The 61149-nt window shown below is 38.7% G+C and overlaps 1 protein-coding gene across 1 annotated transcript; it reads left to right on the top strand.

The window, feature by feature from the left end:
- The first annotated feature begins 24003 nt into the window (after positions 1–24003).
- onecut2 (one cut homeobox 2) lies at positions 24004–56186 on the top strand. Its single transcript, XM_060934965.1, has 2 exons — positions 24004–25210; positions 55897–56186. Exons 1-2 carry the CDS (start codon positions 24004–24006, stop codon positions 56184–56186), a joined length of 1497 nt encoding a protein of 498 aa, XP_060790948.1.
- Positions 56187–61149: the final 4963 nt, after the last annotated feature.

The raw sequence follows: 61149 nt of genomic DNA, 5'->3' as shown, positions 1-61149 counted from the left end.
AAATCTTTCAAATGAAATGATTAATAGGTCAAAGAACACCTTTAATTGTTACTAACCGCACTTTTAAAATCCAGAATGTCAGCATTTTCTGATCTACAGATAGGCTTTATTCTGAGATTGCTGACTTACTGAAACGTTGCACATTTATGAATGTTATCAGAATGTTATTTCGATTGTGTGTGTATTCTGTATGAGAATTATTTATAGATATATATCCAGATATCTGTGTGTGAAAAGACGAGTATGTTGACTTTGTTTGTTTGTTTGTTTTTGTTCCTGGTGAAGCTTCCGAATAAAAATGGGATCTTTGAGATCCTCGGCGTTGGTGTAAAGATCCAAAACCTGCACCTTACACATATTTAACTGCAGTGGTAATACCCGGCAGATGCACACGGACCCCTCGCCCTGCACCTAGAGGTCAGAGGTTGAGGTTGGAAGGTCACAGGCTGGGATTGTAGGCTTTGCAGATGGAGGTGTGGGCAGCTTTTGAGGTTGGGGTTTTTTTGTTTTATGTTTTTTTACAAGGGCATAAAACCAGCCTGCTGTCTTTGTCTTTGTTTCAGCTTTCCCTTTTAAAATATACACCACTCTCATAAGTGGCTCAAGGGTTTTAATGGTTCTCCAACCCTTTAAGGTTCTATGTAGAACCCATACAACTGAGAGTTTCTCCAAACTGTTTAGACTAAACTATCCAAAGAACGCGTAACCTAGATGTCTTTTTCCCTAGAAGAAGTCATAAATCCTCAAAAAACAAACAAACAAAAAAACAACTTACCAGTCCTTTTGGGAAACACACTGATCAGACACAACTCGGGAACGCTAGCGTATTGGTTGCACAATGCTAATTTTAGTACTTTCCCGTACATAGTTATATTGTATTTCGCCCGCTTGTTAAGCGTCCTGTTCTGCGATGTATCGGAGCGTTCATATGAAACCACACTGCACTGATAAACAATCCTTAACATCGCAACGCATACAGTACTGTGCAAAAGTATTGGCACTCTGTATATATTTTTCCCCCATACAAACTCTGTTATATATTTCTCTTTTATGACTTCCACATTATCGAGTCAAAACATTTTAAAGTTCCAAACATTCCTTTTTTTGTCAGCACAAAATTTAAATGTTACAGAATTTTTTTTTTGTAAATGTCTGAGCAGCATATTTCATGAGAGCACCTTTCAGATTAAAAAAGAAAACATAATGAAGGCTACTGGGTTTTGGTACAAACTTAAAGGTAGATTGCCTTTCAGATTTTTCAAGTGTAGGTCATTAAAAGAATTTTCCTGACACCCAATTATTTTTGTTTAGTAACTGAAAGCTACTGAATTCGAATCACAGACTTCCAATTTTATTCGTTTTTTTTAAATAGAACAATTAATGAATTTATCTCCACGTGGCCCTAAATTCTCCGCTATTTTTTCCTGCTTCACCATGACCCAATTCAAGATACTACGTCATGCATCATGTGGTGGGCTTTCCCCGTTCACGCAAGGCATTGTGGGATACAAATTTGAAACAGGAGAGAAAAATGGAGGACGTGAGTGTGCGAATGAAACGTGAAAGAGCGACTACAGTAACGGAAAGAAAGCGAGAAGAAAAGACGTTATGTTCTATACGAAGGAAAGGAAACGCAGGACCAAACTAATAAATATGGGCGCTCAGCGAGCACCTCGGTGTGATCAGCTGTTCGTTTAGCGACAGAATGATGGAACTGTCAGTGCACGCTCAAAGGTAAACCTGCGCATGCGCACACGGACTTCCTCTGTCTGCTTGACTGCGCGAAGAAGCGAGCGATTTCATGCACATTATTTGCTTTAATCCCCTCAAATTAAATAACTTCCCAGCCACAGAATGGCCTGATATTTTGTGAGATATTACAGAAATAAACAGATATCACAATCACCACATTTCAGACGGAACTAAATTTCACCGATTTTATGAAATTGAAAGGCCGTCTCGCTTTAAGAAGTGAGTGTGACAGTTAAAGTGTCCAGAAGAACTGTGGCTGGTTCTGTAAGCTGCTCAGTAAAACCTACAGCTCATTTCCGCATGAAACTGCACTCACTGGACATCAGACTACTATTTTTTTTTTTTAGCAAAGGGTCGTCTCACACCAAATATTGACTTTGTTATATTGGTTTATTATGGCTTACTGATTACTGTTCATTGTGTTTTTTTAATGTTGAACCATTTAATTTCATTTCATTATTTTAAGCCATTTTTGGTCGACAGCATTTCTTTACATGTGCCTAAGACTTTTGCACAGGACTGTATATTTACCACACGAAAATTCCAAGCCAAACTTACTGTAAGGTCTAGAAGCCTTGTGGAAATCCTTAATCGTGGACAGAAACGCTTCGGTTCTTCAGAGCAAAATGAAACTGATTTCTGGGAAGGTTTCCAATTGTTCATGTATTAATGTAGATGAACGGACCTGATGTGAAGGTTGATTTAATATGAATGTCTGTCCAGAGATATGCTGAGGATCTTCCTTGGCTTTGCAGTGATCTTCTCATTTGTGCCACTCAATGATCAATCGATTGAGGAATCAATCAGTAAAAAAGTTAATGAAAGGTAAATAAATAGATCAAATCCCAGCAACTTGATAAATCAACATCGACATCAAAGCAACATTTAATGAAGAATATTAAACCACAGCGATGATGAGTTCTGGATTGTGATTGGTCAGAAGGACGGAAGGTGTTGATTAATTCTCTATAACAGCAGCTCTGACAGTAGTGCAGCTGCAAATCACAGCTTTATATTAATGCGCTCGTTCTAATATGTTATTGTTTCTATATCGTTTCTTCGCATATAATGATTTTTTTAAAAATGTCTGTAAATTGTTTACATAAAAGGAGGCGTTTATTTAACACTGATGGAAGGAGTCTCCAGTGTGAGCACTTTTGATAAATTTGGGGACTTTTTATTTGTGAATATGTCGATAGAATAAAAAAAAGAAAAAAAATCACACGTTGGCTTGAAGATATGAAGTTTATCTTCTCGTGTTGAAAATATTTTATACATTCACCACTCGAAGATAAACTTCATATCTTCGTGCCACTGTGTAATATCCTCTCTCTCTCTCTCTCTCTCTCTGTATATATATATATATATATATATATATATATAAAACCTTCCTAAATAGTGTACTATGTACTATGAAGTCAATAGTGAATTGTTTCTGATTTACCAATCAGGGGTCTCAGTAAGGAGGCAATAAAACAAAAATACCTGCTTGAGCAAAGTGTCAGATACCAAACAATAGCGAATATTAGGGGTCCAAGCACCAAGGTGTTGTTTTTGTTTATAAAAAATATATCTCCTGTGAACTTATGCAAATATTTTAAACACCCCAGAGCTAAATAGTGTCCAGAAGATATAGTTATGTGGTAACTTTCCATTAATTTATTGTATATTCATAGTTTCTGATGAGTTATTTCATGTAGATTGGATACGCTGTATTTTCTGGAATATAAAGCCTTATTCAGACAGGATTCATTCCTCATAGGGAGCGGAGTTAATTCCATCTTTTATCAGCGTTATTCTGATTTAATTTCATTTCAATCAGCATATAGATATTGATGCCTTTCTGCCTCTTCCTCCAAGAAAATTCCATCTCAATAATATAATTAAAAAAAAAAACCCTCTCTAAGTAGTGCACTCTACGGTGAGGCCAGTGAAGATACAAGATACAAGTAGAAATCTTTAAAATGCTGTTGTTGAGGCAGAAAAAATAAAACTGCAATCTTCAATATGAAAGATAACAAGTGACTAATAGATAGCGTTAGGGGTCAAAGCAGTGAAGATGCTGGAAGTGTGTTGTTTTTGCTCAAGTTTTTCTTTTAGATACTTCAGCATACACACACTGTTAAAGCTAGACTGCCTTTCAGATTTTTCAAGTGTAGATCATAAAAAGAATTTTCCCGACACCCAATTATTTTTGTTTAGTGACCGAAATCTACTGAATTCGAATCACAGACTTCCAGTTTTATTAAACAGAACAATTAATGAATTTATCTCCACGTGGCCCTAAATTCTCCGCTATTTTTTCGTGCTTCACCATGACCCAATACAAGATATTACGTCATGCATCACACGGTGGGCTTTCCCCGTTCGCGCAAGGCATTGTGGGATACAAATTTGAAACAGGAGAGAAAAATGGAGGACGTGAGTGTGCGAATGAAACGTGAAAGAGCGACTACAGTAACGGAAAGAAAGTGAGAAGAAAAGACGTTATGTTATATACGAAGGAAAGGAAACGCAGGACCAAACTAATAAATATGGGCGCTCAGCGAGCACCTCGGTGTGATCAGCTGTTTGTTTAGCGACAGAATGATGGAACTGTCAGTCCACGCTCAAAGGGAAACCTGCGCATGCGCACACGGACTTCCTCTGTCTGCTTGACTGCGCGAAGAAGCGAGCGATTTCATGCACATTATTTGCTTTAATCCCCTCAAATTAAATCACTTCCCAGCCCCAGAATGGCCTGATATTTTGTGAGATATTACAGAAATAAACATATATCATAATGACCATATTTCAGAGGGAACTAAATTTCACCAATTTTGTGAAATCGAAAGGCCGTCTCGCTTTAAACACAGAAAGCATCACTGGTCCGTCTGAATGAATTAAAGTTTATTTCCATATCCTATTAAACATATGCAGATTTTTACTTTAATTGTGTTTTAGCTGAATCCTGTGTTTGGGGATTAATCAAGTATCAAGTACACACACTCCACTCATATATACATGCTTTGTGATATGAATTATGCTGAAATATTGTCTCTCCCTAAGACTTTTTATTTACATCAGAGTTTACAAAACTAATACTGAATCACTTGTTGAATTGTAAGTGCAGTTTAATGCAGTAATATTGATTTCCCAGAATCTGTGCTGTTAGTTTGTCTCGTGTTAGTTTGTGTTCTCTGTCTTTTTATCCATAACATTTATAATTTTCAAAGTCAGACCCCTACAGAGCTGCAGATGTTAAACAATTATCGTACATCATTGGAGAGTGTATTAATGAGTCCAGTCCAGTGCAGTAATGCTCATGTTTCTGTTCTAATCAAAAGTCTAATAAAATTCTGGTTCCTGAATGAACTCGAACACTGTTCAATGTTTCAAATGATGATGTACACCTTAATGCTCATAAATCTTCTCTTCATGTTACACGGCATCTCATTAACAGTTATTCCACGAAATCGAGTCGTACATGAGCTGATAGCCAACGAGGTGCGTAGCACCGAGTAGAATTACTGTTTTATTCTATCTACGTTCACTGGATCTTGAGAAACAGAGCTTTTTTTTTTTGCAAATTCGATCAATAAAAACTTTATACAAAATGTCCAACAAAATCATTTCTGCTTAGAGTGTAAACAAACCAGCGAAATGACAGGAGCAATTTGTGAAAAATGTGATAATAATAATTTTTGAAAAATAAAAAAATAAGTTCTTACCATCAAATACTTTTATTCCATATTTTGTTGCCTTTTTTCATTTTTGGGGGGTTTCCTATTTTAGACTGGTACCAAAATCCAGAATTGTGACACCCAAAGGCATTTTTGAGACAAAGTCGGCAAACAGTCTTATTTTGTCAATTTGGGTGTGCCGAATTCAAATCTGCAATATGCCGAGCTCTATCTGACCTCTGTTGACCTCTAGAGGTCATTGAACTTTGGGCCTGTAAACGTCTCAGCTGAACCCAGTTTCTCAGCTTTCTAAGGAATGAAATGCACTAAAATGATTAATGAAGTTAGCAAATGGCCTGGTTTGTTAAATGTTTGGGTGCTGAATTCATTTTTCATTTGTAAAACGACATATGACCTCTGATAACCTCAAGGTCATTAAACTTATAACCTATAGGCCTATGCATTTAACGGCATTTTTAAACTGACTTTACTCCCCCAAAAAGAATATGAACAGACAAAAAACAAATAGAAAGGAACAAATACAACATTAAATGCCAGTCCATGTACATGTGACTTACTTTTCACAATGAGAATGCCTCGGCGATCACCTTACATAACATTGCATTACATTTAGCGGTTATTGTTTATACAAAGCTACTGAAAAAAGGACAGATTCAGCAGCATACAAAATGTGGGGGCGTACAGGGTATACAGGTTAATCAGGGTTAGTATATATGAGAGTTTTTTTCTTTGTTGTTTGTTTTTTGTAAAGGCTTTACCCCGTTTAAAACAAAACAAACAACAAAGAAAAAAACTCTCATCTATACTAACCCTGATTAACCTGTATACCCTGTATGCCCCCACATTTTGTATGCTGCTGAATCTGTCCTTTTTTCAGTAGCTTTGTATAAACAATAACCGCTAAATGTAATGCAATGTTATGTAAGGTGATCGCCGAGGCATTCTCATTGTGAAAAGTAAGTCACATGTACATGGACTGGCATTTAATGTTGTATTTGTTCCTTTCTATTTGTTTTTTGTCTGTTCATATTCTTTTTGGGGGAGTAAAGTCAGTTTAAAAATGCCGTTAAATGCATAGGCCTATAGAGATCTTGCAGTCACGTGACCGGAAAGTACACAGCCGCCATCTTGTCGGTAAAAAACACCGCTGAATACTGCTGCACTCGTGTACAGAATGGATCAATTTCAACCGACAGACTACACGGCTCATTTTTCTAATGAACAGATAACTAGATATATGTCTAAAATAAACGATCTACAGATTATTGACCCTTATGGCTTACCGGACGGAGTTTTCACGACCATGTCAGTGGATATGGAACTGCCAGAGGTGGAATACCCGGACGTGTATAATTACCTCATCAACTTTCCCTCGCTGTTCAGTGGTGAAGCACTGCGTGCTTATAAATCTCTGGACAGTTATCTTTACAGAAATTCAGGATTTGTCAGCAACTCAGATGTGGCATCTTGTAAACAAGAAAATGATCCTCACTGGGGGGCGGCATGGTGGTGTAGTGGTTAGCGCTGTCGCCTCACAGCAAGAAGGTCCGGGTTCGAGCCCCGTGGCCGGCGAGGGCCTTTCTGTGCGGAGTTTGCATGTTCTCCCCGTGTCCGCGTGGGTTTCCTCCGGGTGCTCCGGTTTCCCCCACAGTCCAAAGACATGCAGGCTAGGTTAACTGGTGACTCTAAATTGAGCGTAGGTGTGAATGTGAGTGTGAATGGTTGTCTGTGTCTATGTGTCAGCCCTGTGATGACCTGGCGACTTGTCCAGGGTGTACCCCGCCTTTCACCCATAGTCAGCTGGGATAGGATCCAGCTTGCCTGCGACCCTGTAGAACAGGATAAAGCGGCTAGAGATAATGAGATGAGATGAGATCCTCACTGGATGGTTAAGTCACTTAAGTATTGAGTATAGCACTGACCAGCCGATTATAGAATAGAATAAGGTAATTCCAGCTGTAATTCCAAATCGTCCGTCTTGTTTACATGGATCTGGCGTTGGAGAGGTAGAGGCTTGGCAGTGGAGATTTGAGTGGCTGTTTTCTGAGCTTAGTCAACAGGCCGGCTCTGCAGCCTCGCTTTTGCTTCCGCTCCCGGCGCGGCCTCCTTAGCTTTGCTTCCAATAACAATCCACGGAGACCCCGCTGGTCTCGCTATCTCGTCCGGAATGTTTTTTTTTTTTTCTCGTCCGGAATGTTGTGCATGCGATGGAAATCGCTACAAACCGTCATTTTCTGCTGGAAACCAATGTCCAGTAAGTCCATACGGTTGTAGTGGATATTGAAGTCCGGTACAGATGAACAACACGCAAAAATACACACAAAAAACATAAAAAACGTGCACAGGTAGGGAGAGCTTGTAGCCGCAGCCATTGTAGTAGAATTGTATATAGTAGGTTTTTCCAGAAGAAAAGGTAGAAGTAGAAGCAGAAGTAGAAGGCGGAAATATGGCGTTTGACCGACAAGATGGCGTCTGTCACAATCTGGATCGGCTGTGACGTCACATGCAAGTGCTCCATAGGCCAAGTTTAATGACCTTGAGGTTATCAGAGGTCATATGTCGTTTTACAAATGAAAAATGAATTCAGCACCCAAACATTTAACAAACAAGGCCATTTGCTAACTTCATTAATCATTTTAGTACATTTCATTCCTTAGAAAGCTGAGAAACTGGGTTCAGCTGAGACGTTTACAGGCCCAAAGTTCAATGACCTCTAGAGGTCAACAGAGGTCAGATAGAGCTCGGCATATTGCAGATTTGAATTCGGCACACCCAAATTGACAAAATAAGACTGTTTGCCGACTTTGTCTCAAAAATGCCTTTAACTCCTTAAATAAGCACTTTTTTGAATTTTGGTACCAGTCTATTTCTTCTTCTTCTTTAGGGTTTTTGTTTAGCAAACCAACTTAAAGGTGCATTACTGCCACCGACTGGGCTGGAGTGTGCAACAGGAGCTATTGGGGAAAAGAACTATATATTTTTTAGCTATTTCTGCTTCTTTTAAATGCTTGATAACAATTTTTGGGGTTTTGTTTTCGAGTAGAGTTTTTATTTCGTCCTCGGTTGGTTCAGCAACACGCTCCACCATTTTGTTTTTCTCTACTCAGGGTATATGAGCTGATATCCTAGTAGTAGAGTAGCCAATCAGAGCGCACAATTGCTCATATCCAGTGAATACGAATAGAATAATTATTGATATACTGTATCTATACACAGCATTGACTGCAAAAGTTTGCATCCCTTGTGGTTTTCTTATTTCTTATGAAATATTTCGGCTAAGATTTGACCAAAATTAGACTTTAAAAATAAGGCAAAATATTTCAATGAGTGTGACAACATTTGGTTTAAATTTTGGTCAAGATTTAGCAAAAATTTTGGCTTGATTTTGATAAGAAATTTCTCCTTTTCTCATTCGGTGGCCCTTAGAAATTTTTCAAGCTTAAGCAGACTCCAACTCTGGATTTGTAATGATTCACCTAGACTGGAGAATTCTCTCGACCAAAATTTGGTCAACTGAGTGAGGTTGTAAACCAAAAGTTGGCTTTGGGACGCAAGCAAAAATCTAATTATGGCTTAATTTTGTATTCATTTTTTGTTAAAGAACAGGGAATAAGCCAAATTTAAGTCTAATTTTGACCAAAATTTGGTTTATTCAAGCCAAATTATTTCGCACAGTTTGGAATCAGAAAGAAAAGAAAAGAAAAGTGGACGTGTTTTACACTGTAATACAATTTGAACATAAAAAATGTAATGTGTGTACAGGGTGTATCTTGTAATAAGACAACAATGCAAAAGCCATCTGAGAGATATTTCAAAAGATTTGAAGAAGGCGGAGTCATCCAGAAAAACTGGCAACGATTGGCTAAGAAGTTACAGAAGAATAAACATTTTGTTTTTTGCGCTATCAATATCTTACCTTAACTTTCAGATTTTTTTTTTACTCATAATGATGAAATCTAATACACCAAATGTTGTTGTTGTTGTTGGTTTTTTTTTGTAAAATAAAATAAAACAAAATAAAATGTATATATCTTTGTAACATGTCACTGATCACATGATTCCCATGCGAAACTGACAAATGTGCTTAACATATTTAATTTTTTTATACAATTTAATTCTTCTCACGTGTGAATTTTACACTTGGTTCATTTATGTTGATGTGATTTATTCTCACGATTCATTTCTTTCCACACGTGATTCGTTTATGTCTGTTTTTCCCGTGTACTGTAGGACCTGTGGCTTTATTTATCCTCATCCCATCAAGAAAGCACAACTTTATTCATCACACACTTGTAAAATTTCCTCTCTGCATTTAACCCATCTGAAGTGGTGAACACACACATGCACAATGAGCACACACACATACCCAGAGCAGTGGGCAGCCATGCTAACAGTGCCCGGGGGGCAGTCAGGTGCCTCGCTCAAGGGCACTTCAGCCCAAGGCCGTCCCATATTAACCTAACCTGCATGTCTTTGGACTGTGGGGGAAACCGGAGCACCCGGAGGAAACCCACGCAGACACGGGGAGAACATGCAAACTCCACACAGAAAGGCCCTCGCCGGCCACTGGGTTCGAACCCAGAACCTTCTTGCTGTGAGGCAACCATGCTAACCACTACACCACCATCTTATTCACATGATGTTCTCAACATGAGCATGAACATCCCGAACTCCACCTTCACACGTAACCCTGTGTCACTCAAATCCTGTACAGTCACAGCGTGAAATATTTGGATCATTTCTTGTGGACAGCTGGTCACTCGGCGAAATCTTTGCGGGTTAGAGATGTCCTTTAAACATGATGTTGGTTCCCTAACAGCCGTCGTCGCCGTCGTTCCAAAGAGCCACTGCATCTCCTCTGTGTTTTGTTTACAGATGCCATAAATCACCATTATACAACTCCCTCTTCAACAGGCCGGGTCAATAACGCGCCATTAAGCCATGTGCCGAGTGCACACTTTTTTTTTTGGGTGGTATTTCTTTCAAGGATACTTTCTAATATGATTTAAAACAAAAGACATCAATTAAAACAATAATAGGAGCAATGCAGTATCGGGAATCCATGCTTCGAGCGAGGAAGAGAGAGACGGCATATTGATTCACTTTAAAAGAGAAAATAACACTCGGGTTTTAATGTTCTTATGTCATAATTCAAAAAGCTATAGTGTTTATGATCGTGGACGCCAATGCCTTTAAATTGTTTAGCAAAAAGATGCAAATTTATGAAAAAAGACCAAAGATACATCAATTGTTTGGTGCAATTATGTATTGTGACATTACTGTATTTTAGTCACTTTAAAAACAGTGCTGCTGTTGTTGTTGTGTTTATTCACACACTCAGCAAATCTGCTATCTGGCCTCAATTTTTTTTTGGCCACGTGCCTGCCATGACCTCTGACCTCTGTGGTTGAAAGAAGGGGTCAAAGATTAAGCAGGATGATGTAACCGGGCCCTCAGTGCTCGAAGCAGGAATATTTTGCTCTCTTTACCAAGTGTATTAACTTAAATAAATAAATATTTTAGTGCTCAATTGTAAAATAAATATGTTTTTAAATTAATATTTAAATTATTTTTTGTAATTTTTTTCACATTTCAAAGTATATATTTTGAACAGTTTATTTTATTTTATTTCATTTTATTTATTTATCTCGCCTTAAATCTTTACAAACTATTCTTAAAATGTGAAAGAACCATTTTAAAAGATTTACAATATTCAAAACTATTTAAAAATGTTCTAAATTTCCTTTTTATATGCTGCTCAGTTTGATGCACAGTTTTGTCAGATCCTGTAGCTGTGACTCGAAATGCTGTCGATGTCAATTCTACATCAAGATCATCAAACTTTGCTGTTGAAACGTCTCAGCTGTTGAAAAGCCATGAGCCAAGTGTCCGGGTCACACGATACCGGCGATTTTGTAAAGCTCGTGCTCTCCTGAGTCACAAAGCCGAGTGTGTCGGTGACACGGGAGGCCATTTTGAAGCAGTGTGTATTGTGTGAGGAGGCTTTTCAGTGCCATTGATTCCCACTAAAGAGCACATGGTGCATGAAGCTAAAGCTGTTCTCACAATCACACCACAGACCAAACACACACACACACACAGAATTCTGTCTAAAGGTCATTAAAGTTTTGCTTTTTGGCTGCGTATTTAAAGACATGAGTGTGGGATTTTTTTTTTCTTGGTTCTGCAAGTATGAAAAGACTGAATGTTCGACCAAACATGGATTTTTTTTCCTCGTCCTGAACATCAGACGTGTGTATACAGATCTATAGCGCTTTTATTTACAATGCAGGACATACAGGAGAACCTATTCTTAGTTCTTGTGTCTTTTACTTTGCTGTAAGTTTGTAGTGCTTAAATAGATTTATAGTCTGTTCACTCGTCATGGAGTCTTTTTTATTTAGCAGGCTTTTTCATAAATATTTTATTTTGACCTTCAAATCACACATAATGTACTCGAAAGCACTCTGAATTTATATTTTGAGAATTCACATTGTAAACTGCTTTTTTATTTATTTATTTATTTATTTATTTATTTATTTGACATTAAGACAAAAAAAGAGCTCCAAACTGTTAGTGACAGTTCATTGTGTCTTTAATGTGATCCTTTTCTCATTTAATCAAATTTAATTGCTAAATTTTGCGAAACAACTTCAAGTTTATTGTAAAACATATGATTTGGGAAAATAAAACACCAAAAAGAAAAAAAATGATGCTAAGGAAGGTTTCTTCGAATATTTATAGCCTATATTTATATTTTCACAAAACAAATTATTTTGCACTTAAGGTTTATCATCAAACATTGGCTCATTTTATTTCCTAATTTTTTTTTAAAGAATCCATATTTAACTCCAGTTAAGCCAGATGACTCAACATTAAACGGCTTATTTATTGAAAAAGCATCAAAGCAATAAATAAATAAATAACGAAATGAAATTAGAATTTTTTTTAAAAAAATACAAATTTTGGTGCTGTAAATCATTTCTTGTGATCCAGCTGCCTCGTGGAGTCGATCTGTAAATCTGTGTCTCAGATGACGCCACTGATTGAGCGTGATGGATTCGGTGATCAATACAAATATTTTATACATGTAAACAATGTGTTATCAGATATGGACAGAATTGTTCATGTGAGGTCATCACAGCTGGAACGTGAACTGAAGCCACATTCAGAAATATTAGCATGTGAAAATAAATGAATCATGGGGGGAATCACATGTGAAAATTAAGGAATCATATGAAAATAAATGAATTGTGTAAATGAATCACGTGAAAATAAATGAATCATATGAAAATAATTGAATTGTAATCACGTGAAAATAAATGAATCATGGGGGAATCACATGAAAATTAAGGAATCATATGAAAATAAATGAATTGTGTAAATGAATCACGTGAAAATAAATGAATCATATGAAAATAATTGAATCGTGTCATCACATATGAAAATAAATGAATCAGGGGGAATCACGTGAAAATTAAGGAATCATATGAAAATAAATGAATTGTGTAAATGAATCACGTGAAAATAAATGAATGAATCATATGAAAATAATTGAATTGTGTAATCACGTGAAAATAAATGAATCATGGGGTAATCACGTGAAAATAAATGAATCATGTAAATGAATCACATCTGAAAATAAATGAACCATGTAAATGAATCATATGTGAAAATAAATGAATCGTGGGGGAATCACCTGTGAAAATAAATGAATAATGTAAATGAATCACGTGAAAATAAATGAATCACGTGTAAATGAATCACATGTTAAAATAAAGGAATATTGTGGGGAGAATCACATGTTAAAATGAATTAAGTGTAAATGCATCATGTCAAAATAAACAAATCATTTGAAAATAAATTAATCATATGGGGAATCATGTGAAAATAAATGAATCACGTGTAAATGAATCTCATATAAAAATAAATGAATCCTATGGAAATTAATGAATCGTGGAAAGAAATCACGTGAATTTATATATATATATGTATGTATATATACAGTGTGTGTGTGTGTGTATATACATATATATACATTTTTTAAAATTCTCTTTCCTCCATATTAGTCACATTTTCCCGCTTTGCTTCATGTAGTAAATTTCAGCGTATAAGATGCTCCTCAGCACTGCGTGACCGGCGCCATCAGTCCAGAAGCCCACAGAGATCCACGGCCTGATTCACACACACACTTCACACTCCTGCTCGCTTCGATGGAAGCTGAGGTGATAAAGAGTGAGGTGATAAAGAGTGTGTTTCTGGCTCCCAAACAGAAATTATGCAAACGTGGGCTGAGTCTGATCAATACGCTGGGGCTTGCCGAGACGTGCCTGTGGGGATCAGTCAGGAAACAGCAGCGAGTGTGTGCCGAGGAAAAACACAACACAACAACATACAGAGAGCCACAGACTTCCTGTGGAATTATTAATTAATCACAAGTCCTTCTTACGGCCTCAGAAAATATCTTTATGATCATAAACCTTTGACCTTTTATTGTATTTGATGGAACATTAATGTAGAGCGACATGTCTGAGTTCATTTTCATGTCGTTACCATGGTTATTGTCATTTCAATATTGAAACAGAGACGTCCTGCATCACGAGTAAAAATTCTGACCGTCTGTCTCTCTGTCTCTCTGTCACTGTCTGTGTGTCTTCCAATTTCTCTGCCACTTGCACTGTCAGTCTCACTGTCTCACTGTCTGCCTTTCTGCCTCTCCTACTGTCTGTACAATCTTCCTGCAGTGCTTTGTACTGTCTGTCTGTCTTATTCTCTGTCTGTCTCTTTTACTGTCTGTCTCACTATCTGTCTGTCTCTTTCACTGTCTGTCTCACTGTCTGTCTGTCTGTCTGTCTTACTGTCTGTCTCACAGTCAGGCTGTCTCACTGTCTGTCTTTCTCTTTCACTATCTGTCTCACTGTCTGTCTGTCTCTTTAACTATCTGTCTCTTTCACTGTCTGCCTCATTGTCTGTCTGTCTCACTATCTGTCTGTCTCTTTCACTGTCTGTCTCACCATCTGTCTTTCTCTTTCACTGTCTGTCTCTTTCACTGTCTGTCTCATTGTCTGTCTGTCTGTCTGTCTCACTGTCTGTCTCACCATTTATCTGTCTCTTTCACAGTCTGTCTCACTGTCTGTCCTTCTGTCTCTCTTACTGTCTGTATAGCTTCCTGCAGTCCTTTGTACTGTCTGTCTTACTGTCTCATTGTCTGTCTTTCTCTTTCACTGCCTGTCTCTGTCTGTCTGTCTGTCTGTCTGTCTCTTTCACTGTCTGTCTCACCATCTGTCTGTCTCTTTCACAGTCTGTCTCACTTTTTGTCCTTCTATCTCTCTTCCTGTCTGTATACCCATATCTTCCTGCAGTCCTTTGTACTGTCTGTCTGTCTCACTATCTGTCTCTTTCACTGTCTGTCTCACCATCTGTCTGTCTCTTTCACAGTCTGTCTCACTGTCTGTCCTTCTGTCTCTCTTATTGTCTGTATATCTTCCTGCAGTCCTTTTTACTGTTTGTCTCACTGTCTGTCTCACTGTCTGTCTATCTCTTTCACTGTTTATTATGAAAGTATCTCAATGACCCTTTTGTCTGTCCTTCTGTCTCACTGTCTGTCTCACTGTCTGTCTCTCCCACTGTCCCTATGTCTCTCTATCTGTCCCTCTGTCTCCCTTACTGTCTGAGTGTATCTCTCTCACTCTCTGTCTCTTTCTGTCTTTTTATAAATAATTCGACTCAGTGATACGAACTCTCCCCCATATGAAGGACAGACTCCATTACACACCTCTTCAACTTGTTTTAAATTCGTAACAAGGCATTTAGAATCAAACTCTTGTTTTCTTTCATCCAGTGAAATGATTCTGAGAATGAAGGCTCTCATCAAACATGTCTTTATTGTTTATGAAGAAGAAGAATAGTCCAGGGACTAACTTAAAATATGATCTTTATTTTATGTTTAAAATGTTTTATGTTTAAAATGTAAATTCAATTCAAGCACGGATTAAATTAATATTTTCACACATGTTCAGCATTGTGTTGTGCAACATGGCTGATATTTGCACAGTGAACAACGAGAACCTGTAAAAGCTGAGCAGTGCTGGAAGATGCGTGTGTGGTGGTCTGTGATAAAGGGGTCAAAGGCCAGGGGCCAAAGGTCACCAGTCAAACACACACACTGTACACAAAAAGCCTAAAACACACACACAGCAGGTAAAATAATAAATAAATTCATTCAACACAATTTCTGGAATATTTCTGGAATATGGATTATTTTGAAGTGCTTTAACTATGAAAGAAAGAAGATACCACAACAAGAAGTGTGTGTGTGTGTGTGTGTGTGTGTGTGTGTGTGTGTGTGTGTGTGTTACATATTGAGGACATTTTGTCTGGTCCTCACTTCTTCAAAGGGCAGTAGTTTGAGGGTTAAGACTGAGTTTTAGGGTTCAGGTTAGAATGAGGTTTAGGTTAGAGTTAGAGTAAGGGGTGGGGTTAGGGTAAGGGGTGGGGTTAGGGATTTAATTGTGATGGTTAAGGTTAGAGTAAGGGGCTAGGAATGTATTATATCAGTGAGTTCCCATAAAAATAGAAATACAAGTGTGTGTGTGTGTGTGTGTGTGTGTGTGTGTGTGTGTGTGTGTGTGCGCATGTATGCAAACCGTGGCTAGTTATTAATTAACTCGAGCTTTCTAAGCGCGGCTTCAATCACTCCAAAAGAAGAAATCAATATGACCATCACTTAGAATGGATCGTGTTTATAGTTGCAGGTTGGAGATGTATTTACACTTACATTCAGGCCGACTTACAACTGCAGGCCTGCTGAGAGGCTTTAATGGGGTGAGGATCAAACCCTTGCTTTAACAGGAGGAGTCGATACGGTAACACTCACAGGCTGGACATTCATTTGCAAGCCAGTTATAAAACAAGGATGGACGAAGACGTAAACAGTCGTACACGATTCAATCATCGTCGATGAGAGAAGGTGAGCATCAAAACGAATGATCAACATGATACAGGATGAGAAATATCATTACAAATGTGTACAGAATGTAATGAAACACTTTCAGCTGGGTAAGAGATTTATTTCTGAGGAATTTCAGAAATACACTTTTCATCAATTATTTTTCATCTCAATCTTGCATGGCATTGTTGACAAAAAAAAGCAAATAATCCAACCCTAAGCAGGACTGGACCATGGAAATGTGGGAGGTCATGATGCTATGACCTTTGACCTCTTGTAACCTTTTATTCTTCTGGCCCTGATGTTCCACACTTGTAAGACAGAATAGTCTTCAAAGAATGACAAAATAGCTGCTGATTATAACCAGTGTTATGAACAGATGATAGATTATTTTTCCTCCATTATTATTATTATTATTATTATTATGGACACATTATGCAACAGTGGGCGGCACGGTGGCGTAGTGGTTAGCGCTGTCGCCTCACAGCAAGAAGGTTCTGGGTTCGAGCCCCAGGGCCGGCGAGGGTCTTTCTGTGTGGAGTTTGCATGTTCTCCCCGTGTCCGCGTGGGTTTCCTCCGGGTGCTCCGGTTTCCTCCACAGTCCAAAGACATGCAAGTTAGGTTAACTGGTGACTCTAAATTGAGCGTAGGTGTGAATGTGAGTGTGAATGGTTGTCTGTGTCTATGTGTCAGCCCTGTGATGACCTGGCGACTTGTCCAGGGTGTACCCTGCCTTTCACCCGTAGTCAGCTGGGATAGGCTCCAGCTTGCCTGCGACCCTGTACACTCTAAAAAATAATGGGGCCAGTACCGGTTCTTCAGAGCGATGCCATAGAAGAACCTTTTTCAGGGCTTCAAAGAACCGTTCATGCAACAGTTCTTTAAAGAACCATTTAAACCATTTGTTTGAGCAGTGAAGACAGATTTGTGTAAACATAGCCTATGTGCATTGACCAGCAAATGGTAAGAGAATGCCAGGATCTGAAGAACCATTTCCAATGTGAAGAACCTTTCGCATAATGTAATGGTTCATCACAGACTTTTGACTCTCCATGGAACCATCCAGAGATTTGAAGAACCACTGAAGCACCTTTATTTTTTAGAGTGTAGAACAGGATAAAGCGGCTAGAGATAATGAGATGAGATGAAATTATGCAACAGTATGATATCTTATATTTTTTTCCATTTTCAGTCTACTATATTTTCTGAAGTGCCATCATTAAAAGATTTTCTTTTGAAATAATTTGAATAATTAACTAAGTTTAATACAGTGATTACAGACTGAAATGTTTGAGAAGAAAGTCAGTGTCCATTTCGACACATCAGAATCATCTTTAGAGTTTGAGTCTCCTCCCAAAGCGTTAGAATGGTCTTCAGTGAGTTTGACCCTTCTGTAAAGAGTTCAACTATTCAACAGAGGGTTTGAATCTCCTTCAGTGTTCACATCTTCTTTAAAATAATTAGAATGTTCTTCAAAGTGCTTGAATCGCCAAAGTGTTTGAATCGTCTTTTCAAGAAGTAGAAAGTTCTTCCATGAATTTGACTCTTCTTCAGAGTTTTTGAATCTTCAGTGTTCAAGTCTCCTTCAGAGTTTTTCATTCTTCTTCAGAGAGTTACAATGTGCTTCAGTGCATTTGAATCTTCTTCTGAATTAGAATCTTCTTCAGAGTTTATGAATCTTTTCCAGTGTTTGAATCTTCTCTAGTTCATTTGAATCTTCTCCAGAGTGTTTGAATCTTCTCCAGAGTTTGTGAATCTTCTTCAGATTCTTTGAATCATCTCCAGAGTGTTTGAATCTTCTTTAGCATTTATAAATCTTCTCCAGAGTGACTCTTCTTCAGAGCTTATGAATTTTCTTCAAATTCTTTGAATCTTCTCCAGAGTGTTTGAATCTTCTCCAGAGTTTAGAAACCTTCAAATTCTTTGAATATTCTCCAGTGTTTGAATATTCTCCAGAGTTTATGACTCTTCTTCACATTCTTTGAATGTTCTTCAGAGTTTATGAATCTTCTTCAAATTCTTTGAATCATCTCCAGAGTGTTTGAATATTCTTCAGTTTGCGAATCTTCTCTAGAGTGTTTGAATCTTCTTCAGAGTTTGCAAATCTTCTCTAGTGTTTGAATCTTCTTCAGAGTTTGCGAATCTTCTCCAGAGTGTTTGAATCTTCTTCAGAGTTTGCAAATCTTCTCTAGTGTTTGAATCTTCTTCAGAGTTTATGAATCAACTCCGGGGCATTAAAAACTTCTTCTGAGTGTTTGACTCTTTCTCACAGTGTTAGAATCATCTTCTTTAAAGCGTTAGACTCTTCTTCAGAGTGCTCGACTCTTCTTCAAAGCTCCAGAACATTGTGTGCTGTGTCAGTAACAGCTCTCTCTCTCTCTCTCTCTCTCTCTCTCTCTCTCACACACACACACACATCACCTGCTTTTAACGGACTGCAGGCAGAAAGAAGGAAAGATCCAGCTTCCTTTTTTCTGGACTTTTTTCTTTTCTTTTTTTTAATTCACGCTTTCAGTCTGTATTTATCCTCCTCTCATCTGCAGATTCCAGAGAATAATGAGTGATATTCAAAGCAGCGAGACTCTGGAGGCTGGAAATGGCGCTTTTTCCCTTCAGACTGCTACAGAAACAAAATGTTTAGAAAAGGATTTTATTATTATTATTATTATTATTATTATTATTATTATTATTATTATTATTATTATTATGCCGCTGCGGTAATAAGTGTTACATTACAAACGGCCAGATTTGATTTAAAGTGGGCAGATTTGATTAAAAAGAAAAGTCAAGTCAACTTTATTGTCAAATATGCTATACATGCTCGACATACAGCACAGATGAAATATCAGTCCTCTCTGACCCACGGTGCAAACTGGCAATGCAATAAATAAAAATAGAATAATTAAAAAAAAACAGTATAAACACTCTAGATAGGAACTAGACAGACTAAACACTCAAACAATATAAACAGAATAAATAAACAGTATAAACACTAGATATTAACTAGACTAAACACAAACAATATAAACAGTATAAATAAACAGTATAAACACTAGATAACAACAAGACAGACTAAACACTCAGACAATATAAATATAAAATACTGTGTATGAAGGTTTAATAATAATAATAATAATAATAATAATAATAATCATCATCATCTAAAATCTGAAAACAGGAAGAGGACGCCATCTTGGCCTGATGTTTGCAGCTGCACTCTTATGAGTATAAACACACATTAATCAACTATTGATCAATCTCCTGAGCAGGATGAACACCGAGCCTGTCAAATTCATTCTTCCTGCACTGATAGAGACACTGTGATGAAGTGAGAAAAGCTGCAGATAATATACATATGTATATGTGTGTGTGTGTGTGTGTGTGTGTGTGTGTGTGTGTGTGTGTGTGTGTGTGTGTGTGTTGATGGGATTTACGAGTTCAAACACAAAGCAGTGCTAAGCAGAAACATCGACCTGGAGTAATTATTTAAATAATAAAATAAAATATAATAATAATAATAATAATAATAATAATAAAATTAATTAATTAATTAAAAATAAATAAAGTACTTACTTTTTCTATAGACCTGCTGGTACAAAGTAGTTTGTAAAAAATTTATAATAATAATAATAATAATAATAATAATAATAATAATAATAATAATAATTTAAAATGTCTCCTTCATGATAAAGCTTTATAATGGAATCTAATTTCCTATAAATTCATCTCATAGATTTTTTCTTTCCTCAAAACCTCAGAATATTGACGTTCTCTTCACTGCACAAGCTACAAAAATCGTTTCATGTCATTAATTAAAAGATTAACCAGCTAGGAGATGAAGATAAATAAAAAGCAATGATAAAGTAAAACACAGATTATTCACATTATTATTATTATTATTATTATTATTATTATTATTATTATTATTATTATTATTTGTAACACGAACGAAACTGAAGCTGAAGCTTGACAAAAGACAAATTAATAACAAAAATAAAGGTGATTTATTTATTATTTGTTCTCTTGGTGTTTCTCCTGAAAGCTGTGTCTAAACTGATCCTCATCAACTCATCAGGAAGGAAAATAAAAATGAAACAGTCTGCATGAGCATGAAGAATAAAACTGGGCTCAGGATTAGGATCAGGGTGAGAATATTACATTAATCTACTCGATTAAAAGATATTAGTGAAGTTTCTTCTACCTTTAACATCTAAACTTTAAAACAAGAAAAGATTCATTTTAGATTTTCTACAGCCACCAACTGCGACTCTTTCATTATTAGTTCGTGGTTGGAAAAGGAAAAAAAATTAAACAATAAACAATCAATACATTTATAGCTTAGTGTATATTATAGACTATATATATTTAATTATTATTATTTCTTAATTCTTAGGAATCTTAAAAGAAGGGAAAAAAAGAATTGTATTTTATTGATCAACAAACTAAACCAGCACTAAAGAAGAGCTCAGTGGAGGAAATTTACAACGATGATGTCAGATGGTGGTGTTAAAGTAGCTACATTATTAATAATATAATTGTGTTATAATCTAATTTAATTTGTATTTTAACAAACATTAATAATGATATTATAATTAGCAGACTGTAATATTAGTTTTATAATCTACGTTTTCAAATTTACAGCGAGCACCGAAACGCAAGACATGCAGCGTGTGTGTGTGTGTGTGTGTGTGTGTGTGTGTGTGCGTGCGTCGATGTAAAGCAGTGCCAAATTAATTCCCGCCCCTTTTCTTCTGATCCCCGAACGCATGTAGCTTATATCATACCGAAAATATGGCAAAGGAATCTTCTAGACAGACAGACAGACAGACAGACAGACTTACCGCTTAGCGCTCGTGACAGAACTGTATGTGCGTATGCATGGAAGAGCATCATCAGCCGTGGAAAAAAAAAAACGTGTGTGTGTGTGTGTGTGTGTGTGTGTAGATCAGCGTGGGGTCCGCCAGGACTCTGATCAATAAAGCTGCACTTAACATGGCAGATGGCCTGAAAGAGGACAAAAAAATGAAGAAAGAAAGAAAAAAACCCAGAAACTGTTCCAAATTGGAGTTTCACACACCTTGTCTGATCTTTGGATTAGACTCACTGTCTGATCTTAATCATTTAGACTCATTTAGAATCATTTTAGCTCAAAAAAAAAAGACACCGGGTTTAGGCCTTTTTACTACCTTATAATTCATGCAGCTGTTTTTTTTTTTTTTTTTAGTTTATAATTAAACACACACACACACACACACACACACACACACACACACACACACACACGGCTCAGAATCTGATTTTCGCATGAGTTAAATGGTTTCATTTTTTTTCTTTTCTGTATGTCGGGCGTTTTATAGAAACAGAGAAGTTTTAGTTTTTGAGAAATGACTTATTACAGAAATAACTTCACTTTAAATTCATTTTGTTTATGTTGCTCCTAAGGTGACGTTTCCTTTTCACCCTTAAAATCCATGCTTGAAATATTAACTTAGCGTTGTTGTTTTTTTTGCCTCATTTTTATATGACACAGTTTGGGAATTAAAGAAGAAAACATCAGAGGCTACAAATACAGGGGCACTCATTTAAAATATAGTACTAAATAGTACATTTCCTTGTCTATGGGGTGGTACCGGTACCTTTAATCAGGGGTACTTACTGTATACTGTACCTTTAATCAAGGGTACTTACTCTATACTGCACCTTTACTCAAGGGTACTTACTGTATACTGCACCTTTAATATGTCTCTCACCTGGACACCTAGAGAGAGTACATCATTAAAATGATTTAAGCTCAATAAATAAGTGGATATTCATTCATTCCTCATTTTAGAGTGTTAAATGGTACACTGTGTGCACTTCAGGTAAAATTTCCACTAAAGGTACAACACGAGATAGACACCAGGGAAACACAGAGCAGTCTAGTTTAGTCTATAGATTTTTAGGACTTTACAAGATTCTCAGGCTTGTTTTATTTTATTTCCTTCTCAGTTTTCCACAGGATTGTAAAGGACATGAATGAAATATTGATTATTATAATTTCTGATGTTGTGATGCTGGAAGTCATCCTCAGCTTCCCACATGACTGTCTGATTGTATAAAAGCACAATCTCATGCAGGCCAGAAGTCCATGCCCTGTCTCTCGGTATCTCTCACTATCTGGCTCTGACAGTTCAACTTTGGCTTTTTTTTTTTTTTGCCCCCGATTGCTCATCCTCATCCTGTTTTGTCCTGTCCGAGTCTCTCAGTGTGATGTCCTCCCCCCCTCCACTCCTCCTCCTCCTCCTCCTCCTCTGACAGCTCATCAAAAGACAAAAAAATAGGTCACGCTTTTCAGACTTCTGTCCCTTCGTCCTTAATTACAGACTCACTTAAACAAAAGCCGCATCTGCTCCACATCTCCTCCACAGCCACCGGCCTGCACAAAAACCTGCTCCTCTTCAACCGGCTGCACTTTTCTGAGTGTGCTGGAACACTGTAAAGTTTTTAAATAAATAAATAAAATATTAAACCATCTAAAGCCTAAACTAGTTGCAAGTGAACTCAAAGTCCAACAGAGTCTTTGCGATTATAGTCTAAACTTTAAAAAAAATGGAAATTATTATTATTATTATTATTATTATTATTATTATTATTACTTTTTCTGGCAGGAAGAGAATGAATAATATCATCTCATGCGTGCAAATTTGAGTAAATGGTCAAAAAACACAACATTAGTATCACAGGACACTAAAAAAAAACAAAGACAAGAGGGGAAAAAAACTCAAGAAAAACAGAAGACTAGTTGCTTCTGTGACCCTGAGGCATGACATGTGAACATTCTTGAATATTCTATGTAGATATCCAGCATGGGTTTAGATTATTCAGTCGATCAATTAATATAATTAATACTTTTTAAAAGTCTATATTAAGAATGGTAGGACATCCAGACTCTCAAATAAGAGCAACATTATAAGAATTTTTTTAAATAAATAAATAAATAAATAAATAATTCTGATGATTAACATTTTGTATTATTTTTAAAAATTTAAAAAACAATTATTTTAATCCACAACATGGTAACATTAAGTATTAAATCTATCACTTAAACATTACGAATCCTTTTTAAATATCTTATATTATATGATATGATATTACATTATATTATATTATGTTATCTATTTTGTCTCCTGAACCCAAGAACTTGTTTTAGAAATCTCAACCCAAGCTCAACTCTGCCTGCGATTGGACAACAGGCCAAGAAGGGGCGGTCCTTTCATCCGTACACTGCAATGTGATTGGTGGTTTAGAGCTGTCCGTCGGAGAGAGGGGAAAAAGAGCAAAATACAGCAAACCCCGCCCATTTCATCAGGGTTGGCTGCAGCAAAACTAAGCAGAGCAAATCCCATCGTGCACAATCCGAGTGCTGGAGCAGAATCCGCAGGAGGAGGAGAGGGTCGGACATGGGGAGAGATCAGCGCTGGCCCGTCTGAGACACACCGGAGATACTGGGTTTATTTATAAAAGGAGGAAAAAAAAAAACCCGAGAAGCCTTAAAGGGGAAAAAAGGAGGAGAAGGATAATAAGACCATTCCTGTGCACAGGGACACACCAAAAGAAGCTTTCTATCCATCAATGGACTGAATGAAGACTGCCTACAACGCCTATCGATGCCTGGCCAAGGAGGATCTGGATGCTTTCGCCATGAACCCGGAGATGACAATGGACGGCATGGGCGGCCTGCACGGCGCGCTGAGCGGCCATGAGCACGAGCTGATGAGCGGCCACAGCCCGCATCACGCGCGCAGCAGCAGCACCACCACTTCCACGTCGTCGTCGTCGTTGCGGATACACCAGGATCTGGCGTCGCGCTCGGCCATGGTGTCCGGCATGGCGACCATCCTGGAGGGCGCGGGGGAGTACCGAGCCGAGCTGTCTCTGCCGCTCCATCACGGGATGAGCATGAGCGTGCCGTGCGACACGTCGCCCCCCGGTATGGGCATGAGTGGCACCTATACCACGCTGACCCCCTTGCAACCTTTACCGCCTATTTCCACGGTATCGGACAAGTTCCACCATCCTCATCACCACCACCACCATCATCACCACCATCACCACCACCAGCGGCTCTCGGGCAACGTGAGCGGGAGTTTCACGCTGATGCGGGACGACCGGGCTCTGCCGGGTATGAACAACCTCTACAGCGCGTACCATAAGGACATGAGCGGCGTGGCGCCGAGCCTGAGCCCGCTCGGTAACGGCTTGGGCTCGGTGCACGGTGCGCAGCAGAGCCTGCACGGCTACGGTGGCAACACCGGCGGCGGCGCTGGCGGCGGCCACGATAAGATGCTGGGCACCAACTTTGACGCGCACGCAGCCATGCTGGCCCGCGGGGACCAACAGCACCTGTCCCGGGGCCTCGGCGGACCCGTGGCCAGCATGATGCCGCCGCATCTAAACGGCATGCACCCCGGCGCCGCCGTGCATCACCCACACCCTCATGCGCCCGTCCTGGCAGCGTCCGGCCGGGACAGGCCGCCCTCCTCCTCTTCCTCCTCCTCCTCCTCCGGTAACGGCGGCGTGGGGGCGCAGCACCATCAGCAGCAGCAGCTCGAGGAGATCAACACCAAGGAAGTGGCGCAGCGCATCACCGCCGAGCTCAAGCGCTACAGCATCCCGCAGGCCATCTTCGCTCAGCGCGTGCTGTGCCGCTCGCAGGGCACCCTGTCCGACCTGCTGCGCAACCCCAAGCCGTGGAGTAAACTCAAATCGGGCCGGGAGACCTTCCGCCGGATGTGGAAGTGGCTGCAGGAGCCCGAGTTCCAGAGGATGTCCGCGCTGAGGCTCGCAGGTAGAAATAAACAAAGGCATTTATCTGTTTCTTCTTCTTCTTCTTCTATAATTATTATTTTTAATTTAACAAAACCAAATTTCCATCTGTAGATTAATGCAGTGACTGCCTAATAATAATAATAATAATAATAATAATAATAATCAAGCACAAAAACGTTCAAGAATTAACGCGAATCGCATGTTTCTATTTATTTATTTATTTATTTATTTATTTATTAAAAAACTTGTTTTTGGTCGATAATTCAAATCAATATTAATTGACAAGAAAAAAAATAAAACAGCATTTCATAATGCTTAGTAATTTGATAGCCGAGCTCACCTTATTGGGATTCTTATAGAATATTTATTTATTTGTTTGCTAATAAATAAATAAATAAATAGATATAACCACAAAACAAATATTTTGACAAACTCTGCTCTGTTTAATTTTTTGATTTGCTAATTAATTAATTAATTAATTAATTTATTTATTTATTTATTTAATTCCTGTGTATTGTTTCTTGTTTATTAACATTTTCTGAATTTTGGGGGGGGTATTTAAAAACAAACAAGCAAAAAGGAATCACTTTCAGGTTTTTACTGCAAACTCTAAAACAGCCTGTGATGCGACACACACACACGCACACGCACGCACGTTCACAAAAATTGCGTCCTTCTATTGTTCTTTTTTTTTCATTTTAATGACTTTGCTAAATCAGTTGAAATAGAATAAATATTATTTTTTAAAATTATTTATTAGCACAGTGAGTGTTTCTGAGCCTGTCTATAAAAGAAGTGTGTATCGTGTGTGTATTTTTTTTAAAGGAGGTTGTGAAGAGGTTTATAGTGTTGTTGATTGTGAGGACTGATGTGGACCAGGAGGGCAAATTCTCTCTCTCTCTCTCTTTTCTCTCTCTCTCTCTGTCTTTTACACCAAGTCTGTTGCCCCCTCTAGTGATGAACACACCACATCCCCAGCTCTCTCTTTTCCTTTGTTCATCTGAAGAAAACATTAGAATATTTTGTCATAATAACCCACAATTCCTGATTTCTTTTTTTTAGTGCTGAGTATTTTTTCCTGATAATTTTACATGATTCTTTGATCATAAATGTCCTTATTATTTTAATTTGGTCAGGCTAATTGTTTGATTGTTTGAATTACTCGATTGTTGTCATTGCAGTGATCCTGAATAGGTGTGTTGGATGATCACAAGGCAAGGATTTGGATTTATTCACTTGTGTGTGTGGATGCTTTTTTTTTTTTTTTGCTGCACTTTTCTATTGTTTGCCGTCTGTGCATAGGAACACCGGCGGCTATCAATAGAAATGTGATTTTGATGGATAGGTCACATAAATATTCAGGCGAATATACAGCTATACAGTCAGTTTTTCAGGGGGAAAAAGCAGAGTAGATAAACAGCATACCAAAACATACACATTTAGCGTATCGGATATAGTGTTAATCAATTATTTGAATATGAGCTGAACAGCAATAGGCAATTAAGTGGTCTTTGCAGTGATGGACATGAAAAAGGGTCAGTCTTGAGACGTCTACTGAGATGCAGTGGACATACAGACATAATAATAATAATAATAATAATAATAATAATAATGATGATTGATTAAGCACGTCAGTGTTTTTTACGAGATTTGGAGATGTGTTTTGTAATCTTGTGCTGCAGATGGCACTGGAGTCTGGTGCTTTCTTTCTTTTTTTTTAGGGTTTGTGGGGTTAGGAGGGGGTTAAAGGGGGGTTGGAGGGTATTATGTGATGGCGAAAGGCAGGCAGGGGGAATTGAAAAGAAGCAGCAGAAGCTGCTGCGGCCCGATGAATTATTGATAGAGCTCTTGGCGTGACCCCGCACAAAAAACACACGTTCTTGGGGTTTTTAACCGGGCAAAATGGACAAAATGTGAACCTTGTGCGCTTTCTGGTCATTGCACTACTTCAGAGTTCTTTTTTTAAAGACTGTCAAGTGATATGAAATGAAAGAGAGAAGGAGAAAAAAAACATAGTGATTTTGAAAAATTCTGACTGGATATGAATCTGATCACAGACACGGCAGTGTTTATCAAGCACCGAATGCCTGGGACATAAAGTGATGAATGTTAAATAGCTCTTATAGTGAGCACGTGTGTTCTGTTAATTGTAGAGATATTAATTAAAGACTGGACATTTTCCCCTAATGAGGTTTGATCAGGGTCCTCAGTGTGGGCAAAACAAAACAATAGGGTTTGGTGCTTGGACCCCTAAAAATGGCTTCTTAAACAAATGATAAAAGTAAAGTCTGAGTAAAGTTAGACTTCTATCTAAATAAATAAATAAATAAATAAATCCAGATTAAAACAGTTTGAGGAAAACTCCATGTAAGTATCTGTCAAATCTTGCACAATGATTACTCTACATACATGCTAACATTTAAAAAATAAATAATAAAGCACATCTATGCTACGATATCACTAAATATGAATAAAATGTTTGTATTACAGCCAGGTGTGTTGCACAAAGATAAAAATGAACGTTCAGATCGATCAGTGTGATTCATTTAAGCAGCTAGCATGCACTTTCTTCAGATTATGCTAGGCTACCGAGAAGCTAATGTTTATAGCTGTGTCCAGTTTCAACCAAAAGGTGTTTATTTAAAAAAATAAAATAAAATAAAATTGTATTATGTGGACCTTTTTGTGTCACCGAGACTAGATTGTGAAAACAGAGTGAGTGTGGAAATAAGTCAGAAGAAAGAATCAATTTAGGTTGCTAGCATGGCTAGTCTGTCTCTCTCTCTCTCACACACACACACACACACACACACACACACACACACACACACACACTTATTAGTGTACCTTTCAAAAAGGTAGGCCGTATAATCAGCTGTAATTATGTTTTAAGAGGTACACTTCATCCGCTTTTCTAGTTAAAAGATCCACACTAAAGGTACAGAAGGTACCGCTGAGTACGCGTTTTTGCTAAGAGCGCAGGCTAGTCATGCTCGGTTATTTATTATTCAGTAAAACTTACATGATTCATTCACTTCATTACATATTCTCAGCTCAAGCTAAACGCGAATTTACTTGGGCAAACTGATCCCAGTTGCTTTGGTACTGAAATTTGAAAGGAAAAAAAACCCAAACACTTCCGGGTTTATTGTTATCGTTCCTGTGTCAGCTTTCAATCTCGGCTAGTTATGACACGGTTTTCTCAAACAGATCTGATGTAGTTGAACGCTTGCAGATCGATGAGGGGTAATCTCCTAAAGATTAAAAGGGCATTAATGTTGGCAACAATAACGTAAATGTGTGGACTGCATTGATCTGGAACCGGATCCTGGACTCTTCTTCCGGTAAAGCTGACGGCTGGGAGTTTTTCAGAGCTCCGTCTGACTGCATGGAGAAAATCCCCTCATTGGCGGTGTTTACTGTACGCTTCGGGTTTGATAGTTTCATGAATTCATTCAGGGTTAGAGCTTCTTAGGTTGGAAAAAAAAAGAGCTTCGGTTCAGAGACATTGATTGAAACGATCAAGTGATATTTGATGTATGAAAGTGAATCATAATCCGAGACCAAATGGCTAATCTTGGGCAGCTTCACACACTCTTTGTAGGGTTTTCAAACACCAAACTGAATAAACCTGGAGAAATCTGTGACCTTTGGAAGAACTGGGAGTGAAATCGGGATGTGTGGATTCATCAGTCATTGTTTATATTTGCACAACGGAACATTCGGTAAAAGCAACAGTAAGAATTAGTACAGTTTGTACAAAAACCTCTCTCATGACCTTCACACATGTGGTGTATGTTGTGTGGTGTGTGTTGTTCACTGTACGCTTAACTCTCTCATCCCAATCTAAATGATCTGAGAGGATCCGTTCTCCATTAATGACTATAATGGATTTTTTTCACAGCCTTTTTTTTTTTTTTCCCAGAGATGAGTTTTGAAACAGCGCACAGGGACGAAACAGACAAATCATCGTTTTTAAAATATAGGACTGAACGTTGGTTGTGTGAGCTCAGAGGTCCAAGAAATCCGGCGTAACACAAGTCTGAGAAAGTATGTGAGATCTGCTTGAGTACACAGATACCAAGTCTCTACTTTGTTCTTTATAAACGTGTCGTTTTTTTAATAGATGAGGATATTATTAAAAACACAAACGGTTTATCTGAACGCTGATGTGCATGTGTGTGTGTGTGTGTGTGTGTGTGTGCATCTTTAGCAAGACATAAACACTAGATGCAATGTTTCCTCAGTATAAATGTTAATTCAAGTTTAAAAAAATAAATCAAAATTAAAAAAAGGAATAATTCATGCTTTTAATAAATTTAGGTTTATAAATAAAGGATAAAAGCATCGCTTGAAGATCAGACTGCTAAATTTCATCAATTTAGGTTGAAAAAATGAACAATGAAATTATAGTTTTAATAATAGACTGGGAATTTAATTACAAATATAATTAGGTTTTTAACATTAAAGATAAAATAGTAGTCAAAGTTTGTAGTAGTAGGAGTCAGGATTGTTTAAGACTCATAAACTGCAAACTTTTAGATTTAGGTTTAAAAAAATTAAGGATAAACGCATACAGTAATAATTACAATAATAAACCTTAAAATGACCCGTTTTCAGACTTTTCTTAAAATATTATTTTAACGTCGTAAACTCTGTAGTTTGTCATGCTAAAGCATTTTATTCAGCAGTGAAACTAAATCTGGATAATCCGACATCTCTTTGGAGTTTAAGGAGTTAATGAAATGTGTTTCTTCACATTTGGTTTTGAAGAAAAAGCACAAACTCAACAACTCTCCAATTCATCAGTTTATCTTTTTTTTTCCTGTTTATCTTGTGAACCTGGTCAAACAGTGCTGTTCTGAATCGTTTTGTGATAGCGTGGTATTTGTCCACACATGCTGGACAGGAGCAAAGGGCAAAGTTTTGGTCTCTTAGCTAATTAAAAAAAATAAAACGCACACAAAACCATGTTGCTGTCAGCAAACAGGCTCGAGTGCTCGATCCGAAACACGGTTTTATCAGACGAGACATGCTGAGAGACTCGCACCCATCCTTTCTCTCTCTTACATCAGTCTCACATCAGGCCAGGTTTTTCTCCAGCTTTCGCAGTTTGCAGCTAATAACGCTGTCTCAGAGCACCAGCAGTCTGCAGCCGCCGTCTCACTTTACTCCGCCGCTTCATTCGGGCTTTTATGGGTCTGTAATAATAACATGTGTGTAATATCAGCTTTATCGTATCATATTATATAATATAATACTGTCATGATTAAAGAAATAGACATACTGTATCATCAGCACCAGGATAAAGTGGAGCGCTCAGGGGGTCAGAGGTCATCACAGTCATATCATATCAGTGTTATGAATCTATAAGAGCTGGAATGACTCACTGGATGTGTAAAAGCTGTAAGCCGTGAGAGTCGAACTGTGCCATGAATTAATATCAGTTTAATCACGATTGGGATTTGTTCTCGATTTAAAAAGTAGATTAAATTGGATATTCTATCTATCTATCTATCTATCTATCTATCTATCTATCTATCTATCTGACTATAAAATATAGGTATTGTGATAAATTATGTCACAATACACAATTCTGATATATTTCACATATTGTGAGATCTTTTTAAAAATATTTATTTATTTATTTATTTATTAAAAAGAATTGCAAACTATCTTGATGTGAAAATATTTTAAATTGTAAAATGTATTTTTTTTTACAGTTTTTTAGTGTTGAATATTTATTTCTTTTCTTCTATAAACATGCTGCTTTATTTATTACAAATTATTAAAATGATATTAAATTAGCACCAAGACAGATCAGTCATACACAGTGTTTATGGTTAAAGAGTTAAAATGTATAAAGGAAAAGGATGCTTGTTTGTTTTTTTGTTTTTTTATTTTTATTTTTTTTTTAAATATGATCAAGTCCAATATTTTGAATTATTTTGCTCTGAAGAGAGCTGCCTAATTGTGGTTAAATATGAGATTTTGGTATTGATTGAAACAGTAATGGTTATGCATTTTGCTGTAATTGTTCAGCGTGATGTCGGAGGATTTGCTTTAGAAGGAATAAAAGTTTCAAAGTGGGTTAATTGACGTGTCAGAGCCAGAGTCAGACAGTGATGAGCATTACAACTGTACTAGACGTAACCAGGAGCTTTTAGAACACATAGGGATATTCACGTTCATATCTCCGTGCACAAAAACGCCAAATAAAATAATGTCAGCCTTCTTTTTTTCGCAAAATATGAATAAGCATGTCATTAAATCAGGAAAAGTCGTGCAAGGATTGTCAAAATACAAAAAAAAAAAAAATCATGTGACCAGTTCAGTTTTCCTTCACGTCAGCCTTCAGTGTCAAATTGCAATGAACTTCTTACTTATTCACCTTCGATTAGGTTAGAAAATATCACATTTTTTGAAAAAAGTGTTTTTATGGTCAAAGGTTATGGTTTTCTCTGAGCAAAAAAAAAAAAACTGATTATCTAATCTACTAGAGATAATAAAATGCTGAAAAAGTGCTTGATGTGTGGAAATAGATTGAAAAGCCCGTGTTCGGTGTTTGCTGAGACTGATTAGGTGTCCTGTTTTTAAACTCAAGGCTTATTTTCTTACTTTTGCACAAGATTTAATCACCAGCTGCGTTCTTACATCACATTGCGAACTCTGTGATTGTGATTGGCCGTACCTCCGGTGATAACTCAGTCCCCAAACAAACCTTTGAACTGCTGACATCATCATGTGTCCGAGTGTGTGCGTGATCCCTCAGGACAGACCTTCAGACTTCCCGTTATCCGTGTGATTAGTGAGAAATGTGCGAGCGATGGCCGCCTTGCTCTCTTCCTCCTCCTCCTCGGGCCGCTCGGAGAGATCAGGTGATGTTTCATTCTGCTGCCAAAGCACATGCGGGATTAGAGACCGGTGGCCCGAGAAAGCTGATACACCAACAATCTCTGACACTTATGATGAGAGAGAACGTGCATGGAACTCTCCGTTCTGATCGTTGATTCATTTCCGAGTGCAGCGGCTCTGACAGTGTGATTAATGGGTTAAAAAACGCGCTGCTGTTTAATAAAGATCAACTTCCTGTAGTTTTCTGGAATGTTTATGGAAGGAGTCTCCAGTGTCAGTTTTCAGCACAAAGCACCGTTTTGCGTTGTTGTTGGGTTTTTTTTTTTTGATAAGATCATAACAAGCTGCATTATTTTGTATTATTCTTTTCAAAAGAGAGAAAAAAAATTTGCGTATTTAATATTTACGTTTTATAGAAGAAGTCTCCAGTGTTAGTGCTTTGTAACATTTAGACGTAAAACTGTAAGTTTAAGTTTTCTGACACACAGAGAGAGAGAGAGAGAGTAAAGATCAGCTGGTGAGGGAACAATTTTTCACGACATTAAATTTAACTATAAAGAAGTAAAAATTATAAACGATGTGATTTTAGCAAACGGTGATTTGCGATTATGGTGGTAGCAGTAACTCCGCTTCATCACACCACTTTGTCATTGATTATTTTCCTAAAACAGAGTGTTTTATTCCTATACACTCACCAGCCACTTTAATAGGAACTTGTTCTTGATTCTAAGATCCCTGTTCTTGGCTGCAGGACTGGAACCCAATGTGGTCCTCTGTGTTTTTTTTCTGTTGCATGCTGAGATGCTTTTCTGCTCACCACGGTTGTAAAGAGTGATTATATGAGATACTGTATGAGTTCCTTCCTGTCAGAAAAGCTTGAACCAATCTGTCCATTTTCCTCTGACCTCTCTTATCAACAAGGCGTGTTTTTTCCACCCACAGAACTGTCACTCACTCACTCACTCACTCACTCACTCACTCACTCACTCGATGTTTGTTTTTTGTTTTTTGCACCATTCTGTGTACACAGTGTTTATTGTGTGTGAAACCCCCAGGAGATCAGCAGTTTCTGAAATACTCAAACCAAAAATACTCATCTGGCTCAAACCAACACCCATGCCACAGTGAAAGAAAGAAAGAAAGTCACACTTTGGGATCATAATTTTTCCCATTCTGATGTTGGAATGTCAGTGAACGTCAGCTGAAGCTCTTGATTTGTATCTGCGTGATTTGATGTCAAGGGATCGGCTGATATGGGTGGGTGTATATACATACAAATAGCGAATCTCTCTCTCTTTTTTTCCCTTCCCAGCCTCTCTGCTCGTGTTCTTTCCTTTCTCCTTGGGTCTTTTGTCTTTCGTTCTCTCCTGGTTCTCTTTCTCAGCGTCGTCTCAAGTGCCTGGGCTGCACATTAAGAACATCCGCATACGCACACGATGACACAGCTAAGTGCAAGGCTGTAACATAATGCATTTACCAAGTCCTTTTTACTCGCTCTCACACACTCACGCTGCTCCCTGAGAGTGCTTGTCCCAATCACATGGTGGTGATGTGATACTACGAGTCGAGCCGTGATGCCTTTATGATGAAGAGTCGGAGAGTAAAAACCCCTCCTGTGTGTGTGTGTGTGTGTGTGCTTATCTAAAAGTCTACACTGACCTGTATTATGCCAGTAGAAGTGTGTATGTGTGTGTCTCTGGACTATTATGTGGAGGTTTCACTCATCAAGGAAACATCATTGCTGATCATGTTTTGTGGTGAAGTATTGATCTGGGGCACTGGGCACCCCCTCCTGTTCCTCCAATCTCACCCAGCACTCATCACTTCTTTCTACCCAAAGTCTCTCTCTCTCTCTCTCTCTCCCTCTCTCACACACACACACACACACACTTCCTGTCCAGCGCTAATGAGCGCTGTATCACTTCTACCTGTCAATTTCAAGCAGTTCAGACAAAAACGTACCTCAAACGTAGCTGTTCAGATCTTCAGTTTGTTACACGGGTGATGTGCGTAGCTAGCAAGTTTACACAAGTGTGTGTGTGTGTGTGTGTGTGTGTGTGTGTGTATATATATATATATATATATATATATATATATATATTCACGACTGAGCAAAGCCAACACGCCACCATGTAATGTTCTTTATATTATATGGACACATCCACAAAAAAAAATACACGTTAATGAAAAGAATTTTAATTTTGAACTGGCTCGCCATTTTGACAACACTGTAGGAAAACACTGGGAGTGACATAATTGGAGTGAAATATCGGGAATTATTATCCACACAGGACACTTTTTCCATGGAATAAAAACGTGTTCTATTCCCTTCTAGCGGGTTTCATTCATTTGGTTTGATAGCGTGCAATATTGTTAGCATATCGCTTATCCTATGTGTATTACGTCACTCTACCCAATGGAGAATGAGCGTTGAATATGGTTTACGATATTACACGGTCGTCAAGACAACATGACGTCAGACGTCGGAGACGTAAAACTTCTGCGCTAGTGATTGAGCGACTGGGACAATTTGTAAACAAACATGGCCGCCAGGTTTGCTTTGTTAAATACGGAAGATTTTGAGAGAATTTCAAAAGAGAAAGATGTGTTGAACACCCGAAAGGAATGTGTATGAATAATAATAATAATAATAATAATAATGGCTTTTTTCGTGGTCTATCAGATATATTCCATTCAGCTACTCGTCTTCAACTTGTGATCAACGTGTGATTTTTCTTTTTATTATATCGACACACACAAAAACAAAAAGTCCCCAAATTTATCAAAACAACTCACTCATCGATTTCCTCATGAGTCACATGTAGAGATTTGTGTCCCGGTTTTGGTTCTCCACGTCCTGGATGGAGCTCGGATGGAAAATACGTTTGGTGTATTTCCCAGTAAAACACTCGCGTCTATGTAATACAAGCTTATATCACTTGGTTTCTGTTGTTTCTGACACACCGTTTTATCCCTAAATCATTTTCAGACTTGTGGAGAAGATGTGGCCTGAAGTTTGAAGGCAGAGTTGTGTATTATAAGGCATTTAAATTCTCACAACAGAATTATGATGCTGTTTTATGAAGCTGGTGTAAAGATGAGCCCCAGTAGTCAAGTGTATCATTAGATACGAGCAAATTTATTCGTAAATTGTTCCCAGGAAAATTTGACGTTCGTCTCCTTTATTTCGCTCGTGAGTTTGTGTGAATTCACGTGTCATGAAACTCATGAACTCGATTGAGCGTCGAATCTAATAATTCGTCATGAGATCCTGCAAATATTGTGAAACTCTTTTTAACGATTTGGAAGAAAGCGATCGAAAATCAATCCACAAATGAAGACAAACAGGACGAGCCTATTTTTATTTTAATTAGAACAAAACTAATGGCGCCCTATGAAAGTCAGAGTTGGAGATAATGCGTGTCTGATGTAGCGGATGCAGTGCAGTGGCTGAGCTGCATTATTGGAAGATTTAGTGCACGCTGTGTTCACTGTTTACTCACCATTTTGTCACTGCAGCTTTCTTTGCTATTTATTGAGTTTTGCAGGTGTAGCAGAATTTAAATCAGCTATTCTTTGAATGTGTTTGGTAATTTACGGACGATTGGTGTTTATGAACATGGGCATGCAAGTTCGGAGAAAGTCGACAAAACATTTGTAAATCTGGTGGGAAGTTTAGTTGTTTGTTTTGTTCTGTGAAAACATATACACACAACTTTATTAGAAGGTTGCTAAAGGAGACCGTCAGTGACGGTGTAGCTCACTCCGGCCCCGTCTAGTCCAGAAGGAACGATCTAAAGTGCACAATAAATGCTGCAAGCTATATACACTATATACAAGCTATATATAGAAGCGATATCCACCCTAGGAACACCGACCTATTTACCAGAAAGAATCCAAAACGGCGAGGAATTGACCGAGAAGAAGCGATTTTTGTTGAACTGCTGTTGAATTAAGGCTTAATTAGTCCATAAGTTCAATAATAATTGTAATGAAGCAAATCTGGGTAGAAGTTCCATGCACCCTAGGTCCCCCTACCTTCATGCCAGAAAGAATCAAAATCAGTGAAGAACTGAGGGAGAAGAAGCGATTTGTGTGGAAAACTGCTCGTTAGGGATTGATTAATTACTCCATATCTTCATTATTAATTGCAGTTATGCAAATTTGAGTAGAAGCTATTGTATATGCACCCCAGGCAGACCTACCTTCCTGCCAAAAAGAATAAAAATTGGTGAAGAGAGAAGAAGCGATTTTCATGAAATGTGGATGATGCCGGACGGATAATGGACAACACGTGATGGGATAAGTTCATCGCCCGTCAGCCAGATGAGATAATAATAATAATAAGTCCATTACATTTGCAGTAAATTGTGCACATTTCATTTTGTGTGAAAATTTTTTTTGGACATTTTTGATATTTCTGCTGTCCGTCTGAAATAGAAAGCAACCCGTCTGTTTCTCGGTGATCCGTGTCTGCCCGGAGTAAACATCAAGCAAATAAATGGAAGAGGAGTCGTGTTTTCTCAGTGTGTCCCAGTTAGACCGCGCCTCCATGTATAATTCAGAGCTATAACTGACTCTCTAAAGGCTCACGCTCTCGCTGGCCACTCAGGACGCTCAGCGATCGCGAGAGGATCTGATCCATTCCTCAGATTAACGGCAGTGCAGGGCAAAAATATTAAGAAGGCATAAAAGCAATTCATTCCTTTAATGTTAGTTCAAAAATCATTATCATGCATCATGCAAAAAAAACAACAACAACAACATCATTTCGGTAACTAAAGTGAGATTAAGTGTCAATTAGTGTGAGTTGTATTGTGTCATTGTTGTGCTATTTCTGTGAGAGCTTCACGGAAATAAATGGCACATTTAGAGCACATTTAGAGATCAATTTGCCACCACCACTCAAAGCTGCAGTGTTTCATGCAGCTCAGTCAAGACGACGAGGGATGAATGTTCAGGGTAAGGATGTTCAGGGGCTTTGCGTCTCCTGAAATTCAGACGAAATTCTAAACTGATGAGAAATTCATGAGAAATATGAAGCCTAATTAGTTGTGTTTGTTGCGTCGAGGTTCAGGATGCTGAATGTAGCGTTTCCATGCCTTGCTGTAGAGGAAGTACATTTGTGGTGCAGGCTGAAAAATGTGTTTGATAACACAGTGTTTCAGTTTCATGATGATGTGGCAAAAATCATCTGACTAGCAGGAGGAGGAGGACTCTTCTTCTGCTGCTTATTATTATTATTATTTGTTCATTGGAGGTCAAATTGTGGGGCGGTACGGTGGTGTAGTGGTTAGCGCTGTCGCCTCACAGCAAGAAGGTCCGGGTTCGAGCCCCGTGGCCGGCGAGGGCCTTTCTGTGCAGAGTTTGCATGTTCTCCACGTGGGTCTCCTCCGGGTGCTCCGGTTTCCCCCACAGTCCAAAGACATGCAGGTTAGGTTAACTGGGGACTCTAAATTGAGCGTAGGTGTGAATGTGAGTGTGAATGGTTGTCTGTGTCTATGTGTCAGCCCTGTGATGACCTGGCGACTTGTCCAGGGTGTACCCCGCCTTTCACCCGTAGTCAGCTGGGATAGGCTCCAGCTCGCCTGCGACCCTGTAGAACAGGATAAAGCGGCTACAGATAATGAGATGAGAATGAGGTCAAATTGTAAGTAGGCACAGCAAAAGAGTCGAAGATGTTGAACAAGTTCTTCAAAAACAGCTAATGGAGATGGGTCAGTTTACACGGAAAACACTAGAAGCACAAGGTACACACCAGCGATCTACAGCATGCTGTGCAAAAGTCTTGCAAAAGAAATGCTTTAGATTAAAAATGGCTTCAAAAAATAAAGAAAGGAAATGTTTCAACATTAAAAAACACTATACACAGTAATCAATAAGCCATAATAAATGAAACAAAGTCAATATTTGGTGTGAGTCGACCCTTTGCTTTAAAAAATATATATATATCCATCTCAGGTCCAGTGAGTGCAGTTTTATGCGGAAATGATCTGTAGGTTTTCCTGAGCATCTTACAGAACCAGCCGGAGTTCTTCTGGACACTTTGTCTCACTCGCTTCTTCATTTTGCACCAAAATTTTGCCAGTAGCCTCCATTATGTTTTCTTTTTTTGGAATATGCTGCTCAGATATTTACAGACATTTAACTTTTTTTTCTGTAACGTTTAATTTTGTGCTGGAAAAACCCTCAAACGTTTGGAACTCTAAAATGTTTTTGTAATGTTTTGACTCGATAATGCAGAAGTCGTAAAATAGACATCGATAACAAAGTTTGTATGAAAAAAAACAGGTGGCCTAAGTGTTTCGCTATGAATGGTTCTATTTCCCTGACGTTTTCAAGGTGTGTTGAGGTTGAAGAGATCCAGGAATCGACGTATCGGAGGTCCGATGTGGTTTGTGATCTGAAGGATGGTCCGTCTCGGTTGGATCCTTCTGAGTTTTAGTCGTGTTCATATCCAGTGAGGAAGTAGTGGTGCCTCCTAGTGGCTTGTGGCTAGTGTTAGCTTAGATACCTACAGTACATAATACCTAGCTGGGCCATTCTCAGAAAATGTGACGAGTAACGGTAAAGACATTTAAAAAAATTTAGTATACACTAATTTTAGTTACAATCCCTGTAAATATATTTAATAGACAAAAAAACATATTTCATGAATTCACAAAGCAAGAGATAATTTATTATAAAAAAAATGCTTTGTCTTTACCATTACCCTATAGAATAACGGTAAAGACAACACTGGGTAACGGTAAAGACATCTCATGGCATTTTGGGGTCACTGAGTGCAGAAAAACAGATAAACAAACACAGTATGCATTTATTATCCCGTCCTAACTTGCTACTTGGCTAACTAAACTTTTTCAACATGCAGCATCATTATCTTTACCATTCGGGGGTAACGGCAAAGACAGCTAATTTCCTTGACATCTCAAAATTTCATATTTACCTGATCAGTGTCCTGGATTCCAACATTCATGCATTCAGATATTATTTTTTTTTCAAAATGGCTGCTCAACATCCTGGTCCTTCCTCATGTAACTCCACTGCCCTCTATTGTCAAAGCCCTGAGCTGCAGCATGATTTTACCATTTGGGTAACGGTAAAGACATCAAGAAAGTACACATTCTTGTGCATATATTTTAGGCTCTACACCAAAAACCGTTGAAGCAAAGATCATGATATTTTCTACAATAAAAACTGAAGGTATACATAGAGATAATATTTCAGAAAGAAAAGTGAAAATAAAATTTAAAAACAAAGGAGTTATTTTCGTTCAAGTTTCACTACACATGGTGGTAATGACATTTTGGTATATTTAGGCGAAATAAAATTTTTGCAAATGCAGACAAGTTGTTTCAATTTTTTTTTTTACTGCTCTGTTAAATTCTTTCTTAAAATAAATGTCTAATAGAGCGGCACGATTAATGGTTTTAGAGAAAAAAAAATGTAAACTTCATGTTTAAAACTGAATTTGTCACGTTTTCTGAGAACGGCCCAGCTGTAAACTTGTCGGGTTTTTATCTGCTCCATGGAGCGTAGTTTGAATATTTGTGCTTGTGATCAGCAATTGGGATATCGACTGCGTTTCCTGGCTGCATTACAGGCTTTAATAATAATCAGACGGCAAAACAAAACACACACGGCCTCAGGCCTGCGATTAATTACCCAAGTGCTGAGAGAAACACCTGGAAATGTGAACGTGTGTTTGAGCGTGTGTTGATTCAGATCTCGACATTCCAGCAATGAAACTTTTCCCTCATTTTATACCTGATTCACCTAATGACTGTGGCCTTGATGAGCTGAGCCGAGCGGATTTGAGCTGAGCTCGGTGTGTTCTTCGAGTAAGCGCTTTTCTCTCTCTCTCTCTCTCGGCAGGACCTTCCGTACAGGAGCTGAGTTTGATGCCCTTACTGTCAAAGCTGAACAATAACATTGATTTACATTTGGCAGAGGAAAAAGATAAACCCTGAGCGGCAGAGAAGCTTTTGCTCATTTGATGAAAGGCCGGGGAAACCTAGCAGTATCGATCTGATCGATTTAACCCTTACCCTGACCAAAAGTTTTCACCCCTCATGTTGCCCAGTGCAGAAATAGTACACCAGTTGTTATAATAATATAAGTGTGTACAAAAGGGCAGATTTTAGAGCTCTCTGAGAGAACAGCGCTAACCGGTGGATAAGTAATGAATACAGTTTATTATTACATTGTTATTCACATCACTTTGCTTTTTAGCGATAGTTTAAAGCATTTTTATACTTTGCACAAGATCTGCGTTGTCGTGGGTCTCAGATCGGGGTCTCTTGAGAACCTGGTGAACATAATTCATCATTTTATTTTTTAATGAAATGTCAGTAGTGGAAAACAATATCAGATATTATTATTATTATTATATTATTATTATTATTATTATTATTATTATAAGACACATTGTTATAACGTCAATTGATTGACTGCAGGAACAGAAAGCACTAGACAAATTAACAGCTTTAAGATCTTCTTAAAGTATCCGAAGTTTATGAAATGCTAGATTTTAGAGTATTTACTTTTACGTTTAGGAATTCTTATAGTATAATTTAACGAAAGATAATGAAATGCTGTTAATAATATGTTTAAGATGTTACTAAATTTAACATTTAAATGTACTTAAATGTGACACTACAACTTTTAAGAATGCCAATAAAGGGTCTTAAAGTTACGAGTGTATTTAATGAACTTAAAAAGTTCACTACAGGAACTTAAACTTACTATTAAATTTAAAGGCTGGTCTTAAAGGTAACTTAAATACACCACTAAATACTTAAAGGTTCCTTTAAATCTAGACGGCCTTTCGATTTCATAAAATCGGTGAAATTTAGTTCCGTCTGAAATGTGGTGATTGTGATATCTGTTTATTTCTGTAATATCTCACAAAATATCAGGCCATTCTGTGGCTGGGAAGTTATTTAATTTGAGGGGATTAAAGCAAATAACGTGCATGAAATCGCTCACTTCTTCGTGCAGTCAAGCAGACAGAGGAAGTCCGTGTGTGTGTGTGTGTGTGTGTGTGTGCGCGCATGCACGGACAGTTCCATCATTCTGTCGCTAAACGAACAGCTGATCACACCGAGGTGCTCGCTGAGCGCCCATATTTATTAGTTTGGTCCTGCGTTTCCTTTCCTTCGTATAGAACATAACCTCTTTTCTTCTCACTTTCTTTCCGTTACTGTAGTCGCTCTTTCATGTTTCATTCGCACACTCACGTCCTCCATTTTTCTCTTCTGTTTCAAATTTGTATCCCACAATGCCTTGCGTGAACAGGGAAAGCCCACCACGTGATGCATGACATAGTATCTTGTATTGGGTCATGGTGAAGCAGGAAAAAATAGCAGAGAATTCAGGGACATGTTTATAATACTATAAACAGTAATCAGTAAGCTATAATAAATGAATATAACAAAGTCGATATTTGGTCTGAGACGACCCTTTGCTTTAAAAAAATAAATATCCATCTCAGGTCCAGTGAGGTCAGTTTTATGCGGAAATGAGCTGTAGGTTTTACTGAGCATCTTCCAGAACCAGCCACAGTTCTTCTGGACACTTTGTCACACTCGCTTCTTCATTTTGCACCAAAATTTTCACCAGTAGCCTCCATTATGTTTTCTTTGTCAATCTGAAAAGTGCTTTCTTATGGAATATGCTGCACAGACATTTACAAACATTGAACATTTTTTCTGTAACATTTAATTTAGTGCTGGGAAAAAAACAAACAAACCGGATGTTTGGAACTCTAAAATGTTTTTGTAATGGAAAAGGGTTGTATGGAAAAAATTTTGTGTCTTTTCTTGGGGAACCGAACTGAACCTTTCTTTCCGAGTTTCTGTAACATTCCCGTGTTTCCGATGCAGATCACACACTCTGTAAAAGCCGAGGCGTAATAAAGAAATAAAAATGCTATAAATATCCATCAAACTGCACTTTTATTCTCATTATCTGATTGGCTTCCCTGTGAGATAATTAAAAACACTGATTTAAAGGAAACTCGTTCAGCTTTATCTCCCGCAATTAAAGCCTTAATTCTGCAGATAAAACATGACGAAAGTGTTTCCTGCGCACCTTTATTAGATAAACAGCTGGAATTAATTCTCATTTCTTGCAAATCGGTCTGTTTATCGGCTTTGTTTTGTAATTAGCATGAAAAGAGAATTATTGACGCTGCTGAGCGCTCGAAATAAACGACTTTCTTTTGTTCTTGAATAAACGTGTGTGTGATCAAGGGTTCTGCAGCGCTCGATGAAAAATGAGCAGAAACACACACAGTGCGTGATTATGTTAGTGTTTTTCCTGCTCTAATATAATGCACCCACACACATGAACATAAGTAATGGCGCTCAGGGCTCGTGTTACTGTGTGAAGTATTGATCACTCCTGCCTCCTGCTGGTCAAAACAAGCAATGATCTCACACACACACACACCTCACAGAAGGTAATGATGGGATTTTAGGAAAGACAGATGAAGATTTGAGGTTTTACAGCACAACATATATCACTGATTTTATTTCAGCTCAATCTGTGGCAGAATTTTCTCCCAAATTCGAAACCCAAATCCTGTAATTCAGGACAAATACTTCACTCTGCTTCTGTCATCCACCCCACCCACGTACTGTTCGGCCCCACTGACCCGGCTCACCTCTTTACACTTTACAGCAACGTGTTCGTTTTGTGTCTCGTTTTTATTTCCCATCTCACTCCAAGCTCTCTGAGTCTACGAGTCTCAAAACACACCTTGTTTGACTCGAAGTTAAAATGAAATGTTACATGAGCTCCTGGACAGCACTGATGGTTCCACAGTTCCACAGTTTGACTCTGAGAAGATAAGATTAGCTCCATCGTTTCTGTGTGATTTTCCAGGATAAGAAACCTCACACACGTAGAAAGTGTTCTTGATGGGTAAAGTAAATATTTTTGTTTTACTTATATGACATTATAATATGGATATTTTTTTTATTTATTTTAAATATTACATAATACATAATATTAGTTTGCGAAATTTATTTTTGAATACTATAGGTTTTTTTAAATCATGCTGTAAAGCATGTTGAGCTCCTATTATTATTATTATTATTATTATTATTGTTGTTGTTGTTGTTATTGTTAATGTTGTTTTTATGGATGATGTTCAGCTACAGTTTAAGAATCTGAGATCCGTGTTATTACTGTGACACCGAACTGTAAAGTTGTAGTTCTCGTACAATGTATTATTTTATTATTATTAATAAGAAGAAGAATATTAAATAACTAATTAACTAATTAATTACTAACCTTACTGAATTAGACATTATTTTTAATCTCTCTGTTCAAAATTCTATGTTGCGCCTTTAATACTTTCCCCATAGAGGTATAATTTTATTTATGTATTTTTATTTATTTTTCAATAACGTTAGAGATCAATTTTAATCTTCCTAGACCGTGTAAAAATTCTACATAGAGACTTTAATATTTTCCTCATAGATTTATTATTATTAATTAATGTTACTGCAGTAGAGATTATTTTTAATCTTCCTAGATCGTGTAAAAATTCTACGTAGAGACTTTAATACTTTCCTGATAGATGTTTGTTTGTTTGTTTGTTTGTTTGTTTGTTTGTTTGTTACTCAATCAATCCATCAATAACATTACTGCAGTAGCATTTATTTTTAATCTTCCGAGATTGTGTAAAATTCTACATAGAACCTTTAATACTATCCTCATAGATGTTTTTATCTATCTATCTATCTATCTATCTATCTATCTATCTATCTATCTATCTATGAATCAATAATGTTACTGCAGTAGAGATTATTTTTAATCTTCTTAGATCGTGTAAAAATTTTACGTAGAACCTTTAATACTTTTCCCATCAAATCAAACCAAAAAAATCTTTGATGCTTTCACATGCTTTACATTAAATGTCACATGAGAACTATTTTAGATTCCTTAAAGAAGCCTTTAGTCTATAAATCCTCAGTCGTACACGGAGTGCAGAATTATTAGGCAAGTTGTATTTTTGAGGATTAGTTTTATTATTGAACAACAACTATGTTCTCAATCAAACAAAAAGACTCATAAATATCAAAGCTGAACATGTATGGAAGTTAGAGTGGGGCGTTTTTAGTTTTGGCCATTTTAGGAGAATATGTATGTGTTCAGGTAACTTTCACTGTGCAGAATTATTAGGCAACTTAATAAAAACCAAATATGTAGCCATTTCACTTATTTATTTTCACCAGGTACACTGATATGACAACTCCAGATTTGCAAATAAACATATCTGACATTCAAACACAAAACAAAAACAAATCAGTGACCAATATAGCCACCCTTCTTCATGAGGACACTCAAAAGCCTTCCATCCATAGATTCTGTCAATTTCTTTATCTGTTCACGACCAACATTGTGTGCAGCAGCAACCACGGCCTTCCAGACGCTGTTCAGAGAGGTGTACTGTTTTCCCTCTTTGTAGACCTCACGTTTTATAATGGACCACAGGTTCTCTATGGGGTTTAGGTCAGGTGAACAAGGGGGCCATGTCATTATTTTTTTCACCTTTCAGACCTTTACTGGCTAGCCACGCAGTGGAGTATTTGGATGCATGAGATGGAGCGTTATCCTGCATGAAAATCATGTTCTTCTTGAAAGATGCTGACTTTTTCCTATACCACTGCTTGAAGAAGGTTTCTTCCAGGAACTGGCAGTAGGTCTGGGAGTTGAGTTTGAGTCCATCCTCAACTTGAAAAGGTCCAATAAGCTCGTCTTTGATGATACCAGCCCATAGCAGTACTCCACCTCCACCTTGCTGGCGTCTGAGTCAGAGTGGAGCTCTGTGCCCATTACTGATCCAGCCACAGGCCCATTCATCTGGCCCATCAAGAGTCACTCTCATCTCATCAGACCACAGCACCTTAGAAAAATCAGTCTTAAGATATTTCTTGGCCCAGTCTTGACGTTTTATCTTGTGTGCCTTACTCAATGGTGGTCGTTTTTCAGCCTTCCTTACCTTGGCCATGTCCCTCAGTATTGCACACCTTGTACTCTTTGACACTCCAGGAATGTTGCAACTCTGGAATATGGCAGAACTGGATGCTAATGGCTGCTTGTTAGCTTCACGCTTGATTTTCCGCAGATCATGTGCAGTTATTTTGCACCTTTTTTCCCCCGCACGCTTCTTTCGACCCTGTTGACTATTTGCAATGAAACGCTTGATTGTTCGGTGATCACGTTTCAACATCTTCGCAATTTCAAGAGTGCTGCATCCGTCTGCAAGACATCTCACAATTTTATACTTTTCAAAGTCTATCAGATCTCTCTTCTGACCCATTTTGCCAGAGGAAAAGAGGTTGCCTAATAATTATGCACAACTGATATAGGGTGTTGATGTCATTAGACCACACCCCCTCTCATTACACAGATGCACAGCACCTGATATACTTAATTGGTAGTAGGCTTTCAAGCCTAAACAGCTTGGAGTGGGACAACATGCATTAAAAGGATGTTGTGGTCAAAATACTCACTTGCCTAATAATTCTGCACTCAGTGTAATTCTGTTGTTGTCGTCATCATCGTTGTCGCAATAAACTGAATAATGATTTTCCCCAACACAGATTTTTCCCACACTGTGGAACTTTTTAAGGTTGACAACAAAAAATGCTAAAAGGACCAAAAGATTGACATTACAGTTTGGTTCTTAAGTGACAGTTGTACAGAATAGAGTTTCTGTTTGTATAAATGTAGATCCAGCAGGATTTAGAAACGTCAAGGAGCAAAAGAGGTTAAGGATACGGAATAAAGATCCCAATCGGCTCACATGGTTCGATTTTGATTTAGATTTTTTGGTGGGGGGTTTCGGTTCCGTTTCAGGCTTGAGTATTGAAATTGGAGGAAATACAGTACGTGATGTAGGCTCGAGGCTCAAGATCAGGGTCACAGCTTATGCATGAAATCTGTGAGAAATGTTTTACATGTGCAAGAGAAAAGTTCATTATTGTTCAACAATGTTCAAAAAAAAAAAGTTGAAGCCAGCATGGAGTGGAAATGGAAAAGCCGGAGATGTGGAAGATGATGGTCCTCAGTCTGAGCCTCAGCACTCAGCCGTGCTTTTATGCCGTTTATGCACCTTTGCTTTGTGCATGAATTATACATGCAGCATGGAGACGTGCCGGTGTGCATTTCTCTCTATCAAATATTTAGCTCAGGCGCACAGTCCGAGGACGAGGCGGGTCGGTTCTGTGGCGCTCGCAGGTCACCGAATCTTCGTCTGCGTGTCTCTTTGGCAGCCATTTTTGTTTTCAGTGCTTTCCTTTAGTGCACGCTTGTTTTGTGTGCGTTGCCATTTTGAGTTTTGTGTGTATGTGATGGCGAGATGGCAAAGCAAACACACACACACACACACACACACACACACACACACACACACACACACACACACACACACACACACACACACCATGTGTTTATTTGCACCCTTACTCACAGTTTCCTCTTACATAATAGTTTTGTACTCAATTGCACACTTAACCTGATTTCTATTGATCGCGCCTGGCCGCACTTGTGCATACTTAATTCAGAGAGGTAATCAAATAAAATCTTAGACCGTGTGTGTGTGTGTGTGTGTGTGTGTGGTGGGGGAGCTGATGCAGCATTATGGTTTACACTCTATCATTCTGTCATTAGTTTCTCGACACACATCACCTCGTTTGTTTGTGTGTGTTTGTTTTTTTTTTTTGCTGGACCTTTAATTATTAAAGCACAGACACATGATTTGAAATGTTGACACGCTTCTAAACAGCGATTCGGCCACTGTGCAGCGTAGCCGTGTCACGTCAGCGATCCACAGTCCACAGAACGAAAGCTGAGCCTCTTCAATTCCTGCAAACTATTTGCATTCCAACAAATCATCTTTATTTCCATTTTTCTGGTGGATTCTGGGAACTCAGGTCTAGATAACTCAGTTCTCATGTTTCCTTTGCTCCTATGGAAAGTGTCCCGACTGCACTGCATTGCATCGTGGGGGATTTGGAGGGGAACGAATGACGGAACAGACGCTGCTCGGTCGATGGAGAAGCAAAATTTTGACAACAAAAATGGAAATATTTTATGTTTATGGCAAAAACTGTGCAGTAGATTAGATCAGACAGGACACTAAATCTGATCCGATTCCCATCCGGTCCACATACGGATACAGTCTCACACATCAGCAATCATTATGAAGCTTTTCCAGTTAAGATAAAGTGTTTGGTAAACTGGACCCAGTTCAGTACGTCTCCTTTACTCATTTCTCCACTCTTCAATCTGTTTCATATTTCAGAAATCATGACCACTGATTACAGACCTGATGACAAGCAGAGTGGGGGGAGGAGTGAGGGACGGGCGATGTGACAGAAAATATCACGATTACGGTGTATCACAGAGTGACAGCAAAAACCTCATCTCATCTCATTATCTGTAGCCGCTTTATCCTGTTCTACAGGGTCGCAAGCGAGCTGGAGCCTATCCCAGCTGACTACGGGCGAAAGGCGGGGTACACCCTGGACAAGTCGCCAGGTTATCACAGGGCTGACACATAGACACAGACAACCATTCACACTCACATTCACACCTACGCTCAATTTAGAGTCACCAGTTAACCTAACCTGCATGTCTTTGGACTGTGGAGGAAACCGGAGCACCCGGAGGAAACCCACGCGGACACGGGGAGAACATGCAAACTCCACACAGAAAGGCCCTCGCCAGCCACAGGGCTCGAACCCGGACCTTCTTGCTGTGAGGCGACAGCGCTAACCACTACACCACCGTGCCGCCAAATACATTTATTTATTTTTTAAAAACGAGAAAGAAAATTGCGATCGGTTAACAAAATAACATTTACAAAATTTTAATTTTATATATAACTTTTATTTTATCTGTTTTATTCTATCCACATTCACTAGATATTTTAAGTTTGTTTCTTATACAAGGATTTTTTTTAAGCTTGTTACCTCGTTAACAGTTTCGGCGAGAATCTCCCGCCTTCTTCAGAAACAGTCTCTTATTCCCGCCTTCTTCAGAAACAGTCTCTGACTGTTTCTGAAGAAGGCGGGAGATTCTCGCCGAAACTGTTAACGAGTTAACAAGCTTAAAAAAATCCTTGTCTAAGAAACGAACTTAAAATATCTGTAATAGTTAGAGATAATGGGCGGCACGGTGGTGTAGTGGTTAGCGCTGTCGCCTCACAGCAAGAAGGTCCTGGGTTCGAGCCCCGTGGCCGGCGAGGGCCTTTCTGTGCGGAGTTTGCATGTTGTCCGCGTGGGTTTCCTCCGGGTGCTCCGGTTTCCCCCACAGTCCAAAGACATGCAGGTTAGGTTAACTGGTGACTCTAAATTGACCGTAGGTGTGAATGTGAGTGTGAATGGTTGTCTGTGTCTATGTGTCAGCCCTGTGATGACCTGGCGACTTGTCCAGGGTGTACCCCGCCTCTCGCCCGTAGTCAGCTGGGATAGGCTCCAGCTTGCCTGCGACCCTGTAGAACAGGATAAAGCGGCTACAGATAATGAGATGAGATGAGTTAGAGATAATGAACATCCACTACACACATTCACTAGATTTTGAGAAACAGAGCATTTTTATTTTTTGCAAATTCAATAAATAAAAACTTCACATAAAACATCCGACAAAATCATTTCCGCTTAGAATGTAAACAAACCGGCGAAATGACAGGAGCAATTTGTGAAAAAATGCGATAATAATAATAATAATAATAATAATAATTCTTGAAAAATAAAAAAGATATGTTCTGACCATCAAATACTTTCAATCCATATTTTGTTGCTTTTTTTTTGCATTTTTTGGGGGGTTTTGTTTTGGAGTAGAGTTTTTATTTCATCCTCGGTTACTTCAGCAACACGCTCCACCATTTTGTTTTTCTCTACTCACAGTATATGAGCTGATATCCTTGTAGTAGAGTAGCCAGTCAGAGTGCATGATTGCTCATATCCAGTGAATGTGGATAAAATAATAACAATTATAATAAGGCATGTAATGATATATTGCGCAATGATAAATCGTGATACAAATTTATGATGATTCAAATCAATGAAAAAAAAAAGAATGGTGATTATTATCAGGCTGCATAATCACTTAGTTTTTCTGAGCTGTAATTGTGTTGTTTAGACGGCAATGACCAACAGCAGGAATACACGCGACGTCATTGTAGGTGGAAGTAACACAGCTCTAATGCTGCAAAAGCACAGAAAAACTGGAACTGAAAAGTGAAGGTGTTGTGTGAATGTGTATAAATAGATTTAACAAGAAATCAGAGCTCTCTCTCTCTCTCTCTCTCTCTCTCTCTCTCTCTCTTTTTACAGATGGCTAAAACATTAAGAAAAGAGAAGCGAATGGAGGGAGTACAAATGTTTATAAAAGTTTAAGAATAGGAATATTTTTAGCTAATAGGTGGTTTATATTTTAGTCCAACCTTAGTTGATAAAGAATAAAAAAAATTATTGTTGCTTTTTTTTTTGGTAATAAAAATTTCTTCTTTTTTTTCCCTTTTTATTAGACCAACACAATGTCTGTACAATAAACCACAACAAAAGATAATAAAGACAGTAGTGTATAGACGGTAAATACTCAGTGTGTAATGAACAAAGGGAAGAGGTCGAGATTTTAAGTGCAAATTAAATCCTTAAGTGTCAGTGATTTGTAGTATATACACCGTACCAATCAAAAGTTTATACACCCCTACTCTACTCATTTGTAGGTTTTCTGTATTATTGTTTTCTGAACTGCAGAACAATACTGAAGACACCAAAACTCTGAAACAACATCTGGAGTTATGTGATAAACAAAAAGTGGTTAAAAAACAGTGTTTCCCACAGACCAGGTAGCAATTTGTGGTGCTTCACTGTGCCGATGAGGGAATCGTGCGCGGTGGTGTCGTGGCGGTCGGTGGAGTCTGTCATTGGGGTGTATGCAAAGTGTTTACAGCGGGTGGTGTTCAAACACACAGTATTTTTCTTCAGAGTCACCTGCTGGGACTGTTTTAAAGCTACAAGAAGCTTTTGAGATTATTCAGTTCAGTCTAAATTCTTTTAAGTTCTTTAAGAGAAGACAGCTAAAACAGTTTTTCCCAGAACCCTGCCTGGTTTCACTCCTCGACCCAACTTTACATTACAGGGCAGGCCATTAGTTTGCTGGGCTTGATGTTGGTGGAAAACCTGTCTTTTAAATTTATGAAAATTACTCACCAAAATTGAAGTTAAAGTTTAGTTTTTACTAGAGATGCACCGATTGCAATTTTTTGGGCCGATTCCGATTTCCGATTTTCCATGGAATGTGACCTGCCGATACCGATTTTGGCCGATTCCGATTTCATTTTTTGAAACCACTTCACAGCACACACAAAGACTATTTTCTTTTTATCTTTTCTTTAATAGAACATTCTGCAAGATTTTCAGTAATAAATTTTCAACACAGGCGGCACGGTGGTGTAGTGGTTAGCGCTGTCGCCTCACAGCAAGAAGGTCCTGGGTTCGAGCCCCGGGGCTGGCGAGGGCCTTTCTGTGTGGAGTTTGCATGTTCTCCCCGTGTCCGCGTGGGTTTCCTCCGGGTGCTCCGGTTTCCCCACAGTCCAAAGACATGCAGGTTAGGTTAACTGGTGACTCTAAATTGAGCGTAGGTGTGAATGTGAGTGTGAATGGTTGTCTGTGTCTATGTGTCAGCCCTGTGATGACCTGGCGACTTGTCCAGGGTGAACCCCGCCTTTCACCCGTAGTCAGCTGGGATAGGCTCCAGCTTGCCTGCGACCCTGTAGAAGGATAAAGCGGCTAGAGATAATGAGATGAGATGAAATTTTCAACACCTCAAAGGTTGAAAACAAACAAAAAGACATTGTTCTTTGTAAAATCTTTCTTCATGTTTGGTATTAACATATTAATTCCTGAAATAGGAAATTCACACAAACATTTTTTCTTTTCCCATCCAATATCTGGCACAAAAACAACTTCCCCCTCATATATTATTTGCCTACTGCTATGGAACACACTTTCATAAGCCTGTTTAGATCTGAAAACTTATGCCTTATAGAACAACCCATTTCTCCATTCAGTATCAAAATACAAAAATAATTTCCAGTCATACTTATACCATCGCCATTCTATCATCTTTGTCAAATGTGTATTTGTAGAGTAATTTCCAATGGAATCAAGTGCAACCAAGGTTGTAAAAAACAAAAAGACATTTCTCTCTCTCTCTCTCTCTCTCTCTCTCTCTCTCTCTCTCTCTCTCTCTCTCTCTTTGTAGAGTAGAGTGGGGGAAAAAGCCCCCCTTAAGGAAAATTCAGTTTTTCTCCAAGTTGAAATGAACCATGTGTTTAGTTTTAATTATAGTTTTTGACAACAGTGACATGAACAATAATGCCACCTAAAGTTTGCCTAAAGTTAATACTTAATTTTTTTTTTTTTAACAAAAACAAACATTGTGCCAAGGGGACCTTTTACCCCCCCAGTGGGGTAAAAGGCCCCCTGAGGTGGGGCAATAGGCCCCCTCACTCAAAAAAAGCTGTTTGGATAGCAAAAGTGTTTACTTAAGCCTATAATGTGAAAGAAACAAGAAAATATCCCTGAATTAATGAATAGATGCATTATTTTATTATATTTCGCATTTTAATTTCAGGGCGGCACGGTGGTGTAGTGGTTAGCGCTGTCGCCTCACAGCAAGAAGGTCCTGGGTTCGAGCCCCAGGGCCGGCGAGGGCCTTTCTGTGTGGAGTTTGCATGTTCTCCCCGTGTCCGCGTGGGTTTCCTCCGGGTGCTCCGGTTTCCCCCACAGTCCAAAGACATGCAGGTTAGGTTAACTGGTGACTCTAAATTGACCGTAGGTGTGAATGTGAGTGTGAATGGTTGTCTGTGTCTATGTGTCAGCCCTGTGATGACCTGGCGACTTGTCCAGGGTGTACCCCGCCTTTCGCCCGTAGTCAGCTGGGATAGGCTCCAGCTTGCCTGCGACCCTGTAGAAGGATAAAGCGGCTAGAGATAATGAGATGAGATGAGATTTTAAATTCAGTTTTTTTTATTTCAATTTTTTTTAATATTAAGTTCAAATTACTTGCTTTACTCAACCAGGTAAGCGAGATGTTATTAAAAACTATGTATCTGCTATTCAGAAATGTATGAAGTACAGTAATTATGATAAAAGGAAACGATGCCCCCTGGGGGCCATTTACCCCGCCATTAAGGGGGCGTTTTACCCCACAGACTACACTTTTACAAAAAAGGGTCTTACTTTCAAAATGTGATTCAACTTTTTATACCTAATGTATTTTTTTTAACATACTGACTTGTCTACTCATACCACATACACAGCTGTGATATCTGACGAAATAGCAGCTATCTAAATACAGTTTTACTGATATCTGAAAATTATATCACTTACCATGAAATTTGATTTCTCTCCGCTGCGTTGCTGATATGCGATCCACAGTGGATATTTGTATATCCCCGTTGTCAAGCCAGTCCATAGCAACAATAGAAATGTAACTTTTCGCCATCTGGTGGTTATTTTAGGTAAAACAGGCCGGGGGCGTATTACCCCACGGGGGCGTATTACCCCACTCTACTCTACAAATCTAACTAGATGTTTGGTAATAGGCTAACGTATTAATTCCTGTAATGGGAAATTCACACAACCACAAACATTTTCTTCTTTTCACATCCAATATCTGGCATAAAAAAAAAAATCACTATATTTGGATATCCAAATATAGTGAATTTTTTTTTTGTTGTTGTTGTTAACGGCGTGCGTGCCGGAGCTCGTTAGGCGCGCAGGACTGACACTGTTCTGCGCAAGCGCAACATAATCGCACTAGAAAACATGTTCAAGCTGGCAGTGTAGCTGCAGTCTTTTAGTTGCGAATTACGAGTAGTTCCACTTTCATCTCTATGTGATACACAAGTTTTGATCGGCAGAAAATCGGCATATTTTAAATTTGACCGGCCGGTCGCCGGTCATGGCCGATCACGTGAAAATTGGCCGATTCCGATCAGCAGCCGGTCAATCGGTGCGTCTCTGGTTTTTACCTTAGTTTTTTGCCTTTTTGGTGGCAATCTTTCAATCATTCTTTAGTTGACATTCAAGGAATCAATTGCAAAAAACAAACTGGAGGTTTTTATTTTAAATATTGAACTCAACATTTACCTCAACCAATACTAAAATGAAATAAATAGTATAATGTAATAAAATAATAATAAAATATCATAATTAGTTGTAAGAAACCACTTAAGGTAACACCAAGGCAACTAACAATAATGAAAAAGCATTACCCTAATTGGTGCAAAGCCTGCATGCCCTATCAGAACATTTAATTCTGCGTGGCTTCCTGAAAAAAACCTCCAGTGCCCTATCGTAAGGGAAGTCATTGCTGAAGCGGGATAAATGGGATAATGCCATAAGGCCGGTTCCTCGTGTCAAGCTGCTAACTGTATGCATCAAAATTGGTTTATAGCCTGACTCAGGGATGTCCGTTTCCTGTAAGCCAAGAAGGCTATGATAAAGCTCATCACGAGCACGACGTAGGCTACCTTTTAAAATAAGGGGTCGGAAGGCGAATCGGGAAGGCTGCGTTATTTTTAATTAGCCAACAGGCCTACTTGCAGTCCGGGTATATGTGCACCGGCAGGCCTGTGGACACGCCTCTCTCTCTCTCTCTCTCTCTCTCTCTCTCTCTCTGTGTGCGCGCGCGTGTGAACGAGAAGAAAGAGCACTATGAATGAACGGAACGATACGCAAAGGAATTCTTTTTTTTTTCAAAATCGTGAGTCTGATTGTGTGGCGATAAGAATCCATTGTGTGGCGCTGTGCAACACAATGGTCTATGTATGGGAAACCCTGAAAAATCATATTTTAGATTCTTCAAAGTAGACACCATTTATCCCCCCCCCTTTATTTTTCCTCTTTCCCTTCCTTTCTCCTTTTTTCCTTCTTCCCCTCCCCTTTTTTTCCTCAAATACCCCCCCTCCAGAAATAAAACGCTACAGGAATGACAGACCAAACAAGAAATAAGGGGATATAAAAAAATTAGAACAACAGAGATAATAGAAATATAAGAGTAATGACAAAAAAAACACAAAAAGCAGGAAAGATAAACCAAAAGCAGGAAAAATTTCTTCATTTAATTTTTTTTTTAAATATCGTGGAAAAATCGAATCGTGAACCCAATATTGTGAATTGAATCATGAATTAAGTAAATTGTTACATAATAATAAAAATAATAATAATAATAATAGGAGTAAATGCCCTTCAGTGCTTCAAATCCTGACAATGCTACAGCCAATTAGCTGTGTTTTCTCGGTGGGAGGGGCATCCTCTCTCTGCCCTGTCAATCAAAATGGCACTAGCCAATCATGAGCATTTGTGTGTGAGCTCACATATGTGGAAGAGGGCAGATAGCGCTTTCCGTCCATCATGAGTGTCAGTTCAAAACTGGGCAAGGGGGAAACAAAAATGTGTAAAAAGAACGTTTTAAAAATCTCCGATAAAGCACCTTGTGATGTAATTTATCACGATATCAATATTATACGAGCACGAGCAGAAAATATTCCTGTTCCAGCAAGTCGTTTTGGTTTTATCTTATTTTAGTTGGTAGTAAATTCTCACGTTAATATTTCGTTTTTCTGTTTCATGGCACGTACACCAAGGAAAAGACACACACACACACACACACCACCTTTTTCTCACTTATTCTGCTGTTGTTGTCTTTTTCCTCCTGTTGTTTTGTTCGAGCCTCCTCTCCGTGTCTCTCTGGCTTCAGCTCATAATGACCACGAGATCATGTGTTAAAGCCTCTTTAACTGCACACGGCTCTGTGGCTGCGCCGAGGCCTATAAATACCCCTCAGCTTCTCCTCATACCACCGAGATCATTTAGAGAATCTTAGTAGCCACGGAGGCAATTACCTGGAGGGCACCTCACTTCTCCTCAGATAATCCTGAACGTTTCCTGTGAGAGATGACGATTGATCTGAGGAGGGCTCAGGCCTGTGTGGGACATGAAGCTCTTGCTTCGTATAGCTTCAGAAATGAAATGTTAATGTCGTGTTAATATCCGTATCATGCAGTCAGGGTGGCGGGATGACGCGGAGTGACTGCGGCTAAGGGTATTTTCCGATAACGGCACGACATGAAGTGTTTTATTCTTGTGGAACGTCCATGAAACCTGCAGCTGTACACACTCAATCCTTTGTCATGTGACTGACACTGGAGAGTCTTTCACTGTACAGTATACAAATCCTTGTGTGCTAGCTGTTACTATAGAAACGATAACATTACAAGGAACGCCGTGTTGTCATGTTCTAATCTAATCTAATCTAATGTAATTGGGTTGTGTGGGATATTTCAATATTTGCGATAATATGGGGGCGTCGTGGCTCGGGTGGATGGGGCGCCGTGCCGGGGATCCGGGTTCGATTCCAGCCCGAGGTCATTTCCCAATCCCTCCCTGTCTCTCTGTCCCGCTCGTTTCCTGTCTCTACACTGTCCTGTCCAGTGGAGGTGGAGGAAGCCCAAAAAGATATCTTTAAAAAAAAAAATATTTGCGATAATATTCCAGTTGTGTTTCCAGCATCACAATATTTGTGTAAAAGAATGACACTGTGCTAGCAAGGAAAAGCCTGAATTGTTAGCTTGTTTATGCTCAACGCGGTTGCCTAGCAACAGTTTTCTGTTTCCTTCTGATCACTGCCTCTCGAAAGCACAAATTAAATAGAATTCAATGTTTGTTTCTTGCACTGACATATTGACGTATAATAACACGTGTTTTTTTTTTTTTCTTCTTCTTCTCTCTTCTCATCTTCCTTGCTCTCTTGGAGAAGCATGCAAAAGAAAAGAGCAAGACTCCGGCAAGGAGAGGAGCAATACACCAAAGAAATCACGCCTGGTTTTCACCGACCTTCAGCGGCGAACGCTATTGGCCATCTTCAAAGAGAACAAGCGCCCGTCCAAAGAGATGCAGCTCACCATCTCACAGCAGCTGGGACTGGAACTGAGCACTGTTAGCAACTTCTTCATGAACGCGCGCAGGCGGAGTCTGGACAAATGGATGGATGAAGGCAGTCCCGGCGCAGCCTCGTCCACTTCCAGCACTTGTACCAAAGTCTGATTTTTTTTCTTTTTTTTTTTTCTGGAAAAGAAAAACTGGGGTGGGGGAGGCAAAGAAGTGGGGGGGAGGGGGGTTGTGCACCAGACCAAAAAAAGTTATCCAAAGAAAAAAAAAATTGGGTGGATGTGAGGAAGGGGGCGGGGCTGCTTACTGGCAAAATATTCTTCATCATAATCATCACTGTTATTATTATTATTATCAGAATCATCGTAATCAGATGCGACTGAATCTGGCACGAGGTTTCAAACGATTTCTGGCGCAAATAGCAGCATTTTAAATATTTCATTCAAGAATTTCGGAAAGAAGTGTGTCACACTGAGGCCAGATGGAATTTTCCAGAGTGCATGCCAAAAATCCTGGCACGTCCCGTTCATATCAGCTTCCTTTTATTATTCCCCCCCAAAAAAAAAAAATCCCAGCTGCCGACACAAAAGCCTAAATTCAGCAGGAAACCTGAATGATGCGTTAGCAATGCCAAAAAACAAACAAAAAATGCACGCTAGTGTCGTTCCAGCATCTTAAACATTCGAATAAAACGTCACGGTCCTGCTGCTGACAGGTGGACGAATCTCTCTGGTCCATTTTACACTGTCTGCTTTTATTGGCAGGGACGCAAGCACAAATCCATCATAGTTAACGAATGGCAACGTTCAGGAAAAACACAACACAACCACCAGTATAAACACACACACACATCATACAGAGACTGCTATGATTTTGTTACATGGTCAGCCAGGTGGTACATGAGCACAAATTTAAAGCACATTTCATTTGCAATAGAAAAAAAAACAGAAAACAAAAAGGAGGCTGCACCAGATTGTTCTTCAATCATTAGAAAACTCAGGACGCCGTTTCTATGATGCGACTGAAGAACATCCGTTCACCTTTCGCCTTTTTTTGTCCAGTACACCAGAACTACAATAACACTTCCATTACGTCATGTCATGTCACGTCACGTCACTCAACGTACGATTATTTAACCCAACTACGGCAGCTTCATTCAGTTATTTCCACGATATGCAGCACTGCATGGAAGTGAACTGGCGTTGGCAATCAGGGCCTTTCTAATAGAATAAGAGGACAATCTTCTACACCAATGCCTGTCAGTTTCTTTCAAAGCTTCCTGGGAAAAGGATTGACTCAGTGCGTATCCAAAAACACACAGCAGTCGTGTCTTCTGCTAGCGCAAGAACAGTTTCACACGAAGGAGTTTAGCTCAGTGACCACACGTCCAACCAACGATCGCCATTTCTTCAGCCTGTCGTTCACTGCATCCGTTTTATTTTGGAAAAATTGCCAGTACGCAGCTCCAGTCCTACCTCCAGAGCAGGCCAAAGGCTTTATGGATCACTCAAAACGGACACTTAAAAGACTTTTTCTATTTATTACTGACAAATCGAAACCAAAGAAACTTTTTTTCTGCACCTAACTGTTCTACAAATGAGAAAAAAAAACTGTTCTAAAGACAACCAAAAAAAACCACACACAAAAAAAATGGAACAGCGACGAACAAACAGATGATGATGATGATGATGATGATGAAGAGGACAAAGACGACGAGGAGAACGATGAAGATAACTTTCTTTCTTTGTAGTCTCGTTGAGACGAAAGGGGGAAAAAACAGGAAGCAGAACAAGTGCGGAAACCATCCGTGGCAGGAAACGGCCACGCCCTAAGGCAGAAAAAATGTGTCTCTCTCTGTCTGTCTATCTTAAACAAATAAGTTGAAGATTGTCTTTAACGTGTGCCTATGCAGTTTTTCACCAAAAAAAATGGGAAAAAAAACAACAAGAACCTCATCAGCTACAATACCAAAGATTCCTAATTTACACCCAAAGGCAGTTCCCTGGTCCCTCCTCCTGTCCCTTTTCCCTTTGGTTCCGATGCTACATGCCTGGAGAACGTACATGTTCACTGTGTGTGTAGGAGTGTGTTGTGGGTTCAAACATGGGAGCTCTGAGGATTCGGGGTTTCACACTCATCCATACAGATTAATCCGTGATGTTGGGACAGTTACACAATCATTAAACTTGAGCGTACGCCAACAATAAAGCAACGAAGGATATAAGATCAGTGTATATACGAAAGATCACACTATAAAGCATTTACCCACCAATTTATATGCTGAGATGTTGTAGGATAAAAGAAATGTAGGTGATTTTTCCACAATGGTCATCAATTGCTCATGAAGCCATGGCCTGATGGTTAGAGAAGCAGCTTTGGGACTAAAAGGTCACCAGTTTGATTCCCTAGACCAGCAGGAGTAGCTGAAGTGCCCTTGAGCAAGGCGCTGAACCCCCAATTAGCTGTACTTGGATGAGTGAACGAGTTTCCCAAAAGCATCGCAGCACAAACATTATCTCAAAATCTCTCTGTGATCAACTTTTACGATGCCTTTGTGAAACTGGATCCTGGGTCCTAGTGCCTCTCAGTTAACAGAAAACTCCACCCTGCAAAGAAACTTGCATATTAATCTGTAGTTGAATTGTGTTCTTTTTAGTTCCAACAACATTCAAGTCTCAAAAACGTCTCACAGGAAAAAAAAAAAAAAAAACAGCACCAACCTACGAATTAGCACCGCAATCACCAAGCACATCGATTTCAGGGTGGACTTTTCCTCCACGTAGCCGAATGAATCTGAGCTCCCATGTTTGGTGTCAGAAAGCTGTGATCCAAGGTGATCAGGTGATCCAAGTTGATGAAACCACGCCCAGCAACTCCAACGATGTCGACACACACTCACAAGCGGGGTGTGCGAAAGCCAACATTCTCCAGTGACGTAACTGATACCGGTTCATCATTTCTAAGGAAACTGCTGAAATATCGGTCGAATAGCTTTATCTTTTCATTTCTTTCTCTCTTTAAAGCTTCAAGTCCAAAGATGGCTCCAATAGGCGTGACCTCTTAATGACCTTTTGGCATGTCGAGGTCGTACCGGAGTCCACTTACACTTTCACCTCAGCCAGGTCTTTAGAAACAACCTTGGGTTTGGAATCCAACCAAAAAGAGCTTTACGTTTCTTGCTTGTATTTAGTACTTAATTGTTTGCCAATGCCTACAGTATGGATGATAGTTTCCTAGGTTTTTTTGTTTTTTTTGCAATATGTGATTTGATTATTTATGTAATTTATATTTGTTATAATTGAATTTAATTTAAAATTGCCAAAAATTCCTTGGGAACCCTTTTCCTCCCGGAGTAGCTTGCCAAAGTTTACATTCTGTTGTTTTTTTTTTTCCTTTGAGTGTCTGACACTGTCAAACGTATTTATTTATGCCAAAGTGTGCTAGAACTTGTGCATAGCTTTGTTTTGTTTAATTATTTAATGTTATTTAATTAGCTTTAATTGTTTGGATTAATATTTATGGCTCTTTGAGAATGTTAGCGCATCGAAGATGCAGTGCTTGCTTGCTTGCTTGCGTCCCTTCTGTTAATTTATTTTTTTTAGTTAGCTTTACTTTAAAAAGCAATGTATTGAATTGAATTTTACATCAATTTCATGAGAATGTTTCGAAATGTAATAGCTGCCAGATTGTTAGCAAATCTTATTTCAATCTCTTTTTTTTTTGCCCCTTTTTTTGGTTTTGTTTTGTTGATTTCCCTCCGAATGAAAACAATCTGTTATTGATGATATTTTCCTATTTTTCCAAATGAGCACTGTATCTCACCATCTGTGATTGGTTAACTGTCATGTTCGCATCCCACCACGACGGACGAGCAGTTCGTTTTCAGCCTGACCTTACTGACGCAGAATGGACAGGGCAACACGTTAACGGAGATCAACGTAGAACTCACCAAAGATTTTTCAGAAAAAAAGAAAACAAAACAAAGGAACAAAGAAAAAACCACGGACGCTGAGAGACCGTTTGTTCATTGCTTCACTCGTAGAAGGATAACAGAGGATTCCCTTAAATACTAGCTGCTTCCAAGACTGACTCGTGTGCGTGTACAAAAAGTCTTTCTATTTCTATAGTGAGAACCAAAGAGGCTACCTCACTGAATTTTCCATTTGTAATTTTAATCGTGTTGATGAAACCAAAGATACCAAAGATTTTTTTCCTCCCTCTAGTACGGTCTGCGCTTGACTCCACGCTTTTCACTTTGATACCCGTCACCCTCTCTATTCTGAAAAACTCCACAAAAAAAAACAAAATTACCCCTCAACTCCACCAACACCAACTCCAACACACGTCCTCAAGCTCAGTGGTGTATTTTTCAAGATGTTCCTCACAGCCCAAAGATCCCACAACCACAACGAATAACCAAAAATCAGTCCGGCTGGAGGTTTTGCACAGTTTTAACTGTTACGCCATAACATCCTGTGTTCTGTTGGCAAAAAAGATCAGTGTAGAGTTTTTATTAGTATCATTATGGTATTTTTTCAATTTGGTGCGAATTTGGAGCGAGCCAGCTTCCTAAATGGCCGACTAAATCCAATAAAAATACTGAGATCAGGTCAATCAGGTTGATTATTTATGATTAAACCTTATTTAATTTTTTTTTAATTGTAACGTAAGCTTGAACATGTTCAGAAGTCGGTAAGTTGTCTTGTTCATGAGGTAAAAGCTCAGGGTTGGGTTTCCCGAAAGTCTCTGAAGGCTAAGAGTGTCTTTAACTGCCTCTTAAGCTCCATTGTTAAACTAACATGGTTTTCCCGAACAACATCAAAGCCAAAGTAGTGCTTTAGTTTGCGTTTAACGTACTTACTCTTACTCTTAACGCTGAGGGACTCTCACAGTCGGTGGGCGGAGACTGGTAACTGGTGTTGAACCTGCTGCCGGTGTTCAATTATTTTTCTTGTACATTGCAAGTGCATTGAGTGAAGTATTAAATAAATATACTTCTACGCAAAACATCATGAATATATTTCAATGTTATGGGATTATGTACGTATGGATATCGGAATGTCACATGGATATCGCCACATTTTAGTCAAATTTAACGCCATTAGGCTAGTGATTATCT

The sequence above is a fragment of the Neoarius graeffei genome, chromosome 12 (assembly GCF_027579695.1).
Source record: "Neoarius graeffei isolate fNeoGra1 chromosome 12, fNeoGra1.pri, whole genome shotgun sequence".
In the NCBI taxonomy this organism is placed as follows: Eukaryota; Metazoa; Chordata; class Actinopteri; order Siluriformes; family Ariidae; genus Neoarius; species Neoarius graeffei.
The sequence above is the reverse complement of the archived record's forward strand: the minus strand, read 5'-3'. Positions and strand labels throughout refer to the sequence as shown.

Excerpts from the sequence above, each read along its gene's own strand:
- onecut2 (XM_060934965.1), top strand. The coding sequence starts at position 24,004 with ATGAAGACTGCCTACAACGCCTATCGATGCCTGGCCAAGGAGGATCTG. Across the intron at positions 25,211-55,896 it reads GTCCGCGCTGAGGCTCGCAG|AAGCATGCAAAAGAAAAGAG; the intron begins GTAGAAATAAAC and ends GCTCTCTTGGAG.